This window comes from Camellia sinensis, chromosome 13, assembly GCF_055761805.1.
Source record: "Camellia sinensis isolate YWXY chromosome 13, ASM5576180v1, whole genome shotgun sequence".
Lineage (NCBI taxonomy): Eukaryota > Viridiplantae > Streptophyta > Magnoliopsida > Ericales > Theaceae > Camellia > Camellia sinensis.
This window is the reverse complement of record NC_138973.1, coordinates 67,162,582-67,234,670: the sequence shown is the minus strand read 5'-3', so window position 1 is coordinate 67,234,670 and position 72,089 is coordinate 67,162,582. Positions and strand designations below refer to the sequence as shown.

Below are 72,089 nucleotides of genomic sequence, written 5' to 3'. Positions count from 1 at the left end.
GATTTATTAATCGCTCACTTTCGTAAACATTGAGGCTCTGTTTGGTTGTGAACTGAAATCAATTTTCAACACGTGGGCTCGCGTATGACGTTTGGATACGATGTTCAAAAATTGATTCCGCGTGTTAATTCAAATTACATTTTGAAAATCTGTTTGGTAGCAAATATCTCCCTTTCAACGTTTCTGCCTTGTTCATCATCTCCCAACTTTCACGTGAACCTCATCTACACCTGTCCTTCAGATTTATCACGGGCGGCTTCTCAGTGTTCAGATTCATCACGGATGAGTTTCAGAGAGTTTCAGAGGTCAGACTCATTTTATAAATAATGAATCTATCCAACCCGCTTCGTACTCGTATCATATTTCACAAATCAACTGAGTTACGATTTGTGCGTTGCGGACGATTCTTATTCCGGGCAACCAATCAACGACGACTGCGAGGTGAAATTACTCACAAAATTATTTACATATTTTGTTATAGGGAAATTATTTGAAAAATTTATTCTAATTTTTTTTTTCAGGTCAAATTTATCAAATTTATTGTCGAATTCGACGAGCAAATAGTGGCACGTTCAATCAGTATACATATTCCATCACCGGCGATAATTATTCAACTCCCACTAATCTGGTAAATAAATCCTTCATCCTTCATCTGTTATCTGAAAATGATTTCAAACGAGTCGATCAACTGTTTCAACTTTTTGTTCTTCAAGAATAGTGTAAATCATTCATCTGTTATGTATAAATGATTTTGGAGAAGTTGAAATCAGTTCGTAAATGGTTTATCAGAATTTGGTATGTCGTATTTTCCATTTTAGATCGGTTGTTATTTGAAATTATGAACGGTTTGAACCTTTATTCTATCAAATGTATAGTGGCAGTGCCTGGGACACCCGGCCGGTCGTCCCCCGGGTCATCCGACCGGTCGACCGGCCGGTCGACCACCCGGTCTTCCCACCTCTCTTCCGCTTTGTCTTCCACTTTCCATTCCTGAATGGTTTGAACCACCGGTCCTCCCTGAACTGTTTGAACCCACCGGCTTTTTTACTATTTTTTTCCCTTAATTTCAATTAACAACCAATACTGATTTGTTTTGAATTCAAATCAATATAACACAATGTTAAACACATTGTTAAACATTGAATGTTAACTAAATTTTTTTTGTAAAACATTGTTAACTGAATGTTAACATTGTGTTTTTTTTAATTCAGATTTTTTTTTTTTTACATTGTTAACAACCAATATTAAATTTTTTTTTTATCTGATTGTTAATTAAAAAACAATTACTGATTTCTTTCCTACTATTTAAACACAATGTTAACTGAATTTTGAGGCTTTGAGAGCAAAGACACCCCAATGTTAACTGAATTTTGAGGCTTTGAGAGCAAAGACACCCCTAGCGCTGGCACACACGATTAAAACCAGGAATAGCTACTGTTACATTACTATTTAGACATATATATGTCTATATTTATTTATTTATATGGTAAATAAGATTTATACAAAATATAGTAAAGTTTTTAATTTTTATAGCATTTCATTTTTTATTAATAATTTATCATTCATATGAATATGAATTAAAAACGAAAAAATAATAATGTTATCTTTTTTACATTAAAATATTTTTTATTTTGATCTTATTAAAAGATAAGCCAATATACTTATGTTAAAATTAATTATATTTTTTCATAATTTTTCAACAGATTAGAATATTTATGTATGTATTTTAATTTTTTATTATTTTGAGTCATATTTTAATTTATAGAAATAAATAAATAAAATGTTCATACCATACTTTTGTTTTGATCGAGTTCATACCATACTTTACCCTCCTTTTCTTTCTATTGGTTGAAATTACATTTTGTAGAATTAAAAAAAAAAGGTTTAGCGAAATTTTTTTTATGCAAAACTTTTTTTGATAAAACAAAAAAATGTTTTTTCCATGACTACTTGCAAGGGGTCGTTTGGGACACAGGAAAAAAAGTTGGTTTTGGGTTTATAAAAGTCGAATTTTTTTTTTTTTATTTGTGGTTATATTTCTGCTATCTGAATGTTTTTTTTTTTTGTGATTATATTTTTGCTATTTAAATTCAATTAATCTGCTACGTACTTTTTTCCTTGAAATAAAATAATTTGTTCTTTTTCCTTTATCTGTGTTCTCCTTCAAATCATTTTGCACTGTTATTGTTGTATATCCATCGCAGTGTTCTTTAAAATACTTTGTTCTGCTTGTATATTCATCCCAAACTAGTTTAAATATAATTTGTATATTTATAGATGGATGGAAATAATTCTGATGACAATGAGAACACCAAAATGTGGACGCCCAGAATTGAAACGAAATTAATAAATATGTTGAGAGATGAGGTTAGAAACAATCAAACAACGGGCCGTACTACTTCGTGGACAATTAGGCATTGGAATCATTATGCAAATCAGTTGCACAACATATATGGATTTCGGTATACAGGTGTTAAGGCGCGCCAAAAATATCAGCGCTTGAAAGCTGATTACCAGACATTCAAGCGACTCCAGGCACAGACTGGTCTGGGATGGGATCCTATTATAGGCACTGTTGTTGCACCCGATGAATTTTGGGATAAGGTTTTTCATTAATCTGTGCTATTTTCTAATTTTATTTTAAACGTTTCATGATATACACAATGCTTAATTCTTGTTTTGTACTTGTTGTAGGCTAGCAGAAATGTGAAGAAGTTTAGGACAAAAGGGTTTGAATATTTTCAGGAAATGGCAGAAATTGTTGAAAATTGTTGTGCTATAGGGGCCCTGTCTCGTGCATCCACACAAGGACCCCTTGACTCAGAAGAAGAAGACGACATGCTAAATAAATTTTGGAACGTTGATGCTGGTGGGAGTAACGCTGGTGGGAGTAACGCTGGTGGGAGTAATGCTGCTGAGGCCATTCCTGTTGACTTATTCGGGGATGAGTATATAGATCCAGCAAAGGACAAAAGTCACAAGAGAGGCCCTGCAACCAGCCAGACTGACAGTGGTCGTTCCAAAAAGTCACGGTCAAGTGGGTTTGATGATGTGTGTGCTGCTTTCACATCCAATGTACAAGCCAAAACAGGACATTCACGTGCACGAGAAAATGAGACTGAGGCTGTAAGTGCAAGTGGTGATGATTATTCCCTTGATGCATGTCAAGATGCATTGCTTGAGCTTGGGGACATACCACCGTTGCAGTACGTTAGGGCACTGACACTGTTCAAGGATAAGGAATGGCGAAGGTTTTTCATGCGCACTTCTACCCATTTGCGCCTAGCCATGATCCTCGCTTTGCAGTGAACTGAGATTATCCCTGTTTTGCTTGTGTTAGCAAATCTTCTTGGCTGAACTGTTTGATCATTTCATTATCCCTGATTTGGTTTTAATTCTTATTTTTTTCATTCCATCATATCCTCTTTCCTTTTCTATGTTCGTATGTTTTTTTTTTTTTTTAACTTTTAAGTGTTTTCTGTTATATTAAAACTATGGAAGTTATTATAATATGACCATGTGTTAAATAAATTTTGTTATCCTCTGAATTTTACTGTTTCACCAATAACGCTAACTGTTACTGCATGAATAACATATTTTATAAGTATGCTTTTACTGTGATGTAGACAAAGGCATATGTCATCCGACAGAGAAAACAATACAATGGAGCTCTCATCAGAGGAGGATGAGGTTGTTGATGATTTTATGGATTTCTTGATGATTGCTGTAATGCATGACCATATCAACGCGTCAAGTAGTCGCCGACCGCAGCGAACGTGTCCATTCAGAGGTGATGATTACATCTTCGGCCTATTAAATGGCCATCCAGAAACAATGATGAACGTTATGCGAATGGATGCACAAACATTCATTTTATTGAAAGACACTTTACTCCATAATGGCTTTATCGATACTGAACATATGCATATAAGTGTGGAGGAATCGCTTGGAATTTTTTTATACACTTTTGCACAAAATGATCCCCATCGAATAATGGCAGATAGATTTCAACACTCAACGGAAACAATTTGTCGGCACATAAAAATTGTTATGCGGGCATTGTGCAAGCTTTCATCATCGGTTATCAAACCACGTAACCTAGAGGACATCTCAGGAAAAATTTTAAATGACAGACGGTTTTTTCCCTGGTTCAAGGTACGAACAGTGTGAATGTCCTGTAAATTTGTTCATATCCATAAAGGTTAATAAATATTATTATTTTTTAATTATGAAAGTAAAATCAATCAGTTTGTTTCGCTTTTAATATCAAAGGCTGATATCTGTCAATTAGGATTGTGTCGGTGCTATCGATGGCACATTGGTGGATGCATGGGTCCCTGCTTCAAGACAACATACATTCCGCGGTCGAAAAGCAACGGTATCGCAAAATGTACTCGCAGCTTGCAACTTCGATATGTTGTTCACATTTATTAATTCTGGATGGGAAGGTAGCGCTCACGACAACGCTATTCTGGTTGACTCTATTACACGAGCTGATCTACAGTTCCCACACCCACCTAATGGTGACTGTCCCTGAACAACATACTGTATACTTTTTTCCTTGGCTGTTTTTATACATATCAATTGACAGAACTGTGTATTCATTATTTACATGTAGGCAAGTACTATTTAGTTGATGCTGGTTTCACGAACATGCCTGGATTTCTTACTCCATTTCGGTCTCAACGATATCACTTGCAAGAGTTTCGTGGCCATCGTTATGCAGGACCTAAGGAATTGTTTAACCATCGACATTCGTCATTACGCAACGTCATAGAAAGAACATTTGGTGTTTTGAAGAAGCGCTTCCCAATATTGCAGTCCATGTCAAATTACAAGTCTACACGACAAGGGCCTCTCGTGATTGCATGTTGTGTAGTGCACAATTGGATCCGTTTGCATGCAGTTATGGATCCATTCTTTATGGAAGATGATAATGAAATGGCCACAGAAGCAGAAGCAGACGGGCTTCCTGGAGACCAACCTGACTACGTTGACATGTTACAACATGGGTTAACGTCTCAATCGAACGTTAGGGATGCAATTGCTACTGCTATGTGGCAAAATCATGTTCACCATGGGCACTGAAGATAATGGTTTTCTTCGTACATGTGTAGTTAAATACGCTGTTCATGCAATGTGTAATATTCAAATTTATGTATAGTCTACCAAAGACAATTAAATATGTTGTTATTAATATGCAATGTGTTTCTGAATAACTTTTAGAAATAAATATGTTGTCATTAAATTAAATGTGGTGGTGGGTGGTGGGTAGTGGGTGGTGGTGGCAGATGGGTGGCGGTGGGCGGTGGGTGGTGGGTGGCGGTGGGTGGTGGGTGGCAGGTGGGTGGTGGGTGGTGGTGGTAGGTGGGTGGTGGGTGGCGGTGGGTGGTGGGTGGTGGGTGGTGGTGGCAGGTGGGTGGTGGTGGTGGTGGTAGGTGGGTGGTGGGTGGTGGTGGTAGGTAGGTGGTAGGTGGGTGTGATGGGTGGTGGTGGTAGGTAGGTGGTAGGTGGGTGGTGGGTGGTGGTGGTAGATGGGTGGTGGGTGGCGGTGGGTGGTGGGTGGTGGTGGCAGGTGGGTGGTGGGTGGTGGTGGCATGTGGGTGGTGGGTGGCGGTGGTAGGTGGGTGGTTAGTGGTGGTGGGTGGTGGTGGTAGGTGGGTGGTAGGTGGTGGTGGCAGATGGTCGGTGGGTGGTGGTGGCAGGTAGGTGGTGGGTGGTGGTGGTAGGTGGGTGGTAGGTGGTGGGTGGTGGTGGCAGATGGGTAGTGGGTGGTGGGTGATGGTGGCAGATGGGTGGTGGGTGGCGGTGGGTGGTGGGTGGTGGTGGGAGGTGGGTGGTGGTGGGAGGTGGGTGGTGGGTGGTGGTGGGTGGTGGGTGGTGGTGGCAGGTGGGTGGTGGGTAGTGGGTAGTGGTGGCTGGTGGGTGGTGGTGGCAAGTGGGTGGTGGGTGGTGATGGGTGGTGGTGGGTGGTGGTGACAGGTGGGTGGTGGGTGGTGGTGGCAGGTGGGTGGTGGTGGCAAGTGGGTGGTGGGTGGTGGTGGTGCAGGTGGGTAGTGGTGGCAAGTGGGTGGTGGCAGGTGGGTGGTGGTGGCAAGTGGGTGGTGGGTGGTGGTGGCAGGTGGGTGGTGGCGGCAGGTGGGTGGTGGGTGGCGGTAGGTGGTGGGTGGTGGTGGCAGGTGGGTGGTGGGTGATGGTAGGTGGTGGTGGCAGGTGGGTAGTGGGTGGTGGTGGCAAGTGGGTGGTGGGTGGTGGTGGTAGGTGGGTGGTGGGTGGTGATGGGTGGTGGTGGCAGGTAGATGGTTGGTGGTGGTAGGTGGTGGTGGTGATAAGTTCACCATTTAAAAGTGTAACAAATAACGAATAATAATAAGAATAATAATAATAATAAATTAAATAACATAAAATAATTATTATATTTTACTTTTTTATATCCCCCGATTGTTTATTATTAAATATATATATTTTTGCTTATATGAATTTTTTTTCCCTTTTTATTAAAAAAAAGAATGTTTATTATTAAATATTTGTTTTTTTAGTACACATGTTTATTATTAAATTATAAGTTGTTGTATTTAATTTCAGAACATTAATTTCATTTTTTCTATTAATTGATGCACACAAATTATTTAATAATTGTGTAATTTTTATTTTTTTTATTGAAATGAAGGTTTTCATAGACATGTATGACATACTATTTATTAACATTATAACTGTGTAATTAAATGCTTCCAAAAAAAACCTCTCGTTCTTATTCATTACGTGAATAGAAAAGTTTATAACAAAATAACAAAAGTAAAACAATCACAACAAAACTCACCAAATAAATAAGCAAAACAAAAATAAGGGAAAAAAATATAACAACCGTATGATTTTTAAACAAGTTAAGCATCCTTATCAGGTGGTGTTGGAGGTGGAGGGGAATGCTGATGGTACAGCTGAGTGACTCGATGGTCAATCAGATCAATGCGGTTCCTTGTCAGTTCAGCACGTCTCTCGGAGTCTACGCGGAACTCACCAAATTGATGAATTAGTGAATTCTGAGCGGTGGCAATTTCATCGAATCGAGTACCAAATTCATCAAACTGAGTACCCAGTGTATTGAGCTGATTAGCCATTTGTTGTTCCCATTGTAGGCGCTGATTGTACCGTTCTTGTTCCAAGGCTAAATAATCTGTCCAGTAACGGGGTTGTTCATTTGGTGGCATGGTATTGTCATTGGGTTCTTCCTCATCAGGTATTGGTTCATTTTGAAGATTAAGAGAGCCCATCAACGTGTCAGAACCACCAGCTCGGGTCAGTGTATATTCAGAAATTGGTGAAGTGATTTTGATCCATACTTCATCTTCAAGGTTCACATCATGGGCTTTGAAAATTATGGTTAGTAAAGCTCCAAAAGGTAGGGACCGGCCACTCAGAGTATCCAATTTTGCAACCATCATTTCTTTTAGTAATATAAAGCATAAATCTAATTTTTGTCCAATTTCAAAACAATATAACAAGTAAACTTGAAAACATGCAACAGTATTATAATGTCCTTTTTTGAGGGTGACATTTTCAACTATCCATCGATGGAGAATACGAAGGTGGGGTTTTAAATGGCTGACTTTTAAATTAGTGCCGCTAAATCGATTGTCACAAATTGTGGTATAAATCTGAGTGGCATCATCAACAATTTTTTCTAAGGCAGACTCATTTTGAAAATAACATTGTAAATCTCCTGTTTCGACTCCAATAATTTGTGCAAAACGACGCAAAGAGAGTGTGATTCTTTTCCCCTTAACATAAGAGGTAAGACTCCACGGTTCATTTTGTTGGTCACCCGCTGTCAAGTGAACATAAAATAATTGTACAAGACGGGGATATATCTTACTTGGTAAATTATTTAATGGTAACCTTCCCATTGTATCTAATTTGCCAATTAAGAGTGAATCATATTGAGAAGGTAGTTTTACGTTTCTCCCCGTAACAATTGGTCGACGAATGAAATGTTCATAGGCTTGTTCATAATGATATATTGCAAAATCATTAGTTAGATAGCCATCATCTTGTTGCTATGGTGGTGGTACAGGGTTTGACGATTCACCAACTTCGGGTCTGGTTCGTTTTGTTCTTGGCATGATTGTTCTTGGCATGATGACTGTAAAAGTGAAAGAAAAATGTATATTAAAATATACGAGAGGTAAGAAAAATGAATGAAAAATATATCAAACATTAGTATCTTTTTATGTATACAAACTTATTTTTATGAAAAAAATAAATATAAAAAAAATTGGTGACAAAATTTAATTAGGCAGATTCCAAAGAAACAGATTTGTATAAAAAAAAATCATAAGGAATAATATTTGTCATTGGGGTTTGATTCATAGAGTTTATTAGAACTTAGAAACTGATAATTAGAAAAATAAATGATAGTGCAAAAAATTTAAAACAGATATCAGAAAATATAACAAATGAAAATGGAACAGATTTATGAAAATGGAACAGAAATGAAAAGTGACTGGGCCGGGATGACTGGGCGGAAGTCCCACGGGATGACCGGCCGGTCGTCCTCCCCTCCCCCTTCAGTGAAGCTAATTTCTGAAGCTCATGTCTGAATTTCTGAAGCTCATGTTTGAACCAAATATGAAGATGAACTGGCATCAAAATCTCACCTGTAAATTATGGAAGTGGAGAATGAGGACCTAACCAGAGGGTGGATATCTTCTATTTGTCTAATTTAATTCTGTGATGTAACTGGAGAAGGTGCTTCCGAGAAGGTGAAGTTGGTGCGGTAAATAGAAGGAGATTCAGATTTAATAGGAAGGGTGAGGTTCAGAAGGGTCAGGTTCATATAATTGTAGGAATTTTTTTTTTTTTTACTTTTTATTTGTTAAATATAATATTATTACTTTTTTTAAATCAATATCACATGCGTCCTCTGCTTTTTCTTTCCATCAGTGTTAGAACACAACTAGAACACAGCTATTATATAATAGGGAGTATATATTAAGTAAGTGAAATTACGATCTTACCCTTTGTATTTTGTTTTATATCATCACTTCTCATTTAAGTTCAGAGGGGCATAATGGTCATTTCACATGTCAATTCCTACAATTATATGAGCTCTTCGTGGACAATAATAGAGTGCATTTATGTTACACATCTGTACTAAATTACAAAAAATGTAATAAATTAAAAATAAATTGATAATATTTTGTAAGATTTATATTATGATTTGTATTTTAAAATATGAAAGTTAGTATATTTATCCCTTATTTATTAATATGTATTTTTAAAAGTTGTTGACTTTAACAAAATGTTAGAAAAAAATAAAAAATGTATTTTATAAATGAATTGATAGAAAAATTAATTGGCAGAAAAAATTGACATCGGTTTATTTTAAAATGAAAAAATTATTTCGAAATCACAATTATTCAAAAAAATTACTAAAAAAAAATAATTGACAAAAAAAATCAATGTTTAATTTCAGTATTTTAAAAATAGTTTGGTTATTATTGTTGATAAAAAATATAGATATCGATATCGATATATGAGTTGTATGTTTGATGATAAATTATTGATTGAATTAAGTTTTGAAAATTACTTTCAAAACACATCACCAAACAAATTTTCGCCTTTCACATGTCACATCAAACTTCCAAAACATAATTCAAAATACATCTTCAAAACACAATTCAAAACTCTATTTAAAAATCATAACCAAACAAATTTTTTACACTCAAATCATAATTCTACAACCCATAAACTCAAAATACAATTCATACTCTCAAATCACATTTACAAAACACAACCAAACGCAGGCTGATATTTTTTATCTGTTGGAGCTTTTATTATCTGTTTAGAAATAATTGCTTGGGCTACCGGTGGAGGGTAGTTTTGATTGTTGTAGACAATGCATGATGATTAGGCAAACTAAAACTAATCAGTTGGATATGTCATAGAGTATGACGGTTGATAGAATACATTAACGTTATGTATTGATTGATTGTGTACATGACCTTTGTGTATATACGTTATGTATGGGGGGGGAGGAGATAGGGGATGTACTTTACGGTTTAGGGGAAGATAGGGGATGGACCTCTAAATCGGATGTGTTTGAGAGGAGATAGGGGATGGACTCCACTGATACAGCTCATATGCTTGTCAGTTAAAGTGTTGATACAGCTTATATGCTTATCTATGGAAGTGTTGATACAGCTCATATGCTTATCTTTAGAAGTGTTGATATAGCTAATATGCATATCTGTTGAAATGTGGATACAGCTTGTATGCTTATCTGTTGAGATGTTGATACAACTAGTATGTTTATCTATTGTAAAATGGGAAACGTTTAATATGAGTCACTGTCTCATATAAGTGGTTGGCCAGGTTCTGAGCCGTTGATGTAAATTGTGAAATTGATAAGAAATGAAAACTGAAATGAAACATGAACATAATGGTCATGAAATGAAAATGGGTTATGAATTGATTTATGGAAATTGAACATTTATCAATTGCTAATATCTTAGTTATTGCTCATACTGTGTTTAGCATATTTCTACTGGGCGTTAGCTCACCCTATATGGGACATTATTTTCTGGTACAGGTAGTATGCCACCTCCAAGGACATAGCTTGGATGATGATGAGAGTTGAAGACTCTTTTTGTTCATTTTGTTTGTATTACATGTATATCAAGCCAAGGGCTTATTTTGTATAGAGTTAGTACTCTTCTTTTGTGTAACTAGGTGTTAACTTGGAAAGCTGTAAGCCCATAGGGCATTTGCTTTTGTTGTTAACATGTAATACAGTTGTAAGAATTACTCTAATGAATAGAAATGGTTGGTTTTTTTTTATATCAATGCATGTCTAAAGTGATAGGTTTTATGTATTATTTTGAGGGCGTTACAACTTGGTATCAGAGCGTACCGGGTTCGAATACTTTGGGTACGTAGGAAGTGATTAGGATCACAATGGGTTTGTCTCGTTAGATAGAGACTTAGATGTAGTGTTATGTGCTTATATGGTAACATGTTTATGTAACTATGTGGGTATGGAATGTAGTTTCTAGGATGTTGATTGGATCATTGGGTTTCTGGGAGTCTTGTTGGAAAAGCACTTGATCAATGCTCTTTCTAACCGGAACTCTATTAACGCCTCGGGACTATCATTATCCGGAAATGAAATTCGTAATTGCTTATGTGATTATGTACTTATGTGGAGTGAATTACAGTTGTCCATGCATTATGACGTAAGTGTTATAGCTTCGGCACATTTGCGAATGTGCTAACGGTCTTGGTTACCTTTATTAGGATGTCAGGACGAGGACGTGGTAGGCGTGGCAGGCGTGGTAGGCAGGAGATGCCTTTACCGGATGATATTCCGGCACAGCAGGAGGGAGTTGGTCAGGCCAACGTGGCTGAGCCAGCGGGTCAGCAGGCTATGAGTGCCTTGGCCCGAGAGATAGCAGGAGCTTTGGGCATTCTCAGAGCAGGGAATCAGGATCAGACCCACGTAGCTGAGGCAGGGCCTTCCTTCTTGAAGAGGGAATTCTTCTGGTCCAATCCGGACGATTTTGTTGGGGATCCGAAGGAGCCACTTAAGGCTGATGAGTGGTTGGAACAGATGGAGAAGACGTTCGAGATGCTTGGCACCGAGGACGGGGCTTTAAAAGTGACCTTGTCAGCCTTCCAACTGAAGGGAGATGCAGGGCAATAGTGGAAGTACGAGAAGGGTAGTGTTGATGGTGCATGGGAGGCGTTTGTGAATGCTTTCCCGAAAAAGTTTTTATCTTCAGCTGCTAGGGAGAAGCTGAGTGAGTAGTTTTGCCAGCTTAAACAGCAGGGTTTGTCAGTGGCCGAGTTTGAGGCTACTTTTACTAGTTTGTCCAGGTTTGCACCTAAACTTGTGGCGTCCGAGGAACGCCGTTGTTTTGAGTTTAAGCGGAAGTTGAGGCGTGGACTCAAGCTGAGAGTTGGAGGGTCCTTTATCCGAGAGTACAAACGTTTGGTTGATGCTGCAGCTCATATGGAGATTATGATGCAGGAGGAGGATGAAGGGCAGAGAGGCTCCAAGAGGAGCCAAGATGGTCAGGGTGACGGCAAGAGACAGAGGGGTTCTAACCCTCAGCAGTCTCAGGGTGGTTTGGCTAGATCGACCTTTCCAGTGTCGAGTGCGGGCTCTGGGAGATGTAGTCAGGGAGGCTTGACTTGTTTCGTGTATGGCCAGCTGGGTCACAAGTCTTCAGTTTGCCCGCAGAAGGGAGGGGGTCAGCGAGCTGCTTCTTCTTCAGCTAGACCTCAGGGCCAGAGTCAGGGCAGGGGCCAGCCTTTGTCTTGCTATCAATGTGGTCAGCCTGGGCACCTGAAGAGGTATTGCCCATAGTTGAGTGCCACTTCAGGAGCGTCTGGTTCTAGGCAGACGTAGAGTTATCAGCCAGCTCAGTCTGTGCAGGCCTCGAGGGCCAATCCGGGAGCTTCGTCATCCTAATCAGTGCAGCAGTCTTTTGCTCCTAGAAGTAAGCAGGTGGATCAGGGGCCTACAGGGTGCGTATATGCTGTTACCGCGCAGGACCTAGTACCTGCTCCATCAGTAGTGAGAGGTACCTTTCTGTTTTGCAACTCGGTTGCTAGTGTATTGATTGATACGGGTGCATCTCATTCTTTTGTATCTGCTGCATTCGCATCTGTGTTTGAGTTGGAGTTGGCACAGTTAGTATCTCCTATTTGTGTTGTATCACCTGTTGGGGGTGAATTGATTTTGAAACACGGATGTAGAGGTTGTGATATAGAGGTCGCCGACCATAGGCTTCCTTTTCCTTTTGTTGTCATGCCCATGAAGGGTTTTGATGTTACTTTGGGTATGGACTGGCTATCGTCATACCGGGCTGTTATTGATTGCTACCGCCAGAGGGTCACAGTTTGTACCTTGAGCGGAGAGTGTTTCCATTTCTTGGGAGATCGGGTTGGTAGTGTGTTGCCACCGATGTATGATCCGCGAGGGCGGAATAAGCTTAGTGGTCTACTTGCCAGCTTTATGAGTGGTGAGTGTGATGAGACCCAGATTGTATTGCCGAGGGTGGTTTGCGAGTATTCAGATGTTTTTCCCAAGGATCTCGTTAGTTTGCCACCTCACCGAGAGATAGAGTTCTCTATTGATTTAGTGCCCGGCACAGCGCCGATTTCTATGGCACCTTATCATTTTGCTCCAGCCGAGTTGAGTGAGTTGAAGATTCAGCTCCAATAATTGCTAGATAAGGGTTTTGTTCGCCCTAATGTTTCGTCGTGGGGAGCACCGACCCTCTTTGTTAAAAAGAAAGATGGTGCATTGAGATTGTGTATCGACTACCGAAGGTTAAATTGGGCTACGGTTAAGAATAAGTATCCTATGCCCCGTATAGATGATTTGTTTGACCAGTTGAAGGGTTCCCGTTGTTTCTCTATGATAGACTTGAGATCAGGTTACCACTAGTTGAGGGTCAGGGAGGAGGATATTCCTAAGACGGCATTCCGTACGCGGTATGGCCATTATGAGTTTCTGGTGATACCATTTGGGCTTACCAATGCACCGGCAGTCTTTATGGACTTGATGAACCGGATCTTCCAGGAATTCTTAGATCGATTTGTGGTCGTTTTCGTAGACGACATTCTTATCTATTCGCTTTCTGAGGAGGAGCACGAGGAACACTTGAGAGTGGTGCTTGAATTACTTAGAGCCCATAGGCTATATGCCAAGTTTGGGAAGTGTGAGTTCTGGCTAGGAGAGGTCAAATTCTTAGGCCATGTGGTATCCGGGAAAGGGGTGTCTGTTGATACATCAAAGGTAGAGGCAATGCAAGATTGGGCACAGCCTAAGAGTGTGTTTGAGATCCACAGTTTTCTGGAATAAGCTGGGTATTACTGTCGGTTTGTGAAAGATTTCTCCAGGCTAGCTTCGCCGTTGACTAGATTAATGCGGAAAGGGGTCAAGTTTGTGTGGAGTGAGACTTGTGAAAAGTCGTTCCAGGAGTTGAAAGTTAGATTGACCACCGCTCTGGTTTTGATTATTCCGGAGAGAGGGTTAGGTTATGCGGTTTATTATGATGCCTCACGAGAGGGTTTGGGTTGTGTGTTGATGCAATAGGGAAAAGTGGTAGCTTATGGCTCACGTCAGTTGAAAATACAAGAGAAGAATTACCCTACACACGACCTAGAGTTAGCAGCAGTGATCTTCGCCTTGAAGATTTGGAGGCACTACCTTTATGGTGAGAGGTTCGAGGTGTTCTCGGACCACAAGAGTTTGAAGTATCTGTTTACACAGAGGGACTTAAATTTGAGGCAGAGAAGGTAGATGGAGTTCATTGAGGACTATGATTTTAAGTTGCACTATCATTCGAGAAAGGCCAATGTTATGGCCGATGCACTTAGTAGGAAACCCATTAGTGATGTAGCTTGTATAGCCATCTGGGAATGGGAGATGTTGGGTGCACTTGGCGAGTTTGATTTGCTTTTGGGTGAATCTGTTGAGGCTGCGGCGTTGTTCTCTGTTGTTGCGCAGCCTACACTTGTGACCCTAGTGTTAGAGGCACAGAGAGGTGACCTTGAGGTAAAATCCCTCCGAGAGAAGATCTCCAATGGGAAGGTTAAGAAGGGTTTGACAGTGTATCCCGACCTAAGTGTGAGATACCGAGACCATTTGTTTGTGCCGGAGTCTTGCCGGGAGGAAGTACTCCGAGAGTTCCATCATTCACGCCTTATGGTGCATCCGGGAGGCACTAAGATGTATCGGGATTTGGATCGCCAGTTTTGGTGGCGGGGTATGAAGAGAGATGTGGCTGTTTTCGTATCTGCCTTACTTGTCAACAAGTGAAGGCCGAGCATCAGAGGCCAGCGGGTTTGTTGCAACCCTTGCCTATTGCCGAGTAGAAGTGGGAGCATGTCACTATGGACTTCGTTGTAGGTCTTCCGAGGACTCAACGGGGTAGTGATGCTATTTGGGTGGTTGTAGACCGGTTGACTAAGTCGGCGCACTTCATTCCTATGCGCGTGAGAGATTTGGTAGATCAGCTCATCGACTTGTATATTCAGGACATAGTGAGATTGCACGGGGTCCCAGTGACGATCGTCTCAGATAGAGATCCTCATTTTACTGCTAGGTTGTGGCAGAGTTTGCAGAGTGCCTTGGGCACTAAGTTGACCTTTAGTACGGCTTATCATCCCTAGACTGACGGACAGTCCGAGCGTACTATTCAGATCCTTGAGGATATGCTTTCAAGGTTGTGTCCTTGATTTTAGTGGGACGTAAGAGAGGCACTTGCCCTTGGTGGAGTTTGCCTATAACAACAGTTTTCAATCTAGCATCGGTATGCCACCGTTTGAGGCCTTGTATGGCCGACGGTGTAGGTCTCCAGTGTGTTGGGCTGAGATGGGTGATGCACCTTTGTTAGGTCCGGAGTTGGTTAGGGAGACGACAGAGAAAGTTGAGCTTATCCGTATGAGGCTTGTTATAGCCTAGAGTCGCCAAAAGAGTTATGCCAACCGTAGGAGGAGGCCTTTGGCGTTTGAGGTAGGTGATCATGTCTTCTTGAAAATATCACCTAGGCGAGGTCTAATGAGGTTCGGGAAGAGTGGGAAGTTATCCCCTCGATTTATTGGTCCCTTTGAGATCCTTGAGAGAATTTGGAAGGTTGCTTATCGTTTAGCTTTGCCACCGCAGTTATCCGGGGTACATGACGTGTTTCATGTGAGTATGCTTCGGAAGTATGAGCCGGATCCGTCCCATATGTTAGATTGGACCGACTTAGGGGTAAATGAGGATGCCTCGTATGAGGAGAGACCGGTTCGGGTCTTGGATAAGCGGGATCAAGTCTTGCGAGGCAAGACCATTCCCTTGGTAAAGGTTTTGTGGAAACATCATGGAGTAAAGGAAACCACTTGGGAACGCGAGTTGGAAGTCCGCGAGAAATATCCGGACTTGTTTGTTGATGTGTAACCATGCATTGGTAATTTTGTAATATCGTTGAACTTTAAGAGCATTATATATGTCTTAAGTTGTAAAACATTGTGAATGTTTTGATAAATGGAAATTGTTATAACATTGCATATGTTCAATGTATTGTGGAAATACAAGCATGACGTTAATGTTGCATATATTATGGAATTGTGGAAAATGAGCTGAAATTGGTAAATTTCAAAAGAATGCATGTTGATAATGCAGGTTGTTATGTATAAATGTGATATGCCTCTTGAAAAGAGATGGGATTGATCGGTAACGGGTCAGATTGTTTAACGTTATGTTATAATATTGTTGGGAATAGAGAAAACTTGTTTTTGATAAACTTGTATTTAATTTCGGGGATGAAATTCTTTAAGGAGGGAAGGTTATAGCAATTCTGGTATTCTCTTTACTGTTCTGTTGCATTCCAGACTCGGTTCCGTGGAGTTGGTAATTGTGTCTATCATGTTGTCGTCCTTTAATTCTATTTGTTTGAGTGTTAGGATGTGTTGGGCTTGGTTGTTATAGGTTGGTAGAGCTTTGGTTCCCATTACTGTTACCCAGTTTTTGAGTGGTCCACTCGAGCGGGTCATTTTACGCTCGAGCGGGGTTTACACCCTTCCAGCATTTCGAGTCCCTGCAAAACTTCTGTAGGTGTGTTTTCTACGCTCGAGCGGGTTTCTTGCGCTTGAGCGGGTTGCACTCGAGCGGGCTTGTTGGCGCTCGAGCGGGTAGTACCTCGTTGGTGAAAGTTCTGGGAGATGAAAATCCACACTCAAGCGGACTGATTTTCGCGCTCGAGCGGATGTACTTTATCCTTGTGTCTTGGCGCTCGAGCGGGCCTTCTTGCGCTCGAGCGGACCTAGTTTTTTTGTGTTTTCCGCTCGAGCGTTGTGTTTTCCGCTCGAGCGGGAATGTCGTATAACAGAGGGCAGCTGGGCATTTTTGAATCATTTTCTACACTTCCACTCTCTCTCTTACTTTCCCAAACACGTTTTTGAGAGCCTCTCTCTCTAGAAACTCCCTTTTCTCTAAGGTTTGATCTAGTTAGAGTGCTTCCCTTCCCTTTGGCCTTTGTAAAAGTTGTGTTGATCGTCGGGGGCTTCGTTTTGATCCGTGGATCTTGGAGTTTGGAGCATTTTGGTTTTCTTCTTCCTCTTCTCTTGAGCTCCGAATTTTAGGTAGGGATTCCTACTCACTCTTATGGTCTTTGACATAGATTTTTGGTTGTTTTGATAAAGCGTTGAAGTTGGGTAAATTTGGGACTTAGGGTTTCAAAATGTTAATAGAGGGTTTTGTTATTTTGATTCTAAAATGTATATTGTGGATTTCAAAATAATGATATTGTTGTTGGTTGTTGATAGATGGACCATTGGGTTAATATTAGGAAATGGAGTAGAAAACCCTAATTAGTTGTATAAATTAATTGGTACAATTAATTTGGAAAAATTGTGGTTATATGGAATTGAGTTGGAAATAATGAAATTGGCTCATTATATAGTAGAATAGTGGAGTTGGATTTATTAATCGCTCACTTTCGTAAACATTGATATTTTTTCTATTGGAGCTTTTATTATCTGTTTAGAAATAATTGCTTGGGCTACCGGTGGAGGGTTGTTTTGATTGTTGTAGACAATGCATGATGATTAGGTAAACTAAAACTAATCAGTTAGATATGTCATAGAGTATGGCGGTTGATAGAATACATTAACGTTATGTATTGATTGATTGTGTATATGACCTTTGTGTATATACGTTGTGTGTGTGTGGGAGGAGATAGGGGATGTACTCTACAGTTTAGGGAAAGATAGGGGATGGACCTCTAAACCGGATGTGTTTGAGAGGAGATAGGGGATGGACTCCATTGATACAGCTCATATGCTTATCAGTTAAAGTGTTGATACAGCTTATATGCTTATCTATGGAAGTGTTAATACAGCTCATATGCTTATCTTTGGAAGTGTTGATATAGCTAATATGCATATCTGTTGAAATGTGGATACAGCTTGTATGCTTATCTGTTGAGATGTTGATACAACTAGTATGCTTATCTATTATAAAATGGGAAACGTTTAATATGAGTCACTGTCTCATATAAGTGGTTGGCCAGGTTCTGAGCCGTTGATGTAAATTGTGAAATTGATAAGAAATGAAAACTGAAATGAAACATGAACATAGTGGTCATGAAATGGAAATAGGTTATGAATTGATTTATGGAAATTGAACATTTATCAATTGCTAATATCTTAGTTATTGCTCATACTGCGTTTAGCATATTTCTACTGGGCGTTAGCTCACTCTATATGGGATATTATTTTCTGGTACAGGTAGTATGCCACCTCCAAGGACATAGCTTGGATGATGATGAGAGTTGAAGACTCTTTTTGTTCATTTTGTTTGTATTACATATATATCAAGCCAAGGGCTTATTTTGTATAGAGTTAGTACTCTTCTTTTGTGTAACCAGGTGTTGACTTGGAAAGTTGTAAGCCCATAGGGCATTTGCTTTTGTTGTTAACATGTAATACAGTTGTAAGAATTACTCTGATGAATAGAAATGATTGGTTTCTTTTATAGCAATGCATGTCTAAAGTGATAGGTTTTATGTATTATTTTGAGGGCGTTACATTTGCTACTTAAAAGATTATTTGTTCTGACTAAGTTATCCTAAATGTTTTGGCCTAACTAACTATTCATGGTTATTTTGTGTCCCTTATACTCATGGTATAATATTTCTCACTCTGCATGTGCTTATAGTTGTTTACCAATTTTCACGAAATAATGCAATTCAGAAATAGTTTTGAAAAGTCATAGATGCGGGGCTGGGGAATAGACACACACAATATTTTTATGACATGATTATGTGTAAATATCGGCTTTTTTGGTCAATATGTTTTGTAATAAAAATAGAAGCTCCAATGATTATTTTGGTACCTTTACTTATATATTACTTCCGCTTGCGTTTATTAATTTGTTTATGAATTGGCCGTAGATAATTTCAGTTACTGCCATCACGATACTTAACCCTTGGGTACGGGGAGCTGGTCGTGACAGTGTGTATTTTTAAATTTTTATTCAAACTCTAATTTCTCAAAATAGATATTCATAAAATTGGTAGTCTTTTTAAATAAAAAAATTGACATATTTTTATTTTATTTTGTAATTTTCAAATAAAAGATTGTATTTAATTTAGTATGGGGTTTGATGGTGATCAATTTGTTGGCTTTTTAATTTTTTATTTATTTATTTTATAGATAAGGTAATATTTGGTTATTCTACTATATATATGTTTGTCTCAACAATTTAGAAATTTTTTTAATATTGTATAGAATTTAATAATTTTGTTCAATATTTAATAATGGGTCTTTATTAATGTTTTTGTAAAATTTTAGAAAATATGAATGAAATTTACTATTTGAATATATAATGACAATCTTAGAATTTTTTACTTATAATATATGACATCAGCATATTCGGTTAAATAAATAACAGAAGAAATGATGGGGGAATCATAATAATAGTTTCAAAAGGAAATAAAATTTTTATAATTATTAAAGCTATAGGGAAATTTCTGTAATTATTAGAAATCTCAGGTGGTAAGTGTAATTTACCCCAAATCACAAAACTGGGAATCTAACAGAACAAAGAAAGATTAAAAAGAGCCAAGAGAATTCGAAGAACCCTAGAATTTTTTTTTGGCTCTCGCATTTTTGAATCTCAATCGAATAGCTTGGTAAATTCAATTGCTTGTACTGAATCATTTCATTTGAATCGATCGAACAATCAATCAGTCAAATCAGTCATGGCTGGTATGAAGCGTCTCGCTGGTTCAGATTCGAACCCTGACACCACCACCACCACCACCACCACCGACTCCATTGTAAGTTCCTTCTTCATTTTTAAAACCCTAATCTTTGTTTTTCTCTGATACTGTTTATCGAGTTCTATGAGCTTCAACTTATGAGTATGAAATCAGGAAAACAATAATGAAAGAAATGCCATGCTACTAATACAGTGGTGGGTTCAATCAAATTGAGAAATGGCAGATATTAGCCATTGAAGAATCAAATCATATTTTTGATACCACTGCTGCTACTCATAGTGTAATTGGTATCACCTGTTCCTGCCCCATTCGACGCATTGCCAGACCGGAGGGTTCTAATATTTTGTTGCCCCTATGGGACCCGGAAAAGGAAAAAAAAAAGAAGAAATTTTTATGGAAAAAAAGGGCTAACAAGAAAAATTAAGGGTAGATATATTACCATGAAGGGGAGCTAGACCTTAATAATTCTAAAAGCATTGGAATTTGTGGGTTGCACTTTTTTTTTATTGAATTTGACAAATACCCTTTCAGTCTGCAAATTTCAGCTTTCAGCTTTGAGTTCAAACTATTGTTACTTGTTATATAAACCCCAAAGACAAATGATGATTCTCTCAGCTTGGATTTAGAACTTCAGTCAACAACCCCAACACGCATATAATAATTACATTTTTTTAATTATGTGTTAATTATTAATTCTGATATGTGCCTTGTGATTAATTTGTTCATATCTATTTGATTTGAAAATTATCCATCATGATCTCTGTTTAGAATTCGAAATTGGTGGCTTAAATGATGTCAAAAACTAAAATTAGCTACATGAATAGACTAATTGGAATTTTTAGAACCATCTGGGAAGTTTGATTAAAAATTGATTCAGTTTAGTAAAATCCCATGTGATTAAATTGTGCCTTAATTGGAACTATTTACAGGTAATTGAGTTGTGTGCTAACCTTGATTAGTTAAGGCTACTTGTGTTTAATTAAGATGATACAAGATTTGTACCTAATCTAATCCTATTCATGATTCAAGATTTGATTAAGTGTAGGGGATTATAACCCTTAAGTTTGCTTTGGAGCTTTGCATGTGTGTGCATGTGTGTGCATGTGTCTTGCACTCAAGAAGTGAGGTGTGTGTGTGTATATATACCATCTGATGAGTTGATTGCAAGCTCATTCTTGCTTTGTGCTGGAGAGTTTTAGAGAGAGAGAGGGAGAGCACTCTAGAGAGAGAAAGCTTTAGACTTGTGTTATTTGAAGAAGAAGAAGAAGAAGAAGAAGAAGAGTAGCTAGGGAAGAATCTGTGAGTATTTGGCCAATTTGGATACCATTCACCAAACTTCCTGCACAGATACACTTGGCCAAAATGGTTGAGTCGAGCATAAACACTGTCATCTCCTTGAGACAGCTAGGTCTTTTCTTTTCTCTACCTCAATTCCGGCTCCATTTTGGAGGGAGGCAGTTCTTACTGCTGCTTTTCTTCTCAACTGCATGCCTACTCCCCTTCTTTTTGGTCGGTCTCGTTATGAGGCTTTGTTCTCCCAAACCCCTAACTACTCCTTTCTTCGTGTGTTTGGATCTGCCTGTTTTGTCCTTCTTCCTCGCAAAGATAGGACCAAACTTAGTGCTCGTTCTGTCCTCTGTGTCTTTTTAGGTTATAGTCCTACTCAGAAAGGCTATCGGTGTTACGACCCTGTTTTCCGTCGTCTTTATGTCTCCTGTCATGTTTCTTTTCTCGAACGTCTACCTTACTTTCAGTTTCCTCCTCTCACCGCCCCAGTTTCCAAAAAGGATTTGGTTCATATTGATCTATTTCCTTTTGAGGTCCTATCTAACGAGTACATCTCCATAGTTTCTCCTGAGCTTGTTCCATCCTCTTCTTCTGTTTCACCTATGGCTGCTACTCCCCTTTCGGTTTATTCTCCTCCTCCGTTGTTTGTTTATTCTCGTCATAAGGCTCCTCCTTCATCGGTTGTCTCTGCCCTTGCTGCTGATCCTCCTGCTTCTGACGACTCTGATCTTGCTACACACCGATATCCTACTCGAGCACGTCATCCTCCAAACATGTTAGGTTGGTTTAATACATGTTTTTCTGCTTCCTATCATACCTTTTTGTCTACTATTCACTCTTTTTTAGAACCTCAGTCTTATAAGGAAGCCTGTCAGGATCCTCATTGGGTTTAAGTTTAAAATATTCTCTACCCAAGTCAGACCGTAACACTTTAATTGTAGACCCAAACTGAGTAGTAATCATAGACTGAAAGGTACGGTATATCTAATAGAAATCGGACTTATGAGTTTTAAAATAAATCCAAGTGTAACGGGTGCAGTCATCAACAAATGACACATAGTATGCGGAACCCCTTTTAGTGAAAATAGGAGAAGGGCCCCAGATATCAGTATGAACTAAAGAAAATGGTATAACAGATATAGAAGTACTTTTACGGAAATGTAAGCCTGTCATTTTGGCAAGTTTACATCCCCAACATTCAGTAAGTTGACTAGGAGAAATTTTGCCCAATATACCTGATTGAGCTAAAGACTGTAAGCGGTCAGCAGACAAATGCCCTAATTTGGAATGCCACGAATAGAAAGGACTTGATAGAGAATCTAACTGAAAAGAAGAAAAGGCAGTCGGAGAGGTAGTTATAGGAAAATACAAGCTCTCCACCACATAGAGGTCTTCAACTCTACGGTCAGTCCCAAATTTGATGCTTGGACATCCAATCTTGCACGGAACAGATAGAAAAAGAAAAGATAACATCAAAACCAGAGGCATCAAGTTGACTAATAGATAATAAACTGACAGATAACTGAGGAGCATATAAGATAGATGGAATAGAGATTGCAGACATAGCAGACAGTAGGATAGACCCAACAGATATAACTGACATATCAGACCCATTAGTAGCATTAATGGTAATAGGAAGGGAGGAGAGTACAATTCTAAAGTAAGGAGAGATGAGAAGTCATATAATGAGAGGCACCAGAGTAAAAAACGCAGACAGGAAAAGAGATACCTGAAGAAGACCTAAGCAAACCTGAATGAAGAGAGGAAACAATGGAGGCAGGGAGCTTGATAGTGTATGCTGAAGTTGACTAATCTGAGCACTCAAGGAAGCCAAGTCAGGATTAGGAACTGGAGTAGATGCAGTAGAACCGATGGAAGCCTGAAAAAACTTAGAGAAGAAGGGCAAAATTAGGTTCGAGACTGTTGAGAATACGAGCCAAATAGACATCCCTTCTTGGACAGTGATATTTCTAATGGCCCCTCTGGTGGCAGAAGGCACACTCATCTGAAGCGAGGAGCCCCTTCTTGGGCTTTACAGAAGCTGAACCCGTCATCATCATAATGACCCCAAAAATAAAAAATAAAAAAATAGAGAACCGTAATAAATTGAAAGCTGATGGGGCAACATTGTAATATCAAGAAACTTGTTTGGTCCAAACAAGAATAAAAGAGAACAGTGATCAACCAAAGAAAGACACCTAGGTCCACCAGACTCAGAACAAGAGAGAGAGAGATGTCATGATGTAGGTCGCGACTCCAATAGGTGCGATTGATGACACAATTCCAGCAACTGACGATGACGAAGACAAAGTCGAAGAACTGATGTCGTAACTCCAACAAGAGATCAATCACTCGTGAGTCACAAGCAAAGAACAAGAAGCACCGAGGCAACTAGCAGATGCGACGGGCCCAGAGTGACGCGATTCGCGAACCAGAGCGTACGCATCAGTGAACTAGAAAAACCATGATCAGAGACAACCGCGAGAGAGAATCATACGACCTACGAAGCAAGGAGCTTCGATCGATCGTGATCCAGAGAAGGAAATGACGAACCGGAAATAAGAGGCTAGAGTTTCGAACATAGCTCTAATACCATGTAAGAATTTTGAAGAATTTCTGTATATTCAATTGTGTTTCAATACAATGTGTACATATGATATATATAACAATTCTAGACCTAATCCTAAATAGGAAATAAGAATAAACCTAAACCAATCTTAAATAGAAAAGAATAAATCTAAACCAATCCTAAATAGGAAACAATATTCACACAATATATACTATACTAATATTATTCTCACAGAATCATCTCCTATTTCTGAAATCAAAGCTCTAGGTAAGAATCTTGAGCCTAAATTTTGTGGCTAATCCTCCATGCACCATGATTTCAACAAGTTTTATTGAGCCAATTTCATGAACTTTGTAAGAAAATGAGTTTTTGAGCATGGTGATAAGTTGCATGTACATTCATGGAAAGTAATCTTTGATTTTATCATTTTGGGTTTAACTTTTGAAACTCCTACATACATGTGAGTCTAATCATGTTTATTGTTTCTAAAATTCATGAGTTTGTCGGTCATCATTGCGTGTTTTTGAAGAACAAGAGAAAGCGGTGAAAAATCTTGCAGGCATAAAGTTTTGGTTCAACCTTTGTTAAATTAAAGAGATTTTGAGCAAATGATTTACAAATGATCATGAATTTACGTTTTGTAAAGTGTTTCCATGTTTTTGAACAAGCCATGCAAGACACCAAGTTTTGAAAAGTTGTTTGGAGGCCATTTATGCAGATTTCGAAACCCATAATTTCACAGATGGCTCGAGCGACCAAGTGGTGGCTCGAGTCAACAGACTGTATGTTTTCATATCGCTCGGGCAACCAAATGTTGGCTCCAACGTATATTGCGAGTTCCTAGTACTTTTATAGTCTTTGTAGTTGGCTCAAGCGATGAAATGGTGGCTTGAGCGATAACTTATGAAACCTATACTTGATACAAGTTATGGGATATGACAAGATTTTCGAATAAGTGCCTTGAGATGCTAAGTTATGCTTTCAAACTCCGAATCGTGTACAATGTGATAAGTTTTTTGAAAATGAGATTTGCTAAGAATGAGTAAGTTTCCTTTTGAACAACGATTATGAAAATGTGTTCTGATTATTTGGTGACTACTATTTTGTCTATGATCCTAAGTAATCGTTTTGTATGGAGTCTACATGTGATTGATGTTCTATATGATTCCGATAGTTATCGTTCTGCATGATGTCTACACGTAAAAGGCGTTTTGAATGAGCTCAATAAGTATAGGTCATCAATGTGATGTTTTGTATAAGCCATCTAAGTGATGTTTCGCATGAGTCACCAATATGGGTGTTTCAAATGAAGTCATTCTATATGAATGTTCCGTAAGGTATTTCTACCAGTTAAATAAGGCCTTCGGGCACTTTGCTATGTGTTAAGCTACGGAAGGTTTGATAATTGTATTTGTTGTTATGTGTTTTCGAAACAAGCTGCAATTATCCCAAAAACTTTATATTGTTTTGATAAGTTATGAGACTCATTCATTTAACCCCTTTACATAGAGATTACTCATTGGGCTTCCGGCTCACTCTGTTTATATATATATATGTATGTAGGTGAGCATTAGGAAGTTCAGTATTAGAGCCTACTTTGGAGTCAGCCTTTTGTGAAGCCACCCGAGTTATGCCTCCGCGTTAAGGGCTTAGTAGCAGAAATCGTCTCAGATGGTGATGACTCTGAGGAAGAAGTGCAATTCTGCGCTTCTGAGGAAGAATCGCAGTAGAATTGCGAATCTGAGGAGAGGGAAACTCGAATCTGATGCGAGAAGGAAGCACTCTTGAGAGGGCAAGGAGAGAACCTTATCGCTGGCTTCGATCCTCTGTTCGACGACTTCAATCTCGCGCCCTTTTGACTTCCCTTTCGAATTCGACGAGCGTGGCGTGGCCCCTTCGACTTCGACTTCGTCTTCGACTTCGGCTTCATCTTCGACGAGCACTACCATAGACGAGCTTCGATCTATCTTCATTGGCTTCGTCTTCGATGATCTTCTATCTATCTTCTCTCTCTCTCTCTCTCCTCTCTGTCTTCTCTTCTCTTTGTTTTCTTTTCTCTTCTGTTCTTTCTGATTTATAATCTGTACTCTCTTTCTCTCAAAAGATATTTAATTAATATATATGTCAATTATAATATATATATGTCATATATCAATAACAATAACTATTTATAAATCATATTTATTTATATTATATATGTTAATTAAAAATAAAAAAAAATATATAAATAAATTAAAAATATTATCAATAAAAATGATATATAAGATAAAAAATAATAAATATATTTAGATAAAGCATAAATGTTGTTTTATTAAATAAAATATAATAAATTTTATTCAAAGATAATGACTAGTGTTCTAAAAAATATCGCTCCACTACTTTTATTTGCTATTTATTTTTAAAAAATATTTTTTATGTTGTATTTAATTAATTAAATATTACATAAAAATAAAAAATTTATAACATATATATGTTAATTAAAAAAAATTTTAAAAAATGTTTATATAGATAAATTAAAAATATTTCAATAAAAATAATATATATAAGTGCTCCCAAATTACGACTCCTTTACATGGACATGCTTCCTCGCTCCCGCTCCCGCTCCCGCTTCGTGCAACTAAGGTCGAGGCCTTAGTTTTTGTTTTGACTAAGCTTGAGATGCTTGGGTTTTGTTCAGCCTGTCATGTTATAGTTTTTGTTCTTGGGTTATGTATCTATAAGATGAATGTTTGTAAATATTATGGTATGATGTGAGATATGTTTTGTATGCGTTTGTTCATAGCATGTATGCACAACTCAATGGACAAATTTTATACTCTGCTTCCGCTTCTGGCCGCGTATATTTAATTTTATTTATTTTGGAATTCTGTCTTTGAGGCTGCGTAATCTGGGATAACTGGCCGGTTACGACCTAAACCTCTAGGGGTGGGTTTAGGTTGTGACATAAACTTTTCCACATTCTTGGGCTATACTCAACCTATGACCTGCATGGAAAACATTGTGCTGGTGCATGGTACTCTAGTGTCTAGTACACTAGATTAGAGAATGTTTTTAAAATACATGTCCATTGCATGACTTTGACATTTACTTGTATGAATATTTATTTACTTATTTGTTTTTTGTTGTGATTTTGCAGTTCCAGAGTAAAAGAATAATGGTAGGATCCCTTTTTGACGATCACAGGGCAGAGCCATCTCAGCAGCAATCAATGGAGACACTACCATTGGATGTGCACCGGGCTGAATTATCTAGACAGCATGTGAGAGCTCTCAATACCCAATTTGCAAGGTGCATTCTTTACTATTCCACTCTTTGTGCTTTTGTTGTATCAGTATATTTTTTTGGGTTGATACTTGTTGATAATCGATGGGGATGGAGAGAGAGAGAGAAGAGCTGCGGTTGATTGTGGAGGTGGGAGGGGGAAGGGAGAGAGATGACGGAGCAGAGGATAATAAAGTAAGTTAACCGAAAATCACTAACAGAGGAGTTCAGTGTGATTTTCAGAATGTTGAGGGGGAAGTTCTATTAGTCACTAACCTTAGGGGAGGTCTGTGTAATTTATCCAAAAAGAAATGAGTAAGTGCTTCATTGGTCTCTAAAATTCAGTCATACTGCATACCGGGCATTAGTTTCTCCATTTTCTTAACATATACTTGGCCATTTTCCCCCTAGGATTTGTGTTTTTTGGCATAAATTTTCATCTTACCTATTATGTTAAACATTGGTGATGTTTATGGTAAACAGCTGGGTCCAAACACAATTACAGAATCACCCTGATGAACTTTGGGAAGATGGAGTCCAAGATTACCTAGCCCATGCTTCACACATCATGGTATTTTTCTACATCTCTTTAAATTATTTGTAAACTCGTTATAAATTGCCAACTGGTGATTTGGCTACATATTTGCACACACGTAAGCTTATTACCTATACACATGTAAATGCATAATAGGATATATATATATATATATAATATGTGAACTGGCCTCTAAATTTGAAGCCTGTAACTTTTCTGTTTGATAAAGTCCATGCTGTAGCAAACAAAATAAATCATTTTTCCATAGCTCAATCACAATTGAAGTTTCGTGGAATGTCCAAGCCGGCCCTTATTTCCATTGTTTAACCCTGAGATGTACTTCAACTGGTTGCCTTGGATTTTGTCAAGTTGAAGGTGATGGTGGACTATGCTTATCTAGATGTGCTGTGAATCAGTTTCTATGTTGACAACTTGACATTTAAACCTTCTAGAGAGGATTTCTAACGCTTATTTGCTTGATTGTAAGTTGTTGCAATCTTGACAAAGAAAATTCTGTAAAATTGAAGTTATTTGTTTTCATTTACTTGTTGCAGGAAAAATTTAGTGATGTTGTTGATTGGCTGAAAGAAAATGCTGTGAAAGGAGAAAGTTTCTCTACGTTGGGATCTCACACTGCTCCAAAGAAGCTTGTGTCTGAAAGTAAGGATAATCAAATAACATCCTTTCAGGAGAAAACTGGCTTTTCTCTGGCTGGTACAACTGCTAGCTTTGCGCCTTCATGGAGCTCTGGAGTTTTCTCATCAAGTCAAACTCCTTTTGCATTTGGTAGGTACAATCTTTGGCAGCATTAAGGGCCTCCTTTCGAGGTCCAACCTTGGGTGCCTTTTGGATCCTAGTAACATCAATATGTCTTCTGAAGATATGTTGTATAAAATAGAACTACTTATCAGTGATACATATCTATTTCTATTAATTCTTTCATTTATAAATTATATTTATGCTATAATGTTTTCGCTCACTGCATGATCCATTTTTAATATCTTTTTAACACACTAACGTTACAAATGTATTTACGTGTTTGACTTTGTGCTCCTCAGCCACATTAATCTTGTGATATTATTTATTATCCTACATTTTGGCTTTGAAATGCTCACCAGTGACTCTTAGACACAGTGTGGAAATTTTAATGCTCGTAATGTTTTTCTGTAATTAGGGTATATTACTTATCTTCTAGTTCTAACCTATTCCATTTTCCACGTGGCACGTGGGGCTGATAAACTTGTCAACTGAACTGAACTACTTATGGCAGTGGTGGATATACAGTCAGTCCAATGGGATTTTGACAAACAGAGATTCCTCTTTTCCTTCTCATCCACTCTCTCTTTTCTTTTCTACTTTTTCCCTTTCTCTCACCTTTTTTCTTCTCTTCTTTTTACATTATCTCTTTCTCTAAACTTTTCTTCTTTCTCTCATCATTATGTTTGGGTTGGAGTTTGGAGGTGCATTTACTCCATTGCTGTGTGGAATTCCTCCATTGATCATCCTTGTTCAGATGACCAGTGAATTAAAAGGTTGGAAATGCGGGAAAATTTCCAAAGGGGCTGAAACTGGTGATAGCCAGAAAACCACTGGCAGAACCACCAGTGCATTGAGACCCGATCAGGTTGGCCCCCCTGAGGGTAGTTTCTAGGTTGATTCTTGACTTATTGGGTATACTTTCATCTATGCATTGACCTTTAATTAATATCCCTAAAGCGGGTTAGATTTTCATATGATAGTTAAATTGAGATTGTGACCTAATCCCTAGGGAACCACACCTGGTGCATGTCTGATTCATTGTTGGAAGTATGTAATGCACTGCTGTGAGTTACTAGTTTTAATTTTTTTTTATTTTATGAAATACCGCAAAAACAAGCAAAATGGAAGCCCTTTACAATTATGATTAATGGAATCTCCAGCCCAGCACATCTGAACTCTATATGGATGTTAACCAATGTAATGCTGTGTTCATTTTTATTTGACTTTTGACATGACGGATGATTTTATGGAAGACCTTGTATTTAATTTGTTTCATGTGAGTGGTTTATTCTTACAATGTTTACTTATTCACATGAGCTGCTGTCTAAGTGCTTCTGTTCGCCACCTTGGAAATGTTATTTTAAGAATGTTTGAACTTTGACTGTTTATGATTTTGTAGCAAGTACGGGCTTATTATTTGTGTAATCAGATGCTATGAGAGTTGAATTAACATAACTGTAATCACTTGTTAATCTGATGCTATGAGAGTTGAATTAGCATTGCTGTAATCACTTATTCTGACATTTGTATTGTACCAAGCATAGGTGTTGTCAGTTGTGGCTTTACCTTTGTTATTATTTTAACCCTTCACATGAGCTTCGTTTTGTCCACTCCTTTAATGTCGTCCCATTGTGGCCTGACTGAAATAATGTGAATGGATGTGCTTTAGCAGATGTTTACACATATATTCTTGTACCTACTGTGCCCTTCAACTTGGACCTCGTCATCCTTGCTTTTGGTGCAGTGATTGGTTTTTGTGGATAACCATCTGATTTGGCGTGTCACCTTTATCTCTTATCAAACAATTAATTGATTTTGTTTCTGCATTTCATTCAAATTTGGATTTTTTGAGTTTTTGTTTGTATTTTTTTGTTCCAGGAAACCAAAGTTCTGCTCCCTTAAACAATGATGCTTCAAATGATGTGGATGGTGGTGAGACATGGAACTCTGTCTTATTTTACATTATCATGAAAATCATTTTTCAATGCTATTACACTCATGAACATAACCTTGCCATGCTTTGGCTTGTATTGACTTAACTAGTCATCACGCACATTCAATTCTCCTCATTGTGTTAATGAGTGAGTTATTAACTTTTTTGTTGTTTCATAAATATGTAAAGGGATGTCTTGTGTTAAACCTGGTTGATGGTTTATTTCCATTGATTTAATTTAACACAATAGATTCTAAGATTTGCCAAAATTTTGTAACAATAAAGCATCTGGGGCGAATGCTTGGGATCCAGTTTAGTCTGGCTAGTTAGATGGATTTGGGAACCAATCAAATGAATTCAGTGCAGACAGCTAAGTGCTAATCCATCCCGAGCTTGGGACTGGAATTAAGGGTCCGCACTGCTCATGTTCTGGTTATGATGTTAAGCTAGATATGCGAAGAATAATCATTCCACATCAAAAGAATAAGTAAATCTGAGGGGCATTCCTTTCCATATAAGCCACAAACCTTGGCTTTGTAGTGCAAAGCATGTGTGCTTACCTGCCAGGCAGCCACGTGTCATACTTTGATGCTTGTTTGAGTAATGGCAATGAGATTTTCCAATATCCCTCCGGTTTCAGATTGGTGAAATTGTCTCTCCCCCCCTAAAAAGGATATTATTTATTTATTATTTTTTCCCATTTTGTTGCAAATGAACAAACATACATGAAGTTATAATGATTGATCCACAAAAGGGTAGAGCCAAAAGTTACCACGAACCAAAATAAAAGAGCTCGAGTGGCAACATTGGGATTTAAAAAAAGGCATCCCATTCACTTGTTCCAACCTAGGATAAGATGCTCACGAGCTTGGTCTTACTTCACTTTCGAGAAGGAAAGAAGAATTTTATCTCCAAGTCAACTTCAATGTAGTTTCCAGTACTTATTGTGGAGCGTCTTGATCAACTCAAGCCTCCACAATTTCAAAATCTTCATGTCATTCCCCCACCCCGACTTACCCTTCCAATTTTATTTATTTAAAAGATGAGGTACCTTGAAAAATAATTTTCCTTATGGAACCTTTAAATGTTAGTTTTTTTAGAAATTTGGTAGTGACTAATGACTCATTTAATTTCTTCTCTGTGCATTTAGTCATCTACTAGAACTTACTTTTCTTTTTAATGTAGTTGTGTTTCACAATCCCTTGTAGTAAAAGAACTACATTCTGCAGTGGATTGACCTTTTTGTTTATATGGACCCAGGATGTTGAAATTTTAGAAGCAGATGTTCTAAGGTGAGCTATGTCTTAGAATATCAACTTAGGTAGTCTTTCTTTTTTTTTTTTTTTTGCGCGCGCCCAAATGGATTTCTTGATGAGGAAACATACCAAAATAGCAATAAAAGGGAGAAAAAGGGTAATGGTCCTAGATCTGTGTATGTTATGTATGTACGATGATAGTTTCTTTTGCTGAGTGAAATTTATTGGATTATTATATTTAAAGCAATAGATGACAAACTTATTATTATTAAGTTTATTAAATAAAAAAAAATTCTTTTAAAGTCAATATATAGGATTTATTTCAGATCAGTAAAAAAATATGAATAAAATGTCATTTTTTACCATACCCATCCCCTCCATTCATGGCAATTGGTGACGCCTCTCCCTCCCTTGACACTCCATCCCCTCCATTTATTTCAGATCTGTGTATATTATGTATGTACGATGATAGTTTCTTTTGCTGAGTTAAATTTATTGGATTATTATATTTAAAGCAATAGATGACAAACTTATTATTATTAAGTTTATCAAATAAAAAAATTTCTTTTAAAGTCTATATATAGGATTTATTTCAGATCAGTAAAAAAATATGAATAAAATGTCATTTTTTACCGTACCCATCCCCTCCATTCATGGCAATTGGTGATGCCTCTCCCTCCCTTGACATTCCATCCCCACATCCCTCCTTCGGCGCTGCAGTCCACACATAAGGTAATAAATGTTCTTATATATATAAACAGAATTAGTTTTGTAATAAATTGATGAACCTCAATTCACACCATTCAATATACAAGCTGTTTGCCATGGCCATCGCCCTGCGAGAAGTATAGGGCCTACTTTTCATAAATTTCAAACATGGATAATACATCCTTATAAAGTCATTGGCATAAAAAAATATTTTGTGTTGTTTAAGTAAAGGATCCATGGACTTCACAAACTGTCACTGCAGTCGGTGATAGTTGGAGAGAGGGCTGTGACGGTGGAGAGAAGAGAGAGCTGATGGTAGTGGGGAGGGGATGATGAGTATGGGTAAATATGACATTTTGACTATATTTTTGCCTCATTTGGAAATAATTTGCTATACATAGACTTCAGGGGAATTTTCTTTATTTAATAGATTTTACTGTGACAAGTTTTTCATCTATTACTGTAGAAATTTAATGTATAAAGAGAAATAGAGAATTGTATTATTGATTGATATACATTGTTGTTGTATTACAAGATTGATCAATTACAATTCCTATACAATCTATATATAGAAGAAAATGTGGTAGTAGGTGTAGTGGAGGTGATAGTGGGTTAGGTGAAGTGGAGTGTGTGGTGAAGTGGAGGTAGGTGAAGTGGAGTGTGTAGTGGAGTAGGTGAAGGTAAAGATGGGAAATTCTAACAGCCCCCCGCAAACTCAAGGAGGAGAGAAACTAACCAACTTGAGTTTGGAGAGAGTAATAAAACAGAAAAATAAACTGATAAATAAAATAAAACAGGATAGGAGACACGGTATGGTCGTGTCAGACCGTTGTAGCAGACAGTTTATGGGGTCATGTCGGACCGTTGTAAAAGACAGTTTAGGGGGTCATGTCGGACCGTTTGGAGAAGACAGTTTATGGGGTCATGTCGGACCGTTGTAGAAGACAGTTTACGGAGTCTTGCTGGACCCTTGTAGAAACTAACCGGAATCAATGTCGGGACAGTTTACAGAGTCTTGTCGGACCCATAAAGGAGCTCACCGGAATCAATGTCGGGACAGTTTACAGAGTCTTGTCGGACCCTTGTAGAAACTAACCGGAATCAATGTCGGGACAGTTTACAGAGTCTTGTCGGACCCATAAAGGAGCTAACCGGAATCAATGTCGGGACAGTTTACAGAGTCTTGTCGGACCCCTAAAAAGTCGCACCCTCAAAAGGTGTGCCCAATCTATCAAAAGGCGTGCCATCAAAAGGCGTGCCCAATCCATAAAAAGGCGTGCCATCAAAAGGCGCGCCCACTTCATCAAAAGACGTGCCCGACAGAAAGCGTCGAGCCATCAAAAGGGGCGCCTGACACGCGGCGATGCACGTGATTGACAGAGCGCGTGTCGGCCTCGTCGTCTCTGTCTTTATAAACCAAAGCGAAGTCTGAGGCTTGGAAGCATAACAAACCAGTTGAAACCTCTTCGTTCTCTGTAACATTCTGTAACCAACCCTTCTCTGAAACACTCAGCAACCCAAAAACATGGCTTCTTCTTCCCGTTTAACTACCCAGAACATAGCCTCCTCGTCCCGTGGGCTGCTCACGCTCTTTCCAGAACTGAACGAGTCCACAAGAGAAATAACTGGTGCGGTGGCCAGTGAACCTCAACCAAACACCTCTGGTTTTGCTCCGTTGAACTTTCCGATGCGGTCGGTGGAGCAAAAAATGGCGGTGCAAACTGATATTGAGGCCAATCAGTATACTCTGAAGTCATGTGTGGAAACCATGACTGCGGTCACAAACTTGTCGCACCGGCTGCAGAGCAGGACAAATGAGGTGCAACAGTTAAACTCCCAGCTGGCTCTGCTCCAACGCATGTATAAGGATGCGCGAGCAGAGATAAGTGTTCTAAAGACGGAAAATAAGGAGCTGAAGCGGAAGGCCACCGTGATGTTCCGTTTTGGAGGTCCGCCATATTCTGCAGTGGAGGAGCAGGGAGTAGTGATCATGCCCAGTGGAGTGGGAAATACGGAGGCAACACCGGCAAGGGCCGCCCAGGACGGAGGCAAGAAGAAAAGACCGGCGGCAGAGTAGAGAAGAAAAATCCCGCCTGTGGATGTGGTTGTTGTTGGTGTGGGTTGTTGGTTTTTTTTTTTTTTTTTTTTTTTTTTTTTTTTTTTGGTGTAAAATTGTGATCGGGGTTGATCTCTGATATGAATAAAGCAAGTGTGTTTTGCAAACTCGAATGGTAGGTGTGGTAATGCAGAAAAATCAACTGGAATAAAATTTAGTTTTTTTTTTTTTTTTTTTTTTTTTTTTTTTTGAAAATAATAATAATAATAATATATAAAATGAAGTGTTGGAATCCAGTGGAATCAATGAAGGTTAGTATAATATATTTTAGTGGAATCAATGAAGGGAAAGAGAGAGAGGAAAAAGTATGTTTGCAAACTGCCAAAAAAGAGGATCATCAGGGTGTGGGTCTGTCAGCAGAGAACAGATGGACAGCAGGACCTTTGAGTTGAGATTCTGATTCAAACCACCATCAACTTGCAGCTGTTCAAAGTACGCATTACGTAAGCGTGCATGGTCACGAGCTTCCTCCCGCATTTCAGAGTACATATTTGCCACTGCTTCTCCAGTTTCTAGCCAAACAGGAGCTGTCCGGGATGAACTCCGACTTTGTAATCTATCACCATAGATGCTCCTCCCCTGCCCGCTGCTGTAAGAGCTAGCCAAAAGATGTGCACTTCTACTTGAGCCAACACTAGCATCAGCAGAACCATTTCGTTCATACTTCCATATACCAGAATCCTGAGATGACATTTTCCTGACAGCTGAAGCAAAAGCAGTAGCACCTCTCGTAGGGATTGAAGAGCTAGATTTGAATAAAAGCATGCTGTCCTTGCTGGAATACCTGTAAGGACTACCACTTTGTTGGATATCATCTCCAGCATATTTTGGCAAACCATTTTGACCATCATGCACAGAAAGTGCAGGAAAATCCAGTGCACTGAGATTTGGTGCTGACAAGGCCTTTGTTATTAGCCCAGCAATACTCAGATTACTATGCATTTAGAGGCCATGAGGTGTACCAAACACCAGTCAAGGAGGGGAAGAAAAGAGGGTCTGAGAAGCTTGATCAGAAGCAGGTTGTCCATAGGAAGTCCATTGATGCATTTGGACAGAGGACTTCACAGTATAGAGGTGTCACAAGGCATAGATGGACTGGTAGATATGAAGCCCATCTATGGGACAACAGTTGTAAGAAAGTTGGAAGAGGCAGGAAAGTAAAGGTATGTGTACAAAATTCCAGCGGGCAGCGAAGGCAAGATTGCCGGTCGGCTGCCCGCCGGTGAGAAAACAAAATATGGGCCTAAATCTTATGGCTCTGATACCATGTAGAAATTTAATGTATAAAGAGAAATAGAGAATTGTATTATTGATTGATATACATTGTTGTTGTATTACAAGATTGATCAATTACAATTCCTATACAATCTATATATAGAAGAAAATGTGGTAGTAGGTGTAGTGGAGGTGATAGTGGGTTAGGTGAAGTGGAGTGTGTGGTGAAGTGGAGGTAGGTGAAGTGGAGTGTGTAGTGGAGTAGGTGAAGGTAAAGATGGGAAATTCTAACAATTACTATAACTGTAATAGTCCCCAACTTCATTTGTCTGGAGTAGGTGACCAATTTTTATCACACAATCATGTGAATGAATGGAAAACTTAAAAAAACTCCTAAATTTTTATGATGTTGATATATTTTCTTGCTGGTAAGCTTTGGACCCATTGTTGTCTCAAAAGAAGAGTTTGGAACCCTTTTTTTTATGTTGGGTATTCTTCTCTTTATGGTTGTATGCTAGGCTGTTCTTTTGATTTTGGCAATTGATGACTGGTTTTTGCGCAGAGTATTGAATGAATTTTTGAATGATACTCTTCCCTAAGCACATGCAAAGGATAAAAAAGTGAGTTTATAGTTCTCCCCTTGTTGTCAATGAGATAATAGACTATGTAAGGTAATTAAGGCACCAAACTATGTGGCCCTAAAGACTGATGTTCCCATAAAACTCATATCAAACTTCTGTCACCAATATGTTTTCTGGTGGTCTGGTTTCCCCTTTTCTCCAATTAGATGGTAAATGGTTATGCTATATTATCTTTCTATGTGAAACTTGTATCAGCCGACCTTTGTTGTTGTGGTCATTCCTCGTTTGTCATCGTCATAGAATTTTGAGACTTCACACTTCGTTGAACCAAAACTATCTGATGAATATGAGAAATATGGTCTGCAATGGAAAGTAATTGTCTGCTTAGAAATGCACTTTGTTTTATCTTATTAATTTTTGGGATGATCAGAAGAAGACTTGCAGCAGCCTAGCAGCCCATCTGTGAAAAAGACTGAAGAGAAGGGTATTATTTTAGTACATGAAGTCAAATGCAAGCTTTATGTGAAGGTAATTCACTATGAGAAAACAATTTGTATCTTTCTATGAAATGCTATATTTTTTGTTATTTTGCTCTGAGTTCTGTGCTTTACTAGTATCTGCTTAACTGGAAATTTGGCATTCTTTTTGTTGCAATATTTGAGTAAGAACTTAAAAATATATATGTTGTTACATTTGTATGAGTAATTTTTTTTATTCATAATTCTCTTATTTTGTAATGATGCATCTAATAGTCACACGAAGATGAAAATGACAACGTGATTGATATGTCAATGTTGTCTTCTTTTATTTTTCATTTTTTTGTTCCAGTGAGTTGATTGGAGACCCCTGTGGAAGACCGGGGGACTGTATCTTGTTGGGATCATTAATTTTCTAAATATTTCTCATAATGTTTTAATAAATTTATTGTAAAAATTAAATATACAAGCTACCCAGCAGTAAATGTCATTTTATATAGTGTGTTGACATGCACCCTGCACACATCAATCACTTATGATATAGGCATGCTCATACAATCTTAATCTATGAAGCACGGACACGGCAAACTCAGTGCCATAGCGGTGTTGGAAACGGGGACACACCATGGACACGTATGGGACACGCCCTTTTTTTTTTTGGTATGGGACATGGCGGGGCACATCAAGGAAATCAGGAGAGAAGAAAGAGAGACGAGAGGAGAGAAGAAAGAGAGAAGAGAGGAGTGAGTGACCTGGTATTTGCCCTAACCAGAAGAGACGACGAACTCGATGAGCGATGAGCGACGACCTCGATCTCCATCTGTCTCTGTCTCGCCTTCGATCTCGACGAACAATGACGACTTTCAAAGGTCCGATGACCTTCGACGAGCGACGCCTTCTCTCTCTCTCTCTCGCCTTCGCGAGCTCTGTTTCTCTCTTCTCACTCTTCAATCAAGCTTTGTGACATATACAGACATATATATAACCTAGAATACTAGTATGTAGATATATATAGGTACGTATATATATATTTTTATTTATGTTTTTATAAATTACACTCATAAAATATGTATATATATGTTTTTATTTATATATTATATATATAGCCTTTATAAATTATATATATATATATCTGTTTTAATTTATGTGTATTTATTTATTTATTTATTATATTTATTGAATTAACGTTATTATGTTAGTTTTTGTTAGCAAATAAAAATAAAAAATTTTGCCATGTCCCCTACTGTGTCCATGTGTGCGCTTCATTTTTCTTAATCTAACGTCTTGGAATTACTACTCATGTTCATGTTACCCGACTTTTGGGCCAAGGTAGTCTTCCCCTTCATATTTATATGCTTGTCTTATTCAAGCTTTACAATTATTGATAGGCATTCCTTATGTGCAAATCGTAGCTGAACTATTGTAACATGCTATGGTGATTTGGTCATAAAAATGCTTTGGAATTTTTAAAGATCTTCATTGATTTTCATTTCCATTGTAAAGAATGATAAAAGGGTGATCTAGCATGAAGCCTTGCCATGTGTTCTCTTCCCCTCTTATAAGAAAAAAGAAACTACCTTTCTATTAAGAACAGGAAAATGGCAAATTTGAAATATTTTGTGGTGCTTATGTTTATTGTAAGTTTGCATCAACATCTTGTGGATTGTCTTCAATTGATGCATTGAGAGCTAGGCATCATGTATATATGCCTGGTTTTGTTATTTGTTTGATTTTCTTAGTGGGTTAGCTCTCTTCTCTTCTGTTTTGTTCAGTCAAGTGATCCAGCAGATAAAGATGCATGGAAAGATAGAGGCACTGGTCAGCTTTCCATCAAATGTAAAGAGAGTGTTAGCAAGGGCACAAGAGAATCCAAACCAACAATTCTTGTTCGAAATGATGTATGTTTCCTGGTGGTATTTTTTGCTCGTACAAGTTTAATTCAGCTTGAGATCTTGAATTTAGAGTTTATTTCTTACATTAGCATGAGAACTTTGCTCATTTTCAAGCATTGTTTTACTTTTGTTCCCTTTTTCTAATGGCAGGTGGGAAAAGTTTTGCTAAATGCATTGTTATATCCAGGCATCAAGACTAACACACAGAAAAATTCCATTGTTGCAATATTTCATACCACGGTAATGCTTGTTACTTAAAAGTATTGTTATTCACTTTTTATAGCTTTGGGTGGTTCAGTGGACACTGACTTTATTTTCATCGATTTTTTACCCAATCAAACAACTGACTTTTTTTTGTCAAACTTTTGGGTTTCTGACGTCATTTACTCAAAGATTTTGGTGTTCTCAGATGACATTGTTCAGATTTATATCATATCATTTTTGGTTGATGACTTCATTTTGTGCATGATCAATCTTCTAATGGTAACAAATGCATTGAACTCATGGATAAGCAACAGGAACAATTTGTTACCCATCATGGCACTCCAATATATTCTGCTATATCATGCAAGGCTCTAGGCATAATAGTAAACTTCATCATTGAATGATTTGTCCAATGCATATATGTAGTTTTTTTTCCCTTTTTTTTCATGGACTTCATAGTGGGAAATTTATCTTGCCTTTTATGTAGGCTGATAGTGGAACCGACAGTGGTGACAATAATGGTGTTGTGGCACAGACATTCTTAATAAGGACAAAGACTGAGGAGGATCGGAATAAGCTAGCAGCAGCAATTCAGGAATATGCTCCCGATGCTTGAAATATATACTTGGGAAGTGATCACATCCCCCATTGTGTTACCCTTGAGCTTCAACAAATTGCGAATGCAATGTTGTAATATTTGGATTTATGTATTTTTCCTTCTTTGTACTCCAAAATTTTGGTGACCGTGGTTGGTATTGTTGTAGCTGATGCAGGCTCTTTTTTTTGGGGGTTGGGGTTCAAAAAAATCTGGCAAGTGGAGCCAGTATTTAGAAGTTGATGACATATTGGCAATGCATAAGAGGAGTATTAATGCATTTGTATCATATATAGAGGAGAAAACAAGTTTGTTGTGTTGTAAAACCTTAGACCACAACTCTTAATAGAAAAAAAATAGATGCTATGTAGGGTAGCTGTATTCAAAATGTCGTTACATTTTTAGACATCAGTTCTGAACATTTCTTTTGTATAGTTTTGGTTTTCAGATGGTTGGTTCCTCTTTGTGCATTGCTTGGGAATGTAAATGCCACAACGAGGACTAAGAAATTAGCCTTCATTAATTCGATAGCCATTGTCGGATTCATATCCTATCTGTGCTCTCTGCTCTCAAGTAAAGTTCATTTTTGCAACAAATTCTTCTGACCCAGAAGTATGGAATGAATTTTAGCCATAAATTGATATTTTTGGATAAAATTTATGGATTTGTAGTACACCACTAATATTGCCGCCACCTCTATCACTACCTCAAGGCATCATAAGACAAAAATTAAAAGATATAATTTAAAATTACTATGTTTTAAATTTAATAATATACATATCAAATTTCTTATTATCTCAACACTCAAATTTTTGGCAAACAATGTTTAACTTCAAAAGTTTAGAATTCAATTTTTTGTTTTGTCAGACACCACGGGTAGATCTTTTGGCAAAATGTGCTGCATTTTTAGCTTTTAACTTCAGGGAACTTTTTTGAAAAAATTACAATTCAGTGATATTTTCACAAAATAATTATAAATTTATTAAAAAGTTTTAAATTTTAATTATTAAAATTTATTACTCATCTTAAATTATTTTTAAAAACTTAAACTGGATTGTAATTTCTCAACTTTTTATCTCCCCTTTTCTTCCCAATGGCGAAGGTTATTGAAACAAAAAAAATTTAAATATTTTATGAAGAATGTATAGGTTTCTTGCCTGAGTACTCAAAGGCGTTTGTAGTCCAACGGTTAGGATAATTGCCTTCCAAGCAATAGACCCGGGTTCGACTCCCGGCAAACGCATGTTTTCATATCTTACAATTTTCTCTAGAGGGCTTTAACCATTTTGGCTAGGTTTTGATTAAGATGTGAAAAAAAAAAATAAAAAAAATAAAAAAAATTGAATATGTTTAGTATGAAGATAATGGAAGTTATAAGAAAATTAATTTGTTTGTATAATTCATAATAGTATTATAACTAAATTTATAGTTTCTTACAAAAAATATAAAAAAGTACAACAAAATTAAAATATGCTATAAAAGTAGTTAGTTATAATTATAATTTCTATTTTCTTACAAAATTTTTGTCCTAATCAAATAGAAAATATATATATTTTTTTTCTTTTACTTTACTTTCTATCATTTTCACTTTTTATTATTTATTTCTTTCTAATCAAACAGAACCTTTATATTTTGTTTTTTTCCCCCTAATTTAAAATTAATACATATTGTACAAACAAACTTTATTCTCAAATTGTAGTAAATCATGATTAGCCATTGCTTCTTTCTAAAACAAGTAGTTTAGATAATGTTGGCTTATTTTGGAAACATGGTTGAAAGTTAATTTTTTGAATTTTTTATTTTTGAATCATATCATATTTCTATTTTTTTGGTACGTTTTTCTGAAAAAAAAAATATATAGAAAAAGGGTAAAAAAAACTAACTTTTAACATACTTTCCAAAATAAGCCGTTGTGTGTGAAGTAAAACACGTGAATAGTAGTCATATTTTTAGGGGTGAATATGATCCGAATTAGTTTTGTTTGGGATAAAATCAAGACTAATTAGTTGTTTACGATTCCATAAAAAATTAGAACAAATCCATTTGAATCATGGAATTAATTCGAACCAAACCATTTAAACACGATTCGGTTCGATTTGAAATTATGGTTTTAGATAATATGTTCACATGAAAAATCATATAATATTCATCAAATAATTAGTATTAAGCAAACATTATTCAATATTAATATATGCATGATTTTTCAAAACATAAACATATTGTTCTATTGTACGAGTACGAAATAATCTTCTTGTATAATCCCGTTGACCAAGTTTGCACTCTTCCAAACGTCATCACTTTGCCACCTGAAAACACAAACGTGAGCTAGCCGACGGGTGTGTACCGGAAACCTCTCGATGCCTAAGTCAACAAAATAGACAAAAGCTCTGTGTATTTGAGAATCAAAGTTGTGATATCTGTAAATAGGTCCTGTCATGAGCTTTTGTAGGTTTTGCCTGGCGCAATCTTAGTAGGACTCTTTATTCTTCAATGTAGAGTCCTCATAGGAATCATACTTCTAAAAGATAATGCATATCCTTCAACACCCTTTTCACTGCTCTAACAGTGAAATGGTTTTACTACCGTTGTATGATTACACAATCGAGCTAACACCGCTATATTTAGGTGGCAGCTTCAACCGTGCGTCACCTAACTCGGTCCTACCTTGCTCTTACAATTCAGCTCATCGCGTCCACATATGACGCCTTAGCTTGGTCACCGTTCAACTATACCTCGAACCGGAGTATATGAACCGAGCTATTTGCAACCATTTCTTTGACCGGAGTAATTGTCACCACACTTAGACCGAACTAACAAAGCTAGGTCCAATCTGTGAAGCCCTTTTTACTACGGCCCACAAATCGGTCTACTGTAATGACTGGGTCTAGCTCGACCCTAAGTGTACATAAAAACCCCCTCTCATCTACCATTAACTTAAACAAATATAATATCTAGTAGTATTCAACATGTAATAAGTATAAAACTCTCATCAAATAAACATTGTCATAGCAATAACAATTACAAAATTAAAATTATGCTAAATAATTAAAAAAATCAATTTTAGTGACATAGAAAAGAGAGAAAACTGAAATGATGATTTAGTTTTATATATAAGATGATAGAATTGTATGCATTAAAATATATAGTAGGTATATTGCTTAAGTTATATACGACTAGTTCGGATTCAATCCGAAACTATTGACTTAAATTCAAAACCGATCCAAGAGATTAATTCTGCGATTTTCCAAACTAGAACCGAACCACATATTAGAAAAACCAATTCAAACCTACTAAATTAGATTGGATCGATTCGATTTGCGAATTTTCCAAATTCTTTACTCAGTCCTACATATTTTCATAGAGTTTGTTCATATGACTAGTAGTTTAATTTTGGAAAAAAAAATAAAAAAAATCCCTTTCTCTGGACATATTGATCGATTGATATCAGTCCATGAATTGGTCAAAACAATTAGTATGGAACTACAGCTGTGTCAAAAAGAATTTTCCAAGTTTAGAATATGAAAAGGAAAAGAGTTTTCCAAGGCCAAGTTTGGCTACCCAAAATAGGTACACACTTTTTATCTTTTTATCTTTTTTCCATCACATCATCTCTCTACTTTTCTGCACATCTTTTCGTAAAAAGACAAAAAGTGCACTTATTTAGGTCATCCCAAACACCCCCACAAGTTTACAATATGAACATCAGAAACTGATTCCTAACTTGCAAATCAGAACAAACCCATTGTATTCTACTTTTCCAACCCATCACATATTCAAAGTTCCCAAGTTATTGTCTAGCTCCATATGAAAGACCATACTTTTCAATTTTACAAAGTCAACTAATCTCTCTCTCTCTCTCTCTTTCTCTCTCTCTCCATAAACATACATTGCTAGAAAAAACTAATATTTTAATGAATTACATATTAGTATATACGTTTTGAAACATGGTACATTTTTGTTCAAAAACAGTAAATTTAGTGATCTAAAATGACCCCAAAACTATTTTTTAATATATTTTCTTAAATGTTACGTTAGGAGGAAAAAAAATCAAATATATGAATTAAAATATAAGGTGAGTTAAATCTTAACAAGACAAAAACATTAAAAATGGGCCATAATTTTTATAGAAATAATTTGCTACATAAAAATAATAATAATAATAATAATTAAACCTAATAGTTAAAAGGAAATTACCTTACAAGTATCTTAAATTCTCAAGTGTAATATAAATAAGTCTACTCCTATTGTATCACATTTTAGAGGATATGGCATACCACGTTTCCGTTCCATGTACCGGAACGATCCATGTTCTAGGTAACATAGCCATACACACTTGGAAGAATGAGAAAACTTGGGTATCTTGAATTGATAAGAATAGTCTAATAATAATACAGGAAAAAAAAAAAAAGGAAGAGATGAGTTCCCAGAAAATTTATTTGTTACTATAAATAACATTAAAAACTGTTTTCCCAATCCATAACAATATGATTGTTAGAAACTCCAATAATTCGTAGGTGTACTAAAAACTTACAAAAACCTTCCAAATCAGACAAAGCATCATCACTCTCCATCACACCAAATTAGCATGCTGGCCCTAATACACCCAGAGTTCAGCTCCTTGATGATTCATCGGTTACTACAATCTAGGCTGCAATAGGTATGTATTTTAATTCCTTCTAGCAAACAAGGGATGATCTCAAAGATGAGGCACTAGGAACATGCGTGCAAGATGCCCAACGGATGACTGACTCAGTCACAATGAGATCAAGCTGATCAAGCTCACCGAGTCCAATTGTGTGATTCCTCTTGCTGTGGATGCCTGAAAACTTGGAACCATTTGGCCCTCCTCCCCTCCGAAGCTCTGTCCTCTGCTCTGTTTCTCCTAACTGGTGTTTAATGGATAGTGAAGGATCCAACATAAACAGCTTTACCAAAGAATCTGCATTGCCCAACAAGAAACAGTTAGCTAAAGTTTTCTTTTTTAAATGGAAAAATGTGCTAAATTGGTAGGTGAGCATAGTAGCACCAATTAGTTAGGGCACATCCAGTATTAACAAGTTAAAAGCTAATAATCAGAAAGCAAAAACTAAAAACACCTCTCATCATTCCTAATAAATTAACTTTTTCAACTTGTTTGAATTATTTCTGCCTCATAAGCTTTAAGCAAAAGTGGCACCAAACATTGAGGCACATATTTTCAAAAAAAAAAAAAAAGGTGACTCCATAAGCTACACCAAACAAGCCCCATGTAGGGAACAGTTGTTCAAAACTGTCTTTGATTCCCACATCTACAGCTTAGAAGAGTTGATCTTTAGCCTAAAACTAGCCATATAGTTCTTCACAATGACACAAAATATCTTGCGTTCTTACTCTTGGAAATAATTTTCGGAACAAAGGCTGACCATTTATGCCTCAATCATCCCATATTGCTAGTATCTATTCCCACCTAAGAAGCATGGACACGGACACGTGACACGACACGAGTACGACACGGACACGTTGACACGTTAATTTTCAAAAAATGTAGGACACGACACGTAAGGGACACGCATGAAATATGTAATTTTATATATTTATTATATGTTATATATATGAATATATCATTAAAAAGATAATAAAAAATACAATATGATACTAATTCCTATAAATTTATATAGTTTTTGTTTTATTATTGTATCTTAAGTTGTTTTGTTCAAACTTATAATTAATTTGACATATGTCTAATCATTAGACACTTGTATTTAAGCGATGGACACGTATGTCCTTCAAGTGTCCAAAGAGAGTCCAATTCTTTAAAAAAATTTTAAAAATAGGACACGTTTTGAAGAGTGTCGGACACGTGTCCCGAGAGTGTCCAAAGAGTATCGGTGTCCGACACGGATACGACACGAATACGTCACCTTCTTAGAAGTGTCCGTGCTTCTTAGATTCCCACCAACCACCACCAGCATTCATACATTATTTTTTTCACAATTTTATAGGCACTGAAACATAAGGTGTTGATATGTGGGAAGTAAATACACCTCTATGACTGACATCCACCCTTGTCATTTTGGCTGTGAAACCTGATGAATCATCATTGCCTTGCTTGACTTCTGATCTTGGACTGAAGAACGTAAAGCTAGGCATTGAGGGAATTGGGGATCGGAACTCTAATGTATTAGATTCACAACAACTGCTGAAAGAAAACCCTCCAAATACTGAGCTAGGTGTGCCACTGTCAGCCAGGAAAGAGGAAAATGATGAGCTGCAGGTGAATGTTGGTGAATTGAACCCTTCACTATCAATAGTTGCAGGTGATACATCAGTGAAACTATAATCCCGACTTCTGGCAATGGAAAGGGTTGAGGAAGAAACACAACCAACTTCAAGTTGTCCACAACTCAAGCTGTCTTGTTTGTTCGGTTCTTGAGTTGCTTGTGTACAATCCTTCATCCAAGAGTGAGCTGTAAAGGACCGCAGCTTCATTATAAACAAAAAAACAGAATAGAAAAACCATGTCCAGCATTTATAAGCAGTTTTAAAATCTCAAGTAAAAAGCATACAATCTGACATTTAAAATTTGTGTAATCTGGAGTATTAGTTTTGGCCTCATCAGTGGCAGTAAGCATCTCACTGACATGAAATCAACACAGTACAATCAAGATAAATGAAAAATATAACTAAAGGGAGAAACATTGGATCACTTGGATGGGTAATTAGCCTTTAAAACCCAACTTAGTGTTAGAATATATGCTAAAATCATTCCATTCTTTTGTTTCCTTGTTTAGATTATATTGTGATTCCTTAATTAGGGCCTTAGGGCTTCCTTTGTAACAGTTTGGGTTGATTAATATAAAAGGGTGTGATATCATGATCATACTCTAAGTCAGTTTTCTCTCAAACAGACATGGTATCAGAGCTATAGAATTTTTACCTCATCACCCATCCCCTCCATCATCATCCGATAGCCATCCAGGTCCAGCCGATTGCTCACAGGTGCTGTCGGCTCTTCTTTAGTCCTTCTAGGGCAAGCCGACAGCCTCTCTAGGACTTTCGGACCTCCTGGAGACTGCCTAGGGCAAGCCGATAGCCACTCCAACTCGTTCGGACCTCCTGGAGACTGATTAGGGCAAGCCGCCTACCCCTCTATGTGTTTTGACTCTCGTTCGGACCTCCTGGGGACTGATTAGGGCAAGCCGACTGCCCCTGTGTGTTTTGACTCTCTTGCCTAGCTACCCAGTGCCAGATAAGACATTCTATGGTTTGACCATCCTTGTCTAGTATTTGTCTCTCACCCAGGTGACAATCGTTGTTGATCTGGACTCTAAAATCTGTTTTGATTGGCCCTGAGTCTCTTAGTTCTCTTTTATTTTATTTTTATTTTTTGAGTCAATATATGGCCTGATTCCTTGGTGTGCCTCTCCCTCCATGATTTGTGTTTGTTTTAGGTAACTTGATCCAATTATTTTTCCCCTTCCTCCAGCAGTAGTGATTATTGTAGGGTGTTGGTTTGATAGTAGCATTTTTAAGATGGCTGAAATTACCAGTGAATCCACCACTAGTTCCCAACCACCTATTGGGGTGAGTCCCATCATGACTACTACATCCGAAAACCTCAACTCTGGCCTTAAAATCACCACCTCTCTATTTAATGGTCAGAATTATCTTGCTTAGTCACAAAGTTTGACGCTTATTTTAAAAAGTTGGGAAAATTATGTTGATGGGAGAATCACAGCACCTAGCATCACTGGTACTGGATATGATCAATGGGAGATTACCAACTCTTTGATAATGGGGTGGCTCATTCATTCCATGGTTCCTGAGATTGGAAAATTTTATTTAGCTATGGAGACTGCCCAAGATGTTTGGTAAGCAATAGCTGCTACATATTCCCGGAAGGGGAGTTTTTCTCAGTCATTTGAATTGCGCTGGTCTATTGAGTGCTCAGTACAAGGGGAGCGGACAGTTCTTCAGTATTACACCTTTCTGACTAATGGTTGGAAAAGCCTAGATCATCTCCTCGACTATAAGCTTGTCTGCACAGTTGACTCAGTTGGTTACCAAAAGTTTCTTACTCAGGAGAGAGTCTTGAAGTTTCTGAAAGGCCTCAATGTGGAGTTTGATCCCGTCCGAAGTCGTGTCCTTGGCATAGATTTTCCTTCATTTCTTCAGGAGGCCTTTGCTTATGTCTAGAATGAAAGAGTCGTCGGTCTGCTACGTTACCATCGCCTCCTACAAACCGTTCAGCATTACTTTATGCACCTTCTTGAGATGGAATTGGTTTGTCACTTCCTTCCTCTCATCCTTCCAGGAAGGATGATTTGTTCTGTGATTACTGTCGTTGGCCGAGGCATACCCATGAGACTTGTTGGAAACTTCATGGTACTCCATCAGGGGGTCGTGGGGATCACTCTGGTCATAGAGGCGGTCGTTCTAGTCAATTGAGAGGACGTGGGTCTCACTCTCGTGCTCATCAGTCCAGTGCTGTAGAGACACATGATTTTGCTTTGGTTATGTAGACTTATGATTTGGTCTCTGGTATGTCATCTTCTGAGTTTGAGGATGCTCTGCTCAATCTAGTTGATCACCGGTCTCCTGTTCCTCCAGGTGCATCTTCTGTCTCGTCTTCGTTTGCCCGTTCAGGTAACTTAGCCACATCTTCTAGTGCTTTTCTATCCCATAAAGCTTTGCCATGGATTATTGATTCGAGTGCCTCAGATCATATGTCTGGGTCTTCTGATCTCTTCTCAAACTATACACCAGCCTCTGGTCAGGATAAAGTTAAGATAGCTGATAGTACTATTTCTTTTGTCTCCGGGAAAGGTTTAATCCGTGCCACCCGTTTTCTACCTTTGTCTTCTGTTTTACATGTTCCGAATTTTTTTGTTAACCTATTGTCGTTGAGTCGTCTTACTCGTGATTTGAACTGTAGTGTAACTTTTTTCCCTGATTCTTGTCTTTTCCAAGATCTTATCACGAACAAAACGATTGGCAATGGTAGAACAGAAAATGGTCTCTATATCCTCGATCAGACTGACCAACTGGCTCATCATTCCATCCAAACTCTAGCCACCAAGGAAGATTCATGGTTGTGGCATCGGCGTCTAGGACATCCATCTTTTTTATTACTTATGTATTTATTTCCTTATGTTTTTATCAAAAATAAAGTCTCTGAGTTTTATTACGAGTCTTGCCAACTTGGCAAACAAATAATAAAAGTTCGGTTCTTTTTTCCTTAATTCATTCGGATGTTTTGGGCCCATCTTGTGTGATGTCAATCAAAGGTCATAGATGGTTTGTTACGTTTATAGAAAACTGCTCTCGTGCTACTTGGGTGTACCTCATGAAAAACAAAAGTGAGGTTTTCTCTGCATTTCAAAACTTCCATAAGATGGTTAGTACCTAATTTGGAGCAGTTGTAAAAATATTGTACTTTGATAATGGGAGTGAGTACATTGATTCTAGGTTGGCGAAATATTTTTTCACTCATGGTATTATCCATCAAACATCTTGCACTGACACCCCTCTATAGAATGGGTTTACCGAATGCAAGAATTGTCATCTTCTCGATATAGCTAACTGTATGTGTTTTTCTATGGGCGAACCTCGAGCCTATTAGGCCGAAGCTATTCTCACTACTACATACCTCATTAACCATTTTCCTACACAAGTCTTACGAAAAAGGACCCCTCTCCAAGTTCTCTTTAGTTCTAAGTCTCTATTTTCCATTCCTCCAAAAACCTTTGGCTATGTGTGTTTTTTTAACAATCAATTTCCTTCTTGGGATAAGTTGGATCCTCGTTCTCTCAAATGTATGTTCTTGGGTTACTCTCCTACCCAAAAAGAGTACAAGTGTTATCATCCTCCCTATCATAAATGGTTTGTGTCCATGGATGTCACCTTCTTTGAGTCTCACTCCTATTTCTTGTCTAGCCTAGTGTCCCAGTCACCTCATTAGAGGGAGTCTTGGAGTGAAGAGATTCCTATTGCTTCTATCATCCCTGGCCCAGTAGTGATACCTATTACTCTAATTTTGTGTCTTATACTCATTTGTCTCCTTCATATAAAGCCTTTGTGTCAAAAATTTCCTCTATTAGTATACCTAATCATTTTCAGGATACACTTACTATTCCTAAGTGGAAACTGGCCATGGTGGAGGAAATGAAAGCATTTCATATGAATGACACTTGGGATTTGACTGAGTTATCTAGGGACAAACGACCTATGGGGTGCAAATGAGTGTATACTGTGAAGCACAAGGCAGATGGTTCAATTGAGCGATATAAGGCACGACTTGTGACAAAAGGTTTCACTCAGACCTATGGGGTGGACTACCAAGAGACATTTGCTCTAGTTGCAAAGATGAATTCAATCAGAGTACTTCTTTCTCTTGCAGCTAATCTGGATTGGCTACTTTATCAATTTGATGTGAAGAATGCTTTCCTGCATGATAACCTAGAAGAGGAGGTGTATATGAACATTCCTCCTGGCTTTGAAACTCTTCAAACTAAAGGTAAGGTGTGTCGACTTCGGAAGTCATTATATTGCCTCAAACAATCCCCAAAGACTTGGTTTGAGAGGTTCACTCAGGCAATGCTGAAATACGGCTTCAAACAGAGTCAGACTGCTCATACTCTGTTTGTTAAACATTCCTCTCATGGTAAGACTACAGCTGTCATTGTATATGTGGATGATATAGTGCTTACAGGAGATGATATAGAAGAAATCCCTTTGTTGAAAAAGTATTTAGCCAATGAGTTTGAAATCAAAGATTTGGGGAACCTGGAGTACTTTTTGGGGATTGAAGTGGCTAGGTTCAAAGATGAGATGTTCATCTGTCAGAGAAAATATGTCCTTGACCTGTTGAAGGAAACAGGGATACTTGGAAGTAAAACCTGTGAACACACCACTGGAACCTAATCAAAAACTTTGCGATGATAGTGGGGGAGCAGCCATTGATAGAGGGAGTTATTAGAGACTAGTTGGTAAGCTCATTTACTTATCCCATTCTCGTTGCTATTAGTGTGATCAGCCAGTTTATGCATACTCCTCATGAAATACACTTGGCGGCAATTATGAGAATTTTGAGATACTTGAAATCTTCTCTTGAAAAAGGTCTTTATTTTTCCAAACACGATCATTTTAGTGTGGAAGCTTATACAGATGCTGATTGGGCAAGATCAGTAACTGATAAGAGATCCATTTCAGGGTATTGTACCTTCGTTGGAGGCAATTTGATTACTTTGAGAAGTAAGAAACAGAATGTGGCTGCTAGGTCTAGTGCAGAAGCTGAGTTTAGAACTATGACACAAGGTGTGTGTGAGCTCTTGTGGATCAAGTTGTTATTGCATGATTTAAGAATTGACCAAAAAGACTCCATGCAACTATATTGTGATAATAAGGCTGCCATCAACATAGCTCACAATCCAGTTGTTAAGCATGTTGTTTGGAAATCAACTTCCGAACGAAAATGGTGTGAATTAAGAAAAAAAGTTGTGTGTAAATAGAAGCTCCCCAACCTCAAATGCTTCCATGTGCCCTCGCTCCTTCACCGAGCTCCGCTCTCCATTCCATGCAACTAAGGTCATCACAGTTCTTCATATAGATTCCTTTTAGCTAAACTTTCTTAAAACAAATGAATGTGTACTTTCCTAAAACAAAACAACTAAACATAGAATAAAAGTACTTAAACAAGGTAATCCTTGTTAGGAAAAGAAAAACAAAATTAAGAACATGAAATAGAATTGACGCCCTAACATTGACCCTTTCACTAATCACCAATAATAATAACACAAATTGTAAGATATATTAATCGCAGATCACAGCACATAATAATTAATTGCAGTAGCAAAAAGAAGATAATTAAGTGACGGAGAGCCAAAAAAGAAATTTATTTGGGATGAAGAATACCATTAAAAAAAAAACACCATTAAATTAATGAAATTGATGGCCACATCTCAGTTTTCCTAGAAAAGGCATTAAAAACACGTGGACTAAAAACTGAACACTCTTACAACTTTTCAAGGACAATATCTACTAATGGTGCTGTAGTGTTGTTCATAAAAAAAACTTTTGGAAAGAGAGCTCTAGAATCTCACAAAAACAACTTACGTATAAAATATAATGCAATCAACATACCCAAAACTTGTTTAGCAGTTAGCCTCTTTGAAGGATCTACGCATAGCATTCCAGTGACAAGGTCCTTTGCAGATGCTGATATGCGATCCCATAATTCAGGAGGGAATTGTAGATCCGCAGCCCTAACAGCATCAAAGATTTTCGATTTAGTCTTTCCCCAAAAGGGTGGCAGACCACTCAAAATGATGTAGAGGATAACCCCAGCACTCCACACATCGGCAGCCTGATTATAACCACCTGTCAGTACCTCAGGAGCTATATAAAATGGACTCCCAACAGTCCCATGCAAATTTTTCCCTGCAGATACAAAAACCCATAAGCTTAAACAGTTAAAATCATTGATGCAAATTAAATCGAACAAATATAACAATAAACTTACCAGGTCTAAAATAGGTTGCAAGACCGAAGTCTGCCAATTTGATTGGCGAAGAGAATGATTTTGTTGCCAAGAGGATGTTCTCCGGCTTCAAATCTCTATGAACAATACCCTTTTCATGGCAATACGTAACCACTCGAATCAAGTGCCTAAAAAGAACTTGAGCCTCATACTCAGAAAACCTTCCATGCTTCTCAAGCTGATGAAAAAGCTCTCCACCTGCACAAAGCTCCATTACAAGATGCACATAATCCTCATCCTCATAAACTGCCTTGAGATCGACAACATTTGGGTGCCCAGATAGCTTAGACATTATCTCAATCTCAAGCTTGACACTGCGCACATCGTCCATTGTCACCAATCTATCTTTAGCAATAGATTTGCAAGCTAACACATCACCAGTCAATTTATCAGAGCATGCCCGAATTATCCCAAATTGCCCCCACCCTAGTCGCTCTCCAAGAACATATCGATCCTTAAAATTTGAGGTCTGGGTCGAGTCCAAAATCGTTTCAGTTAGGATTGCAGCTTTGTAACAGTTGCAGGGTTGACTCCGAGGCTTGCTATTGCTATCGCTCTTCGCTACTTCCATAACAAAATTTCAATGCTCTAGATATGATTTAGCTTACCACCAATCAAAACATCTGCAACATTTCATAATTTAGGTTACCTATGCAAGGGTAACCTAAATCCAGAAATTGAGATCATTTCAAAGAGACCATTCTTCAAGCATTTTACACCAATTCAAATCCTCCGGAAAAAAGGGGTTCTTCCACCTAGTTAACCTTGTACTATTATGATGCACAAATGTTTTTTTTTTGACGAAGAACCGCACAATTATCAAAGTTCCAAGCCTTAGATGTCCCGTGAACCACCTATGCAGGTTCCAATTCAGAAAGTTTTCAAATTTCAGAAACTTGATTGAATTATAGGCTATATGTATAGAACACACAAACAACAAATCTATCTATCTCTCTCTCTCTCTCTCTCTCTCTCTATATATATATATATATATATATATATGTGGGTATGTGTGTGTGGAAAGAGAGGAGGGAGGAGCCTAGAAGTAGGAAAGAGAAAAGGGAAATAAAATAAAAATCAAATTTGTCATAAAGATCTAGAATAGAATTCAAACTCAACACAGAAGAACAAATCATTCAAAATAGGTTTCAAAGTCAGCACAGACAACACAAATTCACATTTACACTTGGTTTTCCCCAAACTACCTGCGATTCTTCATACAAGACTAAAACTAAAAATTGTAAAAAAAATAAGAAAAAAAATCAAAAATTTTCCATACAGAATCACTAAAAACACATCGACATCAGTCATTGACGGTCAGATTTGATCACAAACTAGATTAAAATATAACAAATCAAACGACCCACATTCTACAATTTCATATAAAGAGAGAATGAAGAGAGAGAAACCTTGGTGGGTTGATGCAGGAAGAGACTGAAGAAGAAGAAGAAGAAGAAGAAGCAGTCCGTTATGGCAAAGCCTCTTCTCCACAAGGTCGAAAGACTCCAAAACCAGTAATTTGCGTTCTCACACAAACGGACTTTCAAAAGCGCTTCTCTCACATCAAATTTTGTTAGTATAATATTACTCTTTCAAAAATTACAAATACCTCTTTTTATAGATTTTTTTATCTAAGAGAATTACTAAAATTTTTAACTATTTTTTTATACATTAATAAAATTATTTAAATTATTAATCAAAATATATTTTTAATATTATTAAAAATTAATAATTAATTTAACAATTTATTAATAAATAAATTATTTATTATAAAATTATTATTATTTTTTTAAATGGAATGTAATTTTCAATACTTTACATTTAAGCAAATATATTTATAAGAGTTAGGTTAGAAATTTCAAATAATTTATTAAATTTTTTACTAAATATCTCATATGATGTGAGACTCACACTCATGTGGGTTTATGTGAGATCTATGCATGTAAGAGATTTAGGGTTGGTTTGGAAAGTGAGTTGGCTTTTTGATTTTTTGACTTTTTTAGCTATTTTAGCCTGTGCTAAAAAGTCTGGTTTGGGAAGGATTTTTTGACTTTTTGAATTTTTTGACTTTTTTTGTGAGAGAATAATGTAATGATTATGGGTTGTATGTAATATTTTATTTTTTTTAACTAAAATAACTTATTTTGTTTTTTGTGGCTGAAATAATCAAATTAGCCTTAATAGATTATTTAGGATCCATAATATTTTAATATTTATAATTTACCCAAATATTTTTATGAGTAATGCTCAGAACTCAAAATGTTCTATCAATATTTTTATAAAATGTCTTACATAAGTGTACATTCGCATAGAACCCAGGTAAGGTGGATCCTACATTTGTATAAAGCATTTGATAAAATATTTGTGATCCTAACATTTTTCATATTTTATACTACTACAATGGGGCCATTTGGAAACATTAAAAAAAAAAAAAAAAAAGAAGAAGAAGATTAATAGTCAACTTTTAACTCATTTTAATTTATATCACTTTTAGAGATTATTTAAGATGATCTAAATAAATATACTTTTTATCTTTTTATGAAAAGATATACAAAAAAATAGAAAGGTAATATGATAAAAAAAATAAAAAAATAAAAAGATAAATTATTTTAAAAATGTCAAATTTGACCTTAAATTAAAAAAATTAACTTTTAATTAACTTTTCAAATCACCCAATAAATTCGCTGCATTAATCAATGACGTAACCAATCACAAATCAACAAGTGTCACATGCCTTTTAGTAATACGAGCCATCAATGACCTAATGCATCCCACGTGGACAGGTGAGTACACGTTATGGGGCATTAAATGTACAACAATACTTAAGTGGATATAAAGAATGTAATTTAAAGGCTATAAGAATTAATTACTTTTACTGGCATAAATTGTCTTTGAAAAATGCTTGGGAGCACTAATTAGTGCTCCCACTAATTAGGTGGCAGTGGGTCCCGTCATGGATGATGTGATGTTTTGATCTTGGAGTTGTAATTTTTTTTTATTTTTTTTATTTTTTTAATGCATTAGTGCTATTAGTGGTGATACTTTTAGTGGGATGACTCATTGTTGATTGTCTTTATTATATTATTTTAGTAGATTTTATTTGAAATTCAAAAGTCCTATGACAAGAAGTTATATTAGTAAAGGGAAATGCTAAAGAGCTCTAAATCTAGAGTTTTAATTTGAGCTCTAATGATGTGTCAAAGTAAAAAAAAAAACAAAATAAAACAAAACAAGGCACAAATATCACATCAGGGTGGGTCTCACCTTCCCCTTAGAGCTATTAGAGCTCTTATATTAGAGCTCTAAAGCATTTTTGATTAGTAAAAGGGCAAAGTATATGTCCCTTGAGATTTAGTTAAATTATAAATATTTTTTTTGATATCTTAAAAATTACATCTTGTCTTCTAACAATTAACTTCATTAACTAAGATCGTAAATTGACTAAAATGCCCTTATGTCAAGTCAATACTTGTATTTTATATAGGTTCAACAATTTCATAAACTTCTCTTTCTTCATTTCTTCATCTGAGAGAGAGATGAAAAAGGCAATGCAAAGGGAAAAATGAGGGTATCGTTATTTATCATTGGATGCATAGATCTAAAAGAAGAAGAGACAACGCAAAGAAGTTTAGATCGCTGATTAAAGAAAAAATTAAAATTTGCACGTCTATATTGCTTTGAAACACTGTAAGTGATCAATTTTTACTCTCATACTAAGCACTGAAATTTGGGGGTTTAGGATTCTTTGTTCGTGATTTTTTTTTTTTTATAAAATTTGTTTTAGGATTATTTGCTTACGAAATTTTGTAAGTTTGTCTTTAATCGGTTTTTTTGGGTCTATATTTTACCCTGTTAAAATAAAAAATAAAAAATAAAATAGGGTTTAAAGGTTTGTTTTCAATATATTTTAGGGTTTTTTTGGAGGGGTTTCTTTCTACCTTTTTTTTAATTAAAATTTTGGGGTTATAGGGTTTGTTTTCAATTAGTATTTTAGGGAATTTTTATTTTTATTTTTATATTTGTTTTCTACTCTTTCTTTTACTAAAATTTTGGGTCTGCTTCAATTAGTATTTTTAGGAATTTATTTGGTTTGTTTTCTACTCTTTCTTTTTCTAAAATTTGGGTTTAGGTGGTTTTTTTGGGGTTATTTTCTACTCTTTTATTTACCAAAATTTGGATGTTGTAATGTAAGCTTGTTGTGTAGATGCCTTCTGACATTCATGAATTTTGTGATAAATTTTTTGTATTTAGGACAATGGCTGATCCCATGCTTCATGACATACTAGTACACTTTAATGGTTCTATAAGTCACATTTTGAATGTTAATCCTTACAAGTATAACTACATGCAATTGTTGGCTGATGCTTGTGAAGCTGCCCTCACTAATGTACATGGGAATTTTGGTGTATGATTAAATTTGTACTTTACAAATACACACACTAAGAGTAAGATGGAGGTTAAATCTGATCAGGATGTCATTGAAATGTTTAGTTCAAATTGTGGTACTAAGGTGATTAATATTTTTCTGGAACTTGATCAACTTTTACCTTCATTTGTCGTAACTAATACTCCTACTAGTGGAGAGGGACACGTGAGTAGTAATGGCACAAGTACGAGAGGTGGCGTGGGTAGTAACATTGGAAATAGGTCGATTGTATTTGATGATTTATTTAGTAATGTGGATGACTACAATGATGTTGATTGAACTGAGTTAGGGGATTTTAAATTTAGTGAAGCAGATGCTGATGAAGAAAATGTTTATATCATTAGTGATGAGGATATGATGGGGACACTTCAGATAATGATGAGGGTAGTAATGGGTCAAATGAACCAATTGAGGCTAATGATGAGGGGATATCGGACTATGAATCTGATGATATATGAGGGAAATATTTTACTGATGAAGAAGATGTACAAGGTGTTAATGTTGACAGATATATGGGGGGGGGGGGAAATGTTTGAAATAAAGAAAGGGGAGAAAATAACATTAGAGAAGGGAATGATATTTGATGATGTGTGTCACTTCAAGACTGTACTCTAGGAATTTGCAATTGAAAGAGGTTTTAAATTGATTAAAATAAAAAATGACAAGAAAAGAGTGACTTGCATATGTGCTTCCTCAATGTGTGAATGGAGAATTTATGCTTCTCCATTACCTGATAGGGTGACATATAAGATTAAGACATTGGGCCCTGACCATACATGCATTAGAGTAGAAAGGAATACTGAAGCAACAACATCTTGGATTGCTAAGAAGTTTGAAAAACTCTTAGAGGGAATCCTAGGATCACTTTAGAGGCAATGCACGATGAAATAGTTGAAAATTATGGATTGGAGACTACAAGGACACAACTGTACAGAGGAAAGAGGAAAACCATGGAGGCAATTGAGGGTAATCATGCAAAGGCTTACACCAAACTTCTAATGTATGTTGCAAAAGTGTTGAGGACCAATCCTGGTAGTTTGGTCAAAATTGAAAGGGAAAGAAAGCCACCATCTAACCAAACTTACCTCCTCCCTTACCAACATTCAAAAGAATTTTTCTTTCATTTGCAGCCATACAACATGGCTTTAAAGAAGGTTGCAAACCTTTCATAGCTGTGGATGGGTGTCATTTGAAGGGACCATTTGGGGGCATATTGTCAGCCGCAGTTGGTCTTGATGGAAATAATGGTCTTTATCCTGTTGCAATTGCTGTGGAGGAGAGTGAATGTAAGGATAATTGGGCCTTTTTCCTTTACCACTTGAACACCATTTTTGGTAATGGCCTCCAAAACATGTCATTGACAATCATGTCTGATGGTCAAAAGAGCATTGAGTTAGCCATGAGACAAGTAATACCCCAAGCAACACATAGGAGGTACTGTAGATACATTTTCAGCAACTTAAAGATGAAAAGAGCCTTTTAGGCTGTAACTAAAGCTTACATTGTCAAGGATTTTAACATTGCAATGGAACAGATGTTGGAGTTATCTTCTGAAGCACATATCTGGCTTTCTAAATTTCTAGTTAAAATATGGGCAAGACACACATTTGATCATAGGGTGAAGAGTGAACATGTTACTAGCAACATGGTGGAGTCATTTAATAATTGGATTGGTAATGTTAGGGGTAAACCTATCTTGACATTGTTGGAAAATATCAAATTGAAACTGATGAACAAGTTACATAAGAGGTTTGAAGAGGCAACTTCATGGCAATCTTTGGTAACCCCTAACATTAAGAAGAAATTGGATGAAGTGGTTCTTCAGTCTAGGCTTTGTAAAGTGACTTTTGCAAGACAAAAGGAGTATTAAGTGGTTGAAAGTGTGGTGTCTTATATTGTGAACCTACAAAGAAGGTCATGTTGTTGCAGGATATAGGACATAAGTGGAGTCCCTTGCAAGCATGCAACAGCTTGCATTACTCATAAGAGGATGAACTTGGAGACCTATTGTGACATAATGTACTACAAACACATTTATTTTAAAGCATATGGGGAAATTATACATCCAATGCATGATGAGAGTTTATGGGGTCTAGTTCTTGGAGATGAGTTGAAGCCTCTACCTCTTAAGAGGATGCCTAGAAGACCTAGAAAAAGTAGGAGAAGAGAAGTTGATGAAGCTGCACCATCAAAAAGATCATGCACTGTGAAGTGCATCATTTGCAAGAGGATTAGGCACAATAAGAGGACATGCCAGAGGGCACCTATTAAGGGTAGGGAAATGGGCACAAATGAGTCTGCTCAGAGAGGAATTGATACCGTTGTTGAAAGGAGCACTATTGGAAGGTCCACAACTACTGAGAGGAGCACTGTTGATGTAAGTGTGAATGACAAATGATTATGTTATTTTATTTTATTTTTCCACATGGAATTTGAGGCCAAGTAATCCAATTCATTTTTTAGGATCAAGGACAGGATAGGGTGCTTCTAACTCAGTGGAGGATGACTTGAACCATAGGTATGCATGTAATTGCATCATGCATAACACTTAAAATATATTTATTTGTGTTTATTAATTTGTTGTTCTTTGTTTTTATTTTTATTTTTCAGGTGAAGCTTTTTATACAGGGGATGCTTTTTGCATAGGGGATGTTGAAAGGAATTAAAGATTAAGGTATACTTTTTTGTGTAATTAGTGGGTATACTTTTCTAACAATGTCTTCATATTAGTATATATCAGAAGACATGCATCCTTGCTCACCACAGGTTTTTGAATTGGGTGGTCTACTACTCTTTTATTGACTTGCAAAGTTTTTGTTGGATAAGAATTTGTAACTAAGATATAGTATTGCAAGGTTTATTTTGGTGGACATGAATATGTAATTAAGTTAATATTTCAGACTTGTGTATCTGAATTTTTAAGCTATTATTTCAATTTCAAGCTACTTGAGTGCTCTTTCTTCATTCCTTCCATGTTGAAGAGGATTCCATGGTATTTATTTATTACCCAGAAAATAACTATTCACCCAAAAAAAACTCAAAAAACAACAAATTAACTGAATAAGTTGTGAATACAAAATTAATTAATTTAATAATTTATGGAATGCAAAATTAAAATGGAAAAACACTTATCAAAGGCTAAAAATGTCATAAAATTAACAAATAATTAAATAAGTTACCAACGTATGAAATGCTTTATCAAAAGATTCTTAGGCTATGTATGGTTTGGTTTTTAGAATGTTTTTTAAAAAATTAATTAAGAAATAAAAAATAAAAAATAATTATAATTTTTATATAATTTTATCTTTCGAGTTGTTAGAAATAATTTTTTACAAATTAAATATATTTCTTCATATTTATTTTTATTAGATTAGTTTTATTTTTTTTTTTTAAAGTTTGAATTTTTTTTTTAAACAACGAACCAAAGGGATTTTAGGTTAAATCAGGTTGTTTGGTTGTGTTCAACAAAAAAATAAAAAAAATAAAAATAAAAAAATAAAAGAAAAGAAAAGGTTGTTTGATGCTTTGGTACAGATTAAATCAGGTTGTCTGGTTGTTTTGAAAGAAAAAAAGAAAAGAAAAGAAAAAGGGTTGTTTGGCACTTTGAAAGGTCCCAAGGATACTATGGTCTTGTAGACACCCAATTTTTGACCGACCTTAAGACTCAGACGTCATCAATTGAGCGCTCAGTGATAGTTCATGTTGCACTCGTTTCGAGGTTTCAAAGTTTTGGCTGAGAGCCTTACCTCCGGGCCTCTGAACTTTTTGTGCTTTAGCTCGGTTTGTGAACCGAATCTTGTTTTCTCTTCCCGGAGGGAGGGAGAGGTCTTGTAGACCATCTTTTTGTGGTCGTAGACCCCTTTTTGTGGTCGTAGGCCATTTTGCCCATTTGGAGACTAGTTTTCATTTTTTGGAGCCTTCGGCCGTGCGCCTTGTCTCAGGACCGCTTAACATTCTTCATTTGGCATGGGTTTTGAACCATGCCTTGTTGCCTCTGCCTAGAGGAACACTGTGATCCGGGAGACCACTTTTGTGGTCGTATACCACTTTTAATGCTAGTAGTATAGTTTTCGAGGCTTTCGGCCGCGTGCTTTGCCTCCCGATCTCTTGTCTTGCATCCGTTTTGGTTTGTTTTTTGTACAAACCTTGTTTTCCTTGTTTGGAAGGTGGTACAAGGATGGGAGACCAATTTTTCCCCTTGGAGACCACTTTTCCTCCTGCCAGTCAGTTTTCTGGTCAGATAACTGGCTTTCTTGGTCTTTGGGCCACCTTTTCTGGTCGGCCACCATACCACCACCTTTCTTTCAGTGTGTAGACTTCTCCCACCTATGGCCGACCATTTTTTGTTCTAAGAGACCATTTGAAGTGGTCGGCCGACCACTTTAAGTAGCTGGCCGACCATTTCAAGTGGTCGGCTGCTTTTTGTCACCTTTTTGGAGACACTGAAGCCATCCTCCATACACGTGTATAGAGGGATGACCTTGAACCTTAGCTTCCTTGAGAAGCTTTAGCTTTTGTTCTCTATAAGAGGAAGGCTCCTCATCCCTCCTCTAGGTTTAGAAAATTGGCTTGAGAGTTATACATATAGCTTTGTCTCTATATTGCTCTTCTTCTTCATTTTTGTGCCTTAAAATGTCATTTTGTCTTACTTTAACACACAAACACACACTCAAACACCATCCTTTTGTTGCTGAGGTGCTTAGGAGCTGGTTTTGGTGTTCTTGGGTTGGTTTGAGCTTGAAAAACCTACTGGAGTTAAAGCTTTAAAGGTGGTCTTCAAGGGTGAGTTTCTAACTCTTAAAACCCCTATTTTTGCTTAAGCTTTTAGCCTTATTTGCATACTGTTTTAAGCTTCTGTTTTAAGCTTAACTTCCTACTGATAAAAGTTTTATTTTTCAGTCCTTAAAATATTTGTTTAAGGTCACTTTTGCATTGGGGGTGGTTCACCCCCTCTTAGGCCTTGTTAGGCCTTGTCTTGAGCCATCCCTCTAGGCTCTTATTGTAGCCTTTGCATGACCTTTCTACCACTGAAGTGGAAAGGTGTTTTTGGAGTCCCTAATAGGAGAGGGTCATCCCCTCTCCTTGTATTTTGAATACTTGTTTCATATGCCTCTTGTTTGAGCACGTTTATTACGCTTGTATTAGCTTGTTCTTAGCATGTATTTGGGGTTATTTCAGCATACCTCAGATCTATTTTGACTTGGTTTGGTCATTCCATGCATGCCTTATACACTTGTAGTGTAAATCTTGCAAACTAACTTTGTGTGCCTCATGTTTGAGCTTGTCTTTCTAGCTGGTTTTGGGGCCATCTCAGTAGGTTTTTGGTGTTATTTTAACATGCCTTAGATCTTTTTTAGGTTGGTTTAGTTGGCTCTTGCATGCCTTATACACTTGTAGTGTAAATTTCATAAACTAGTCTTGTATGCTTCATGAAGTAACATGTCTTTCTAGCTTGTGTTGAGTTCATTTCAACATGTTTTTAGTGATGTTCTACCATGTCATACCTCTGTTAGGGTTTGGTTTGGTCATCTCTTGCATGCCCCATGCACTTGTAGTGCATTTCCATGATTTAGCTTAACAAGCATCATGTTTTAACATGTCATTCTAGCATGCTTTTGGCTTAACTCTAAGAAGCTTTTGTCCATGCTTTACCATGCTCTAGCTCTGATTTATGTTGTCTTGGTCATGCCTGCCATGCTTTGTATAGTTGTCATGGATTCTAGCTTGTTAGCTTTGTGCATCAAGTCCACTAGCATGCATTACTTAGACTATTTGAATGATTTGGCATCATTTGAAATGTGATTTCAGTCCATGTTTCATGGCCATACACTTGCATCTTTCACTTATTCAATGCGTTAGAGGGTTTTTCCCTTTATGCCTTAACATGAACCATTGCATATGCCTTCATGCCTAAGCTTGCGAGCTATCATTTTAATGTGTTATTTTGCCATGATATAACTCTGATTTTTGTTGGTTAAGTCATCCCATGCTTGGTCTTAATAGGTGTAGTGTAATCCACCTCATTTGCCTTGTATGCATCATGCCTTATGCGCTTCATGCTAGCTTGTTTTGGCTTCCGTCCATACATGTTTTAGTATTATTTTGACATGTTCTAGGACTGTTTTGGGTTGCCTTTGCCATATCTTTCATGCTTTGTATAGCTGTAGTGCAATTGGCCTTGCTAGCTTTGTATTTTGTGGACTCATGCATGCTATCTTTGAGCTATTTAGATGATTTGGCATCATTTAATACTTCATTTTCAGAGCTTATCACATTGCCATGTTCCCACTTCATTCATTCTTTAAGGGCCTTTGAGTGTTGTGTATTGTTGCCTCTTTTATGGCTTAGCTTGTATGCTTGCATGCCTAGGTCTTTGAGCCCCTATTGTAGCATGTTTAGGTCTTTGTTTTGACCTATTTAAGCTCTGTCCATGTTTGGTTCATGCATTTGTGCCATGTATTGCATGCCTCCTTTGTAGTCCTCTTTACTAGCTCTTATGCTTTAAGGACCCTAACATGCTTTACTTATATTGTTTGAATGATTTGAAATCATTTCTTACCTTATTTCAGTGCACTTGGCGTTGTTACACTTCCATGTTTGTCACTCTTTGAGCACTCTTGAGAGTTGTGCTCTTAGGCCTCTTTGATGGGCCATTGCATGTGCATGCTTGTATATGCTTCATGTGCCTTAATTTTATCACCCCTGGCCACTGATTTGGGCATGACTGAGGTCTACCCCTTTTTGGTTTAAGTCCAATTAGCATGTTTACTTACATGTTGTTCACATGCTTATTGTCCATTGCATTGAGTATGCCATCTTACATTGCATTGTGCAGGCCATGTGATTATTTGCATTATGTATGCCAAGTTGTTCCTTTGCATTGAGTATGCATGCCCATAACATTGCTAAGTTGCCCTTGTAGCATTGCATTGTGTATGCATGTGTTAGCATTGTTAGCATGTCATTAGCTTTGCTAAGTTAATCATGTCACATTGCATTGAGCATGCCATGTTGTTGTTTGCATTGAGTATGCCATGTAATTGCATTGTGTATGCCATGTTATAAGTTGCATTGTGTTTGGAATAGGTGTTAGTCCAAACACGAGAAACGAGGGACATTTCATACTTGAAGTGATGAAACGTGCCTCAATTCTCGGTCGCCGACGCTCTTGATCATACATGATAGAGTTTTAGGCTTTATGTGTTTACTTGTGCATTCATTTCATATTGAATTGTGCAATTTGGTTTCTCGGCCATCACATATTGAAATGCACAATTGGTGGCCCGAGGGTCGAGAACTACACTCCCTTGAGTTCATGACAGGATAGAGAGGGTGGTTGTGCACACATACCTTGCAAATACATTGCCATGCCCTTTCTTGCTCTCTATTGCAGCAAATTGGAATTCAGCAGCAACAACTGGTCGGCCAGCCAGAAAAACTAGCTGGTCGACCACTTTTTCTGGCTTCCAACACAGAAAGTGGTCGGTAGGTGGCTGGTGACACCAATAACTGGTCGGCAGCATCCCTAAAGGTCCCCTGGGTGAAGTTTAAGCTTTCTGGAGCTTGGTGCAAGGTTCTGAAAACAATTGAAAATAGAGGCAAATCGAGGCATCGCATTGGATTTTCGAATGAGGCGACCGGACATGCATGCATTCTTCTCCCTTTGAGGCTCCTGTTTTTACTGCTTTATTTAGCCTCTTTACTTAGCTAGATTATGCATTCGTTTTGTACTTTAATAGTTAATGCGTTTAGCTATTTCAATTTGCTTTGTAATAATTAGTTAACTAGGATTAGTTAATTAGTTTGTTTTGTAATAATTAGTTTAATTAGCTTAGATTAGCTAGTTAGCTTCTTATTCGGACTCTCCCTTGAGAGGGTCAATTGTTGTAATAAGCGTGTGTGTGTGTGATGCTTGCCTTCCAACCCTCATTTCTTTTTCCCTTTTACTTAACCGCTTACGATGGTTAGTTTTAGGGCATATTTCATTTAGCATACCTTATGCTTGCATGCGTGCATCTATTCATCTGTATTGCATGCACCGGGCTCGGCGCATCTTACTAACTACATTGTATTTCAACTCCTATTTGAATACATGTATCAAGTTGCATTTTCACATGACATCTTAGAATAGCCGAGCCTATCTGAGTTGCATTTTCGCATGTGTTGCATTAGCCATCTTAACATGAACTAGGATCATGCATGATTTCTAACTAATTCTTTGTTTTGGCTCGAAGTACACTGTGAGTGTTTACGCTTTAGCATACTGCATGTGTGTTTATGCTGCCATAAAAGCATGCTTGCCATGAGGCTAATTACTTATTTGCTATAACTGCCTGAATATCTGTGGGTGAAGGTTGGATTGCTTGAATTGGGACAATTCATTGAAATCCGTGATTTAGCCTACTTGCAAGCAGCAAACTTCAAACCATTTTCACAAACAAATATGCAATGTTTTGTTCCAACTTAAGCGATCTAGTCTATACTTGTTTGCTGTGCGAATAACATAGTAATTCTAGGTTAATAAAAGGAATAAGAACACATGTGTTTTCAAAAATAAAATATCATGCTTAGTATAGGCCGATCTTTGATCGGGTGAGCGGGGGTGCTCATTGCATAACCTTCCCCTCTCGTACCCAAGTTTCCGAGCCGAGGCAACTTTGGTGATGATGAACACGTGGCCTTAAGCACGAGTCAGGGTTTCCTAAATCCCCCAAAATAAAATATTTAGGTGGCGACTCTGTATCTGGCAAAGAAGTCCATGTTTGGCACTTCTTTATAAAATCAGTTTTTCAAAACAATTTGCCAGATTTGGACCCTTTGGTGATTTATCGATATTACATCGTACATTGTGAGATTAGATTCAGAACCGTGACATGAGACCGAATTGTAGTAGCTAGAGAACAAAATGAATTTCGCGCCTTCGCAGCGCGGAGCTCGGGAGTCCTCGGGGCACGTCTATAGTTTCTGGCGACTCTGCTGGGGATTTAGAGAACTTGACTCGAACTCATGATATCTTGCTTTATTTACACTTATGTGTCTCTTTGCATTGCATTTGTAATAGTGCGCCTAGGACATTGTATTTGCCGTATGCTATTCCTGAACGGTTTGCCAGAGGCTTACTTTGAGAAGCATGCCATAAGGCTGACCGGTTGCGGGCTCTGCCACGACAGGAACACAAACTCCGATTTTTACTGGGGCACCCTTTTGACCATTCGACTTAGTGCATATTTCGGAATCCGTACTGACCATTCCAAGCTAGGACAGGTTGCTTACCCGATTGTAGGTTGTTTTGAAACCGCTGTGTGCGTAGTGAAACCCTAGCCCCTGACAAAATAGGATAGGGAAACCCTACCCCAACATAGGGGTGTTTTGGCTCTCGTTTGCTTGCTATGTGCTTTTAGAGTGTGTCTCTAAAGGAAATGCACGTATCAGTTTGCAAGTCTGGGTATCAGGCCTGAGGGCATCAGTGCTTGAGGAATCGGTTTTTCCTGAGGGTATCAGTTTATAGGCAGAATTTTGGACAGAATTCAGCAGAGAGCATAGTCATTCAGCTTTGTTCATATCTGTTCCAGTGAAATTGGGCTGAGATGCTATCTATTTTCTCTTTTGCAAGGTAGTCGTGGAACTATAGCTTCAGAAGGTTCCGATATCCCCCGGGTGCATTGAACCTCTTTACTGAAAGACTTTGTCGGGTCAGAGATTCAGTTCAGAGCAGCCAGTGTTTTCCTTCGCTAAGGCAAGGCAGAGAAAGGCCAATCAAAAATAATAAAAATTAATTTGGTAAAAAAATAAATAAATGTGTAAAAATTTTACATAATTTTATCTTTGATGGGTAGAAATAATTTTTAAAAATTCAAAAATATTTTTTTGACATTTATTTTTATCAAATTAGTCTATATTTTATTAAATTGACGACTTTGCCATTGAAATTGAACAATGATATCTTCAATTATCCTTATTTGAAACAAAATTTAAAATTTAAGATTAAATATATCATAATTAAAGACTCAAAAATTAAAATAACACAAATCTCAAATTATAAAGACTAGGGTAAATTATAATTTAACCCCCTGTGGTTTACCCAAAAAACACGGAACCCCCTTATAGTTTCATTTGTAACACTTAAACTCCTAGACTTTATACCATGTTGTAATTTTTGACGAACGTAACAGAAGTGCACAAAACGACGTCGTTTTGTGTACCGCCTGATAAAAAATAAATAAAAAAAAACAAGAAAAGAAGAGAGAGAGAGAGAGAGTGAGAGTGAAAGTTAGAGAGAGAGAGACAGATTGCAACCAAACCCAGTTCTTTCTCAGCTCAACAATGACTTCTCTACAATGGCGGCAATGGAGTCTCTGCGGCGTCGGAAGAAGCTTCATCGTCTTTGATCACTGACGAGAGGGTGGTGGAGCCGCACAAGAAGCAAAGGACCGCTGCGTGGGCTGCGTAGCCGAATCACGGCATTGTGTTCGACGATACGTGGAAATTGGTGGACGATTTGGAGATTCTGATCAAGAGATTGAAGGCGAAGCAAGAAAAGGATGGGAAATTGAAAGGGGATAATTCGGATGTGTATTCGGACCCTGGATGGTCTAGAGAATTGGGTCCATCCTCAGAGATTTCTGATAAAAGGGTTTTCTGGGAAGAGTCTGGACATGATTATGCCCTGTTTGTTAAAGAATTGGGTGTTTTGAGATCAAGAGCTGATGGAGCAAGGTCCAGAGAAGAGGCTTTTGATGGGCACATGGCCATTGGTAGGGTTTTGTATGAGCACCAGTTGTATAAAGAAACTTTGGTGAGTTTCAAGAAAGCTTGTGAACTCCAACCCACTGATGTGAGACCACATTTTAGAGCTGGGAATTGCTTGTATGTCCTTGGAAGACATAGTGGCATTAGAGGCAGCCGAGGCAAGTGGAAACCAGTGGTTTTATTTACTTCCCCAAATTCATGTCAATTTGGGAATTTCACTCGAAGGCGAAGGTATGGTTATTAGTGCTTGTGAGCATTATAGAGAGGCTGCAATTCTTTGTCCAACTCATTTTAGGGCTTTGAAACTTTTGGGTAGTGCTCTTTTTGGAGTAAGTGAATATAAAGCTGCTGTGAAAGCCTTAGAAGAGGCTATTTACTTGAAAGATGACTATGCCGATGCACATTGTGATTTGGCTTCTGCTTTGCATGCCATGGGTGATGATGATAATGTAGTTAAGGAGTTTCAAAAAGCCATTGTAGAGAAGCCATTGTTGAGCTGAGAAAGAACTGGGTTTGGTTGCAATCTCTCTCTCTCTCTAACTTTCACTTTCACTCTCTGTCTCTCTCTTCCTTTCTTGTTTTTTCTTTATTTTATTTTTTTATCAAGCGGTACACAAAACGACGTCGTTTTGTGCACTTCTGTTACGTCTGTCAAAAATTACAACATGATATAAAGTTAAGGGGTTTAAGTATTACAAATGAAACTATAAAGAGGTTTCGTGTTTTTGAAATAAATTATAGGAAATTAAATTATAATTTACCCTAAAGACTATTAATATAATCAGTCCAATATAAAATTAATAAATATAAGATATATAAGTGGAAAAGAGGATTATATGATGGAATCTGAGTATCAATCAGAGGTGAGTGGTGGAAGGACCCACGTGGATGAAAGGTGGACTGAGGGTATGTATGATTATCAAAAATGATTCATGCATACAATTTCTTCCTCATAAATTTCTCAAATGACGCGATAAAAAAGAAAAAAATTAATAACTCATACTTTTACATTCTTCTCTCCTTGTAAAATCTTTCAATCAACATTATCACATCGTTTAGGAAGTTCACGGGAGAATTTTGTACACATGTGACACTGTTGGTTTAAAATTTACTTATTCAATATACTTTTTAATATTTTATAAAAATATATATATAAAATTAAAAAAATAATATAATTTAAATAAATACACTTATTTAGATCATCTCTAAAGCAACCCCATATGTCACATAAATCACTTGTTTAAGTTGATAGGGGTGGTGTGGTCCATAACCATGAGATAAGGTGTACCTAATTAAATTATATTTTATTGAGAAAAAATAACTATTCAATATAATTTTTTTTTAAAAAATTACTGATAAGCATTTTAAATATTAATAATTAAAAATCTAAATTTTTTCATATATCCAAAAATATATTTTTTTATAAAAGAAATCACTTATTTGTAATTCATCCTTTTATTAATTAGTTAAATTTGTTTAACAAGGAATTTAGAGTTGTGCTAGAGATACTAAAAATTTTATCAAATATTTGACTAAATGTCTTACATGAATGTAAGTTCCACAGGATCCCACATGAGTGAAGGACCTACACTCATGTGAGATATTTGATCAAATATTGGATAAAATTTTTGAGATCTCCAATATTTTTTAAAAATTTATGTTATTGTTGGTTGGCAAAATTTTAGTTGTGATTCAATATTTTAAAAACTGGACTGGTAAGCGAATAAAAAAAGTGATTGATAGACGAGTTATCAGTTCAGCCGTCGGGTTGAATCGGAAACAAACTGTGACGTTATAAATATATTAAAATTTTATTTAAATAAAAATATAAGTAATAAAATTATAAATTCAAAAATTCAAAATATTAAATTATCTTAAATATTTCTCCTAATATTTTTTTGACTAAAAAATATAATAATATATTTTAAAATATTATTAATTTCAATTTTGGAAGTGGAACCAAATATTTAATATTCTCTCCATATAATTTTAATTCAAATAATTTGATTGAAAGAAGAGTAAAAATTTTAGAGAGATATTAAAATTTTAAGTCTCCCTCCAATAAATTTGATTGAATCTCACATAAATTTTTTGATTTTTTTTGGAAGAATTTTTTTTCTTAAAAATAGGTAAAGATTTTCATAATAATTTTAAACTCTCAATAAGATTCTTCACAAGAGGAGACCTAGAAAGAGAGTTTATAATTTAAATTTTCTTACATATATATAAAATAAGAAAGAAAGAATAAAAAAATAATTAGAAAATATCAAACAAAAATTCAAAATTTTTAATTTCTTTAACCTGGATGGTTTGCTTGACCTGTCCCCGGTTCAGTAGTCCAATCGCCGATTTTTTCGATTCTCTCTAAATAGATCGGTTTTTAGATTGGAACAATTTAGGAAATATATCCGGATCAAAATCTTGACTGATCAACGATTCAACCAGTTGAACCGACCAATCCGATCTTATTTTCAAAACCATGTTGTGATCCATGTTACACTTAGCTGTACTACTTGTATGTGTATTTTCTTTGGTTTCGTATTTAAAAACAAGAAAAAAAAAAAAAAAAAGAAAAGGAAAAAAAATATATATTTAAAAGAAACTGTAATTTTGATTTCTAGAAAGGATCGTTATGTTGTAGACTAGACTCCAGCCCAGTGTCAGGAGCGGCGACCCCACTCGTCAATGAAAATTTTATTTATAAGAGCATCTCCAATGGTGAACCAAAATTTTCATCAAATTTGAGTAAAATAAAGCCAATTTTTTCAATCTGATATGGCTTGCTCCAATTGTGCATCAAAAGAGAAGGGTCGACCAGTAAAGGTAATTTTTTTTTTTTACCTGTTTAAACCTTTTTGACTGGTTTGAACCTACCTATTTGAAAGGAAACCGGTCGCCCAGTGGGGAAACCGGCCAGACATCCGGTTGGTTGACCGGTTGACCCACCCCAACGGTCAAGTACAGTGAAATACTGATATACAGAGCTTGTCCTCAGTTTGATAAAATGTTTGTTCCATTCTCATTTTGATATCAAATTGGTGAAACTAGGGGTGGGCGCGGGTCGGTTGCGGCCACGGAACCTCTAATTCGCCATCCGTCCGCCAAATTGGCGGATTGGAGAAAATCAATCCGCATCCGTCTGCCAATCCGGCGGATGTGGATTAAGCGGTTTGGCGGATGGATGCGAATCGGTTTGGCGGTTTAAGATTTTATAAATTTTTAACATAATTCGACTTGTGCATTTCCTCAAAAAAAAAGAAAAAAAGAAAAAGAGAAAGTAATACAGTCAATGACTTAAAAAATTATTACAATTAGTGTATGTCTCATCCAAAAAAAGAAAGTTTGAAACTTTAGAATATCACAATCACTGCATGGCTCATCCACATATTACAATCACAGTATGATTCATCCACATAAAGTATTACAATCTTTGGTTCTTAAAATATAATAACAATTCAAACCACCAAAACCATGAACAAGGCAGTAGTAGAGATTGTATATCTCTGTATTGTTATATCTATATATGTTTTTGAAAACAAAAACCAACTAGCATATATCATATATTCTATTTATTATTTTTAGAGTTAAATTTAAAAATAAAAAAATATAGATAAATAATACGTTTATTTTTTTCAATTCAAAAAATATATTCAAGTTGAAAATTTTTTTTCAACAGAATATTTAAACTCTTTTTCAATTGAAAATACAAACAAAATATTTAAACAAATTGAAAACATAAAGTCTTATAAATTATTAGGGGTGCTCGCGGTTAGGCGGTTCGGTTGCGGCCAAAGGAATCTCAAATCCGTCATCCGTCCGCCAAATTGGCGGATTGGAGAAAATCAATCCGCAACCGTCCGCTCGTCATCACGCATCCGTCCAAAATGCGACGGATCGGTTCGGTTCGGTCGGTTTTGGCGGATCGGTGTATCCGCTGCTCACCCCTAGGTGAAACCATTGGAGCTTGAAAAAGTCACTTTTTCATCAAATTTCAAATCTGATGCATGGTTTGATGCACCATTGGAGATGGTCTAAATACAGCATTTTGAAAAATTCACCAAATTTCAACAAGTTCATTCCTTGTCATGATTTGTTTTCAATGATTTTATTACCCCCCTCTGTCTTAAAATATTAATTTTTTATTTTATTTTTTATTATTTTAAAATATTAATAGTATTTTAAAAATTAAGAAATAAAATAAAATAAATTTACTATTTTATCCTTCTTTTAAATTTATTAATAACACAAAAAGTATAATTATGACAATTGAAATTCCGAAAAAAATATACTATCAAACAGTAATTCTGAAAAATTAATATTTTTAAAATATAATAATTATATTATAAAAAAAAGTTAAATTTCCCGAAAGAGACTATTATTTTGGAATGGATGGAGTACACTTTTTTTATTAGAATAAGACACGTTAATAAAATATATAATTTAGGAAAAATTAATGAAACATTTCTCTCCAACTTTGTATAGTAAGAGAGGTATAAAATGCTTATTTTATTAGCAAAAGTCCCTCGATGGAATTTTTCTGTGATTATATCAAAAAAAATATAAAATTTCTCTGTAAAATTAGAAAAATTTCTTAGTGTTGGGATCGAAATTTCTCTTAGTCGAGCCGAAATTGCTCTAAGTCGAATTTTCTCTGTAAAAATGTTGAGGAACCTCAATTACTATGAAAATATTGTATGTCCTTATCTTATAAAATTTTAATATCATGGATCTTTAAAAAAAAAATTCCTATAATTTGACACTTCAAGTTAAAATTAAAATAAAATAATATTAAAAATAAACACAAAAATGATGCTGTTTTCTTAATTTTAAATATATGTCGTTAGATTATTACAACAAAATCATTATAAAGAAATCATATTTCAATTTCCCTACATCATATAAACAATTGTATCTTTCTAAGTTGGTTTTTGATTTAGTTTTTAAATTTTGTTTTTGAAAAAAATTCAAAAAATAAAAAATAAAAACTAGATTGATTAAAAAAATAAAAACACTCAGAATTTTTTATAGGGCACTCGCTTGATAAATCCAAATTTGAATTTTGTTTGGCCGAAAGTTAAGGCGCTATAATACTTTGTCTAAAAGGACAAATTCAAGCAAAATGTCCAAAATATCCTTTCTTATATATGATACATACACGGTTCCCAAACCCTAATTTCTACTCTTCTCTCTCTTTCTCTTTCACATCTGCCACATGCCTATATTCCGGGAATACTG

The 72,089-nt window shown here is 36.7% G+C and overlaps 3 protein-coding genes and 1 non-coding gene across 7 annotated transcripts; 3 read left to right on the top strand and 1 right to left on the bottom strand.

Moving 5' to 3' along the window:
- The first annotated feature begins 19,556 nt into the window (after window positions 1-19,556).
- On the top strand, window positions 19,557-39,550 carry LOC114306526 (uncharacterized). 3 transcript variants are annotated; one of them, XM_028251792.2, is made up of 9 exons: window positions 19,557-19,832; window positions 26,768-26,919; window positions 27,376-27,463; window positions 27,982-28,213; window positions 30,065-30,118; window positions 36,426-36,523; window positions 38,244-38,369; window positions 38,514-38,603; window positions 39,055-39,550. In XM_028251792.2, exons 1-9 carry the CDS (start codon window positions 19,755-19,757, stop codon window positions 39,181-39,183), a joined length of 1,047 nt encoding a protein of 348 aa, XP_028107593.2. In that variant the 5' UTR covers window positions 19,557-19,754; the 3' UTR covers window positions 39,184-39,550. The 3 variants fall into 3 exon arrangements, with proteins under 3 accessions (XP_028107593.2, XP_028107603.2, XP_082758532.1); XM_028251802.2 differs by having other exon boundaries at window positions 19,580-19,832; window positions 36,429-36,523; XM_082902406.1 differs by having other exon boundaries at window positions 19,591-19,832; window positions 25,195-26,919.
- Window positions 39,551-40,333: 783 nt separating this feature from the next.
- Window positions 40,334-40,405, top strand: TRNAG-UCC (transfer RNA glycine (anticodon UCC)). The gene has a single exon. It is a non-coding gene; the product is annotated as a tRNA-Gly (tRNA).
- Window positions 40,406-43,582: 3,177 nt separating this feature from the next.
- Window positions 43,583-53,324, bottom strand: PEPKR1 (phosphoenolpyruvate carboxylase-related kinase 1). Of its 2 annotated transcripts, none has more exons than XM_028251774.2 (5): window positions 53,089-53,324; window positions 51,662-52,533; window positions 51,283-51,579; window positions 45,186-45,608; window positions 43,583-44,101 (listed from the first exon to the last, which is right to left on the bottom strand). In XM_028251774.2, exons 2-5 carry the CDS (start codon window positions 52,248-52,250, stop codon window positions 43,839-43,841), a joined length of 1,572 nt encoding a protein of 523 aa, XP_028107575.2. In that variant the 5' UTR covers window positions 52,251-52,533; window positions 53,089-53,324; the 3' UTR covers window positions 43,583-43,838. The 2 variants fall into 2 exon arrangements, with proteins under 2 accessions (XP_028107575.2, XP_082758531.1); XM_082902405.1 differs by having other exon boundaries at window positions 43,583-44,608; window positions 45,098-45,608; window positions 53,089-53,269.
- Window positions 53,325-56,980: 3,656 nt separating this feature from the next.
- LOC114306047 (uncharacterized) lies at window positions 56,981-57,975 on the top strand. Its single transcript, XM_028251204.1, has 3 exons — window positions 56,981-57,137; window positions 57,236-57,513; window positions 57,640-57,975. The coding sequence occupies exons 1-3, from the start codon at window positions 56,981-56,983 to the stop codon at window positions 57,973-57,975; spliced, it is 771 nt and encodes a 256-aa protein (XP_028107005.1).
- The last annotated feature ends 14,114 nt before the right edge of the window (window positions 57,976-72,089 follow it).

Excerpts from the sequence above, each read along its gene's own strand:
- PEPKR1 (XM_028251774.2), bottom strand. The coding sequence starts at position 52,250 with ATGGAAGTAGCGAAGAGCGATAGCAATAGCAAGCCTCGGAGTCAACCC. Across the intron at positions 45,609-51,282 it reads AACTGCTAAACAAGTTTTGG|CTCACTCTTGGATGAAGGAT; the intron begins GTATGTTGATTG and ends GGTCCTTTACAG. Across the intron at positions 44,102-45,185 it reads GGTGGATGTCAGTCATAGAG|ATTCTTTGGTAAAGCTGTTT; the intron begins GTGTATTTACTT and ends TGGGCAATGCAG.
- LOC114306047 (XM_028251204.1), top strand. The coding sequence starts at position 56,981 with ATGCACGATGAAATAGTTGAAAATTATGGATTGGAGACTACAAGGACA. Across the intron at positions 57,138-57,235 it reads AGTGTTGAGGACCAATCCTG|CCATACAACATGGCTTTAAA; the intron begins GTAGTTTGGTCA and ends TTTCATTTGCAG. Across the intron at positions 57,514-57,639 it reads TTGAGTTAGCCATGAGACAA|ATGTTGGAGTTATCTTCTGA; the intron begins GTAATACCCCAA and ends GCAATGGAACAG.
- LOC114306526 (XM_028251792.2), top strand. The coding sequence starts at position 19,755 with ATGGCTGGTATGAAGCGTCTCGCTGGTTCAGATTCGAACCCTGACACC. Across the intron at positions 26,920-27,375 it reads CTCAATACCCAATTTGCAAG|CTGGGTCCAAACACAATTAC; the intron begins GTGCATTCTTTA and ends TATGGTAAACAG. Across the intron at positions 30,119-36,425 it reads TTCAAATGATGTGGATGGTG|AAGAAGACTTGCAGCAGCCT; the intron begins GTGAGACATGGA and ends TGGGATGATCAG.